The 60,948-nt window shown below is 39.8% G+C and overlaps 6 protein-coding genes across 6 annotated transcripts; 4 read left to right on the forward strand and 2 right to left on the reverse strand.

Moving 5' to 3' along the window:
* Positions 1-9,741: 9,741 nt before the first annotated feature.
* LOC144705825 (diphthamide synthesis DPH2 family protein) lies at positions 9,742-21,054 on the forward strand. The gene is made up of 10 exons (XM_078578651.1): positions 9,742-9,902; positions 9,989-10,173; positions 11,025-11,133; positions 17,742-18,063; positions 18,893-18,962; positions 19,039-19,106; positions 19,703-19,818; positions 19,903-20,009; positions 20,516-20,664; positions 20,732-21,054. The coding sequence occupies exons 1-10, from the start codon at positions 9,822-9,824 to the stop codon at positions 20,968-20,970; spliced, it is 1,446 nt and encodes a 481-aa protein (XP_078434777.1). The 5' UTR covers positions 9,742-9,821; the 3' UTR covers positions 20,971-21,054.
* A 21,269-nt stretch (positions 21,055-42,323) lies between these two features.
* Positions 42,324-43,121, forward strand: TIC20-II (chloroplast import component Tic20-II). Its single transcript, XM_078579093.1, has one exon. It carries the CDS (start codon positions 42,363-42,365, stop codon positions 42,978-42,980), a length of 618 nt encoding a protein of 205 aa, XP_078435219.1. The 5' UTR covers positions 42,324-42,362; the 3' UTR covers positions 42,981-43,121.
* Positions 43,122-43,322: 201 nt separating this feature from the next.
* Positions 43,323-45,049, forward strand: LOC144706175 (FKBP-like peptidyl-prolyl cis-trans isomerase family protein). The gene is made up of 6 exons (XM_078579091.1): positions 43,323-43,479; positions 43,800-44,080; positions 44,401-44,484; positions 44,560-44,609; positions 44,675-44,798; positions 44,882-45,049. Exons 1-6 carry the CDS (start codon positions 43,431-43,433, stop codon positions 45,002-45,004), a joined length of 711 nt encoding a protein of 236 aa, XP_078435217.1. The 5' UTR covers positions 43,323-43,430; the 3' UTR covers positions 45,005-45,049.
* Positions 45,012-45,594, reverse strand: LOC144706177 (uncharacterized). Its single transcript, XM_078579094.1, has one exon. The coding sequence runs from the start codon at positions 45,583-45,585 to the stop codon at positions 45,091-45,093; it is 495 nt and encodes a 164-aa protein (XP_078435220.1). The 5' UTR covers positions 45,586-45,594; the 3' UTR covers positions 45,012-45,090.
* LOC144706174 (uncharacterized) lies at positions 45,591-48,461 on the forward strand. The gene is made up of 3 exons (XM_078579090.1): positions 45,591-46,543; positions 47,091-47,477; positions 47,805-48,461. Exons 1-3 carry the CDS (start codon positions 46,223-46,225, stop codon positions 47,832-47,834), a joined length of 738 nt encoding a protein of 245 aa, XP_078435216.1. The 5' UTR covers positions 45,591-46,222; the 3' UTR covers positions 47,835-48,461.
* An 8,097-nt stretch (positions 48,462-56,558) lies between these two features.
* On the reverse strand, positions 56,559-59,002 carry LOC144705561 (alcohol dehydrogenase-like). The gene is made up of 10 exons (XM_078578316.1): positions 58,852-59,002; positions 58,625-58,761; positions 58,479-58,525; positions 58,050-58,375; positions 57,856-57,938; positions 57,617-57,692; positions 57,414-57,475; positions 57,195-57,290; positions 56,931-57,092; positions 56,559-56,792 (listed from the first exon to the last, which is right to left on the reverse strand). The coding sequence occupies exons 1-10, from the start codon at positions 58,886-58,888 to the stop codon at positions 56,676-56,678; spliced, it is 1,143 nt and encodes a 380-aa protein (XP_078434442.1). The 5' UTR covers positions 58,889-59,002; the 3' UTR covers positions 56,559-56,675.
* Positions 59,003-60,948: the final 1,946 nt, after the last annotated feature.

The raw sequence follows: 60,948 nt of genomic DNA on the forward strand, positions 1-60,948 counted from the left end.
CAGTGCAAATATTTGCACCGCCCATGCAAATTTTTGCTCGCATCAAAGACACCGTGCGATGAGTGGTGCAAATTCGTGCAGAAATTTGCATTGCACATCACACAAATTCGCACAAAATTGGAATTACACCTACAACGCCCTTAAAAAAGAATTGAGGTTGTGAATAGCAACAACAAGCGATGGAAACCTCAAATTGAAGCCAGTATCAATGATTGAGCTCTAGACCGCTATCAAGACAGAAATTTGAAATCACGTTGTTAATAAAGGTAGGAATCAACAAAAACAATCAACAGAAGTCTCAAATATGAGGTCGAATCAAATATCGAGCTCCGGACCGCAATCGAGAAGGAATCCAAAATCACGTTATTAATCGAAATATGAACTAGGAGCAAACAAAAAAAGCCTCAAATTTGACCCAGAGTCCACTATCGTACTCCGGATCATATCGAGATACAAAACAGGAACAACAAACAACAAGAACCTCAAGTATGAGCCAGAGTCAAATATCGTACTCCGTATCATATCTAGATACGAGTCATGAACAACAAACAACGAAAAACCTCATATTTGAGCCAAAATAAAACAATTGTACTCTAGATCGTATCTGAGCCAAAATCAAAGATCGAGCAGCAGAAATTTCAAATTGGAGCCAAAATCAAAGATCATGCTCAGGATCATATCTCAGCCAAAATCGAAGGTCGAGCAATGAAAATCTCAAATTCGAGCAGAATAAAAAAATAGGCTTAGAGATCCCTTACAAATATCAGCTAAGAAACTCATAATAAACAATGTAGACTGTAATTACCTTCATCTTCAGACTTGGTAGTGTCTTCTTCAAAGGAGAGTAGACTATAGACAAAAATGACATAGAGCAAGGGAATAGGGGAGGGAAAGACAGAGAGAGAGATAGGAAGAGGGGATAGAAAGTGACCAATACAATGAGAGAGAGAGGAAGACGAGCAGGAAAGCAAAGACAGTGAGTCAGCGAGCGTGGATCGAGACTCCAAAAGCGAGTGAGAGAGGACGGGGAGGAGCCTTTGTAAAATTCTCACATTCGCACAGATACGCACTGCGCAAAGGTCTGTGTGGTGTGCAGTACGTTGTGCGAATATGTTGTCTGATGCGGTGTGCGAAATTCGCACTATGCTGCACAAATGCACAAAATATTTTTTTTCGCACATTTGGACCTTTCCTAGTGTGGGGGCACGCTTGTACCAGTATTGTGCCTAGTCTTGTTATAGGGGATTGTGGGCCTCAAGGCAGAAGAGTGCCATTGCCCAGGCCTGCGTTGTGCCTAGTCTTGTTATCTTGGTATCATCCCTTGTCTTCCCCCATGTAACGACTACGTCTACAATGTAACCTCGTTTATTATAATACAATTGATGGATATTATGTGACCATCAAGCCAATCACACTACCATGTTTATTTTAGTTCATCGAATAAAATATCTGCGTTCATTATTATTTTATGTGATGTTTATAATGAAGTCCATGAATATGTGAAATGAATTTGTGAATTATGATGGGATCATAATACAATGATCACTATTCTTACAACATGTATTCTAAATATTCCTATTCGATGGATAGTCAAGATGGACATCCAATTATCCAGATAGAATAGCACTAGTTGGTCCTACTTATATGATAAGTATAGTTGATCATGTGGCTATTAGTGTGGTGACACTAAGGACAGATAGTGGGTGCTCTTTGGAGAGAGTGTTCACTAAATTGATCAGCACGAATTCCTGAATGGTATTATATCTAAACATGAATCAGGTTGATCAAGTCACGGTTGTATAAGTGATCCACTGACTTGAGACACCAAGGACATCTCGTGAGTGGACACTACGTTTTGACTATGACTTACGAGCCTCTAATCATGGGATTCAAATAAGTTATAGATCTAATGTAGTAAGAAGCTTACGGAGACGATTGAATGGTCAAGATGGGATCATCTGACCTCGTTATAAGAGGATATTGACTCAAGGAAGGTGATGCAGAGAAATCCCTTGCTAGGGTAGTGAGGATATTGGAGAAGGCGTTCTCCAATGATCCCCGTTACGCATCAGTAGTAATCGAATGGCGGATTAGGGTTTGACGATAAGTTGTACCATAAGTTATTCGAGAGTCTCGCACAGATGATGGATTATACATATACAGTAACCGATGACGGTAAAGGTTCCGTGAGAGAGTTCAAGACTACTTGGTATCTTCTAGAGCATGAAATATAGCTTGGCAACCCACGAGCTGGAAACTTAACCTATCGATTGGGTTAAATTGATCCATATTTAATTAATCTATATGTTGATATAGTCAATGAATAAGGTCGGTCAATAAATGTTCTTGGGCCACTAAAATTATTACTAGAAAGATACATGGACCTAGAGGGTCACACGCACAAGGTCATAAGGGCATTGGTGGACATATTTTAATTTGTAGGGGTTTATAGAAAAACTGTAAGTGAAATATAAAGAAGGAAAGGGGTCTCATTTTAAGCACCCATGCAAGCCTGATTTGAGAGCCCCTCCCTTCCTTCATTCTCTACATCAACAAAGGAGATAGTCTCCAAGAAGAGTTGAAGAGGAAGAGGTAGAGATCCAAGTGCCCAGTGATCGCATGGATACTTCTAGAGGCTGGACGCGTGAACGACTTCAGAACGGTCTCGGCGCGGTAAAGTCAAGGGTGGAACGAGTTCCCCAAAATTACATGAAATGTTTTATGATTATGAATCAATCTACATGCTTCCACATCCATGGAACATGTTTTCCATGGACAAACCAAGGCATTGAACCCAACAACAATGACCCAATTCATGCATGGTGCCTAGCCCTACTTTCTCTCCTTAACCTCTAAGCAATCTAAAGTTGTCGCAAGAGACTTCCGCTACATAGGCAAAGGCTGCTCAACATTTCTGTCCACGCATTGAGGCTAGCACACATTTGATCTGAGCATTGTTCATAGCTGATCAGCCAAAAATCAGGGTGAAATATTCCGATTAAAATCCATTATCGTTGCTAATTTTAGCTTATACAATAGAATTTATAAAACCCTGACTTAAAATGTATAGTGAAAAGTATGGGTATCATCCAAGGGAAGCTAGTAGGCAATCCTATTAGTGATCTACTAATAATTTATCAATTTCACCTTCAATGTAGATCAAATCACCCTAGTTAGATTAAGAATTTGGAAAAGGAGGGTAAAAGAGATGAGAAGAATAGAAGAGGTAGGGAACTCTAAATTTACACCTTTGATCCATCAAAGAGGATCAAAGGAGTCAAGTAGAGAGATTAATAAGGAATTTTGATTTTGGTTGTTTTGGGGGAATCGGGTATTGAAATTCACTAACTTCTATCTCGTAAACACAATCTAATATTCCCTAGAAATTAAACTCTTTTTATAAATTTTTATATTAATTTACAATTGGAATAGTTAGATCAACTCCATGCTCACTCTTAATCCTCGTCAAGGCTTGTACATTCAGCTCAAGTCTAGCAATTTAGAAATTCAGACCAAGATCAAGGATAACTAATCAAAATTTTTACTAACACATAATCCAAATTACGCTAAAATTCAAATAGAACGAAGTAAAAATACCAAATGCAGATGATACAGGCTGGTTATCCTCTATGTCTTTACAGTTGTGAAAGAGACTCTTCTAGAATGACTTCCTCAACTCGAATTTTTGTTTTTATACTTGGATTAAATGGTAAAACTTACCATTTTACCCCCAATAAATAATTATTTTTTTATCCATCAATGGAGGCTTGATCTGAATAATCCAAAAATATTAATTTAAAAAGGAGATTGAGATGAGCAAATCCATAAAAATTTGAGGTCAATCCGACTTTAGGATCAAAAGTTATCAATAAATGAAAATTGACCAATCTGAGCCATTGGATCAATTATTATTTATTTAATTTAAATTTTGAAACGCACAATCTCGTGTTGCCTACTGATTGGCTGGAACATTTTAAATTTGTTTTGGCACCTCCTCTCACGGTGTGCCACCTACCCCCTCCTGGAAATAAGAGATCAATAAAAAATATAGAAATATATATTAAATGCACTTACCTATCCGTTTTTAATAGTGCTACCCACTCATATTTGGCCACGTCACCTCCCGTGCATGCGCTTTGTATGCACAGGGTGAGCAGTGAACTTACAGCCTAGAGAAAGGACTTCCGCTGGCCGCATCAAAGCTGTCGGATTCCTTTCCAATGGCCGAGGTTCTGCCAAGTGGCGTCACGAAATCCAGTTCTTGGCATTTTAAGAATAACTCCCTTCTTTAATTTGCATGCGTACATTAACCCCACCCAAAAGTAGTTATGCATATGCCCCTCTACTTTCTCTCTCCTCCATATTTCCTAAAAAACCATAGAAAAACCATAGAAAATTCTGATTAATTCAATAAAACCATGTAATTGTTTTCATTAGAATTTTACGCCTGCAACCCACTACCAAGAGTTTTTTTAAGGGCATATTTGCAACAAAAATTTCAGAAAAGTCCCTCCACCTTTATAAATTAATTTAAACTACTATTTTCTTTAAAATTATATCCCTTTCTATTTAAAAATGTATTTCTTCCTTGAATAAATTCCCAAAAAATTCAATAAAATTCTAGAAAAATCTCGAAAATTCAGTAATTCATCCCCAAATTAATTAACATTAAAATTAATTATTAAAAATTCTATTTTCATTTAATAAGAGTTATTCCAAGCTTAAATAAATTCCAAAACAGTCACAAATTAGCAGGAAATTAGGGAAAAATAAGAGTTTACTTAGAAATTATGAATTAATATGTAAATATATGATAAAAACCTTATTTTAAAATCTATAAATGCATGCATAAAATTGTGCTAATTACTTGAATTAAGCACAAAATTTAGGGTGTTATCATTAGCTAATGATTTGGCCACCTGGCATCCTACCATACCACAAAAAAGAGAATTTATTGCCTAATAAACAAATAGAGGGAGCCCCTTTGTCACCGTCTATTGTCGATCAGCCATGTGAGAGCTCAACTATCTCCTATGGCCTAACAAGGTATGGTCTGAAATATCCATCTGTTTTTTTCATATTTTATCTCCTTACCACTATTTTTTTGTTTCTTCGTTGGTTTAATTTGAATTCCTAAAGCTCCTTTCTTTGAAATTCTTGCTCCTTATCAAAAGAAAAATTATAGAGAATTGTGGTGGGATCTAGTGTGTCGCCCACATGCTCATATGAAGCCCAAAAATAAAATTGTGCCAATTTCAGTTTTGGATCAATAACCTGAAGAAATAGATCTGAAATCAGATGGAGTGCTCCATCCCAAAAATTATCCTCCAATTGAATTCATGTGAATCCAGACACACATGGGAATTGAAAACATTCATTAATGTTAAAACTACTGGGCATAGAAGTGAAGCATGATTAGTCAAAATGATCAAAAATGGATAGAGGGATGATTATATAAAATTCAGAAATGGTTTAAATATTCTAGTTGATAACACAAAAAATTAAATATTTACACACCTAAATCCATATGAATCATAGGTAATTATAGACATATTTATCATTTTATCATTTTTCTCAACATTCTTCTGTCGGATTGGAGGTCGTGATCCTTGACTCAAATATGATTCACACAACAAAAAGTAAAACACAATCATAATGGACCTTTAAAATATAAATTGGAAAATTCACTGATTGAGTTACCTTTGAATAAATTTGAATCCACAATCAAGTCATTTCTTGATTAAGCACATCTTTAACTGTTCAAATTTCTTTCCTCTAGATGTATCCATGTTGAATCTCTTCATCTTCTACACCATAAGTCTTCACATTTGATATGGAAATGATCTCCTTATCATTCTCTACCAGAAGATGGTGTCCAATAAGAAAAGGGGGAATAAGAAAAGGTGCCAAGGAAGTCTTGCATGGATGATTCTACTCAGGGTTTTCTATTATTTTTAAGTACATCCAACAGACATTTTTGTGTGTGATCCTCTATGTACTTCCACCCGTCTACTTAATATCTAGAGATATCTCAATAGTATTTTGTTAGATAACCAAATTAATCGACTATATCAAACACATTGATTACTGATATGGATCAATACAATCCAATTGTCGGTCAAGCTACCAATCGCGGGATGTCAAGTTACATCTTGTGCTCCAGAATGTACAACGGATTTTAGCAACTCTTTAAAGGAAGCTTATTTTTATCAATATAATCAATCATTTGTAAGATACTCATAGTCTATGTAGTTTATGGTCAATTATTAAACCCAAATCGGTAACCCTAGTTAGTGTTGATGAATTGGAAAATTGTCAGATAACAATCATCATATTTCAATTACCTTTTCCAGGACTTCATTGTATCATCTCAATTGATATGTTTTGACTATGGAATACGTGTCTCTAATCACTTGAATAAAGTTGTACCTTGAATATAGCAAGAAGCACACATAGGCGATTGTATAGTTGAGATGGGATTTTTACCCTGACGTAGGAAGAGATTCACTTGAGGAAGAGGATGCTTAAAATTCTTGATTAGGGTAATGGAGATATTAGAGAAGACAATCGCTAGTGATCCCTGTTCGGCGTTAGTAATGATTGGGGTGACAGATTACGGTAGGAGGGTTATTATTCTGAATATCATTAGAGAGTTTCTCCCTGATGAAGTATTATATTTATAGTATATTGAACCAATGACGTTATATTAGAGGATTTATTTACTTCTATGTATCTTCACTAACACGAGATGTACCATGGTAGTCTATCTGCTAGAAACATAACCTATCGAGTGTGTTAAATCGATACTTTGTTCATTTATTAGGCCATCAAACTTATTAATCTGGAGTGCTACATGGCCCTAGAGGGTCACTCAAACAAGATCTATGGTTTGGTTGATACGCTTAAATTTTAAGGGCCTTTAAGTATAAATAAAGAGGGAATTACTTTTAGATGCCCTTGATAGCCAGATTTGGGCACCTAATTGTCTTCTCCTCTTCTCAAAACACTACTTCAACTTGTGTGACTTAATAGTGATGATTCTTACAATATCTTAAAGGATATTTGAAGACGTTTAAGAGGATATTCAATGTTGCATCAAGTACATGGATACATCTAGAGGCTGAAAACATGAACGGCTTGAAGAAACTCTTCTAGGGAGTAGAGTGAAAGTAGAATAAGTTCCACCCAACATGATATGATTAACCATTGTCTATTATATCATTTATGCATGTATTTACTTGTTCTTCTTTACGGAATTAGATTTCAAGTAGTCCATCAAAGACATACAAGCCAACATATTGATGGAGGAAGGAGTGCTCTAGGCGTTGCACTTCTCAAGTGGAATAAACTACTTTTAAAAGAAGAAGAATCATATTTAAAAATTTCCTTATCTTCTGAAATATTTAAAAGATGTAACTACAAATAAATATAAATAATATCCCATGATTCCTAAAAATAAAAATTTGATATTTCAAATAGAAAATAATTTTCTATACGTTCAAAATATAAATCTGAATATACTTGTCCCCATTTTTCTCATATTTAAAAATTTAAATTACTGAGAAGATATTTCTCATATTTAAAAAAAATTAAGGTGAATTATAATCATCATATAATGATAAAGATTAATGTTATTTTGCTTTGGTAAACCATTTGACCTTTAATGGTCATGAGTTAAGGATTTTTCAAATAAATTGGAACTATTTATTTTTCTTATTTGTAATCTCAAAACTTCATGAAAAAAATTTGGCTCATAATTTTTCATTTAAAATGATAAATCCACAATGTTTATAAAGCCTACAAAAGTTGAGTATGCTACAAAGTATGTGTTGGATTATGCCGCAATCTATATCCAACTTGATTTCATGCAGAAAAAACAAAAATAAGACTTTATGCCACAATCTATCTTCTCAATACTTTTAGTCACCATGTGAAGGGAGGGTACCCAGGGATAGGAGCAAAGAGGGTTGACATATAGAGAGAAGATTGCATGGGTTCTTCTCACCTATTAATATTATTTTATAAAAAATATTTTTTCACAAAACTCACATACTATATTTGTGGATGTTCATGATCACAGTATGCAAATAACTCCATAATGGATATCTCGATTGGTTAGATCTATATAATATATAGATTTGATCATAAATAATTTGGAGATTAGCTTATAAGCTACACAAACTTTAATCAAACCTTTCATGGAACCTGTCTATCAATAATTACTATGTGTGTATTAATTCATGATGAATGACACAATCTTAGGTTATGGTTTGCTATCAAACCCTAATTGGTCATCTATGCATTGAGAAATCACAGAAAACTCATTTTATGATATCTCCAATACAGTGGATGAAGCCTTCATCACATGAGCCTATCGCCTCTCATACTGAGTATGGATGATCCTATATTGACCACACAATCACCTTCGTAATTTTTGTCATGTCTAAGCAGTAACTGTCGTAGTCAAAACATAAATGTCCATCCCTAAGAAGTCCATGGTGCATGAAGACTAAGAAAAACTTACACATGTACATCATGAATCAACTATTTTATGTATGTATCATCTAGATATTCATATGGATGATTTCAGTTAATTATTTCCCTTAAGAGTATCCATGTTCCTTAGAGTCCACATAATAGTTACGAGATTGACCATTGCCATCAAATGACAGGAATAATGAATGCTTCTCTATATAGATATTTATATTTCATTTACAAATAATGTACTGATAACACACTAATTATTACATTAATATCATAAATTTCCAATTTTAGTTGCACCAAAATGATTATATGTGAGATATGTAGCTCACAAAGATTGAATATTTATAGAATCATATTCTGAATTTTCTTGATATTGGGGTATTTTTTGGAATTTTTGGATATCTCATCTGTTAAAAAATTAATTTCTTGAGTCATAATATATTTGAGATTTTTATGTTATTAATTTCTGGAGTCATAATATATTTGAGATTTTTATTTTATTAATTTCTTGAGTCATAATCTTGATCTTATTCTCATCATACATCCATTCACTTTAATTTTTCCACATCTACCCATCCATATCTAATTTACCCATAGTTATCATTCTACATACCCACTTATTCCATTCCATATATCGATAGTGAGTCATCATCTTTATAATCTCACCATATTTTTTATTTTATAAGATATCTCATCCCCTAAATACCATTTAAAAAGGCACTCAATCCCTAATAACCATTCCATGTGGAGACAACTCTTGCTTATCACTAGCTAACCATATTATTTTATGAGTCCAGCTCTTATGATTTTTTTATTAAGACAAAGTTCAATGATAATTATTACTCCAAAAACTGAGTTAATCATCTATAAATAGGAATGTCTATGATACAGTTTATAAATGATCATTTTATGTAATTTAATCTCATTATAATTTGGTAATCTTTGTGCATATCCTTGAACTTTATTATCAACATTACACGAGGACACTACTTGCATTATATTGTTTACAACACTTGGAATGTGCCATAAGCTAGTAGGCCGCACCAACCCATCCTTAGATAACAAAAATGTGATGTGATATGATAAATCCATGAAAATATCAACAATGACTCACATCATGATTGATAGATGAAGACTTTAAAATGTATGCTTAATATTTTATTTCTTATTTTGGTGTTATTTCCAATACGACTTCCTCAAAAGCCTGACATAAATACTTAATCTTTTTCTTGAACTATTTGCTTAGGCTTTAAAAATATTAAGTTTCATCCCCTATACTGCGGCCCGTCGCCGTTTTTCGTTCTACACGTAGAGATCTTCTTCCCCGTTCTCGATCAATGGATTTTGCGGCGTGCTACGAGATTGACCGGACGGCCGAGTTCATCCGAAGCCGAGGCTACAAGCGCGTCGCTTTGCAGGTCCGTTTGGAATCATTTTCTGCGTTTTGAAGTTTGAATTATTTGCCGCCGATGTCTTATTGATTGAATTGAGGTTGTTTCTTCAGTTCCCAGATGAGTTCTTGGCTGATGCGACGAGGGTTGCGAAGGCCCTTCGGACGGAGTTCGAAAAGGAAGTTGCTTTCTACGTGATGGCCGACACGGCGTATGGAAGCTGTTGCGTCGACGAGGTGGCGGCCTCTCATGTAGATGCGGATTGTGTCGTGCACTACGGCCACGCCTGTTGTAGTCCGTAAGCCTCTCAAGTCTGTTCGAATGCCTTTTCTTAATTCGCATCGTTTCTCGCTACTAGTTGAGCCCAGCTCTCGGATTGTTATTAGTTATCTCGGATTACTATTGCCAATTTTTTTTTCTCTACAAGAAAAAGAGAACTATTGCCAATTTTTAGTTAAGCCGGATGGAGAAAATGGGGAATGGTGTTCATAAGACAAGAGTTAGCGGTGGATGAGATAATGGTTCTTGGTCGAATGGAAGTCTGGTTTTCATGTTTTGAGTTCGGTTTGCGTCTTTTATCGAAGCTTCTTCTAATAGTCTTAACGGAGAGAAAGGGAAACAACAATTTGAAGGCGTTTGGGTGGTACACGTGGTTTTTTATGTTTAGTAGAGTTCTTAATCATTCTATAGAGTTGGTATTCTGCTGTGTTTAATACTGAGAAATTTAAGACCCTGGGTCATCTGCGCAGTGTTATAGCTAAGATTTTTTTTTTTCAAAAAAATATTATTATGTAATTCTTCCTCACAAACTTTATTTTTAAAATGTCTTGAGCCATGGGCTGAAAATTTCAATCTTGCATTTTGTCTTGCAAACGAACTCCTTAATCCCACGTAAGCAATATGACGTATTATACACTACTTAATACAGGACGGTGTGCAACATGGTCAAAATTTTCTTTGAACAATTCAAAATCTACAGAAAATCACCTCCTCTTAATATCTTCAGAGAAAATCTACAGAAAATTTTCTGTTAGCATTAATTATTTTTTTCATGATTTGTTTACTCATGACTAATGGGTTGCCGAAATGATCCCTTTTCTGAGTGTTGATCCCAGAGACTCATTTTGTGTTCTCCTTTTTATGCTACAGGACGTCAACTTTGCCAGCTTTATTTGTTTTTCGTAAAATGCCCATTGATGTCGATGTTTGCGCAGAGTCTTTATTCAGATTCTTAACCACATCTGAGAAGCCTATCCTGGTATGAATGTTCCTTTCCACAATATCTCTCTCTCTCCTTAATCTCAGTTTATGATGCCGATCTCTTTTTTCTCTTTTTAAACTGTCTCAAAACGATGATGGAAAGTAATAAGTTCCTCAGAAACGATGATGCCGATCTCTTCTTTTCTCTTTATTAACCATTCTTAATGCGTCTGATGACGTATCGTATGCTCTTGATCATGGAAAGTGAAGAATCCCGATCATCGGGGGGAGAGAGAAAGAAGAAACAGAAAATGTAAAATAAATCCCCTTAATTTTCTGTTAGGGTTTGATACAGCTACTAATAGAGGAGAGGGAGAAGTCATGTCTAATAGGTCAGAATAAGGGCCCATTAGACATGTCAGCTGGACTGCCCTATTTATTTTTAATGTTTACTTTCTATTTTTTGTAATTTTCGTTTTTAGACTAATGGGCCTCACTATCGGCCCAATACGTGTATCTTTTAACCTGGTATTTAAACCAGGCTTGAATAGTGAACAAGATAGGGTTTTCTGTTGTTAAAGAAGAAGCCTATTCTCGTTTTAGGGTTTCCACCAGTCTGTTGGAGACACAAATGTCCATGGATGTCAAGACAGTCTAACTGTAATGGGCCCATTACATAGTAATATTTCAACACTCCCCCTCAAACTGGAGAATGGATGTTGTCCAGACCCAGCTTGCCACACAATTCTTGAAAGCGAACCCTGGGTAAGCCTTAGGTGAAGATATCAGCCCGTTGTTGGACGGAGGGAACATAAATAGTGAAGAAGTTGTCGTGGTCCAGCTTTTCTTTATTGAAATGGCGATCGAGCTCCACATGTTTAGTACGATTGTGTTGTACGGGATCATGAACAATACTAATAGCTGACTTTTTGTCGCAAAAGAGATGAACAGGCTGACTGATCAGTTAGAGCTCAGTAAGTAGGTTGTGAAGCCACAGTCTTCACAGATACCTTGAGCAAGGGCCCAAAATTCGGCCTCAGCACTTGAGCGAGATACGACGTCTTGTTTTTTGCTGCGCCAGGTGATGAGATTACCACCAAGAAAGGAACAGTACCTGTGGTCGACCGACGATTAGTCGGGGAGCCCTCATAATTAGAATCGGTGTAGATGTCCAAATGGAGTCCACTCTGTCTTTTGAAGACTAACCCAAGACCAATAGTACCCTTGAGATAACGAAGTACACGGTCAGCGGCTCGCATATGACATAGGCGAGGAGAATGCATACACTGACCCAAAATGCTGACAGCATCAGCAATGTCTGGAGGTGTATGAGTGAGGTAGATGAGTTTGCCAACAAAGGCGCTGGTACGGGCCTTGGTCAATTGGATCGTCATGTTCGGCAAGGGAGAGACGATGGTTGGCTTCAGTGGGAGTAGGAAGAGGTTGTGCATCGCCTTTCCCAAGTTCTTGAAGAAGATCAATAATATATTTTCCCTGACAAAGGAAGATACCTGTAGTGGAAAAGGCAACATCAATGCAAAGAAAGTAGCGCAGTGGTCCAAGAGTTTTGACGTCAAATTCTCAAGCAAGTTGATCAGTCAGTTCAACGAGACAAGGGGAAGCAGTCCCTGTGATAATATATCATCAACGTAAACCAGAAGAAGAGTCACTCCCCTTGACGAGGAATGGCGATTAAACAAGGTGTGGTCGCCATTACACTGAGAATAACCAAGACGTTTCATGAAGTGAGTAAAGCAACCAAGTCAAGCACAAGGAGACGGCTTCTGGAGAGCCTTCTTCAGCCGACAGACCAGTGAAGTGGCCGATGATGGTGCAGAATAGCCTGGAGGCGAGGGCGTATAAATCTCCTCCTGGAGATCACCGTGAAGAAATGCATTCTTGACATCAAATTGGGCCAAAGACCAGCCATGATGAGCCGCAAGACTGATGAGAAGACAAACAGTCTTCATCTTAGCAACAGGAGCAAATGTGTCTTGATAATCAACACCATATTGCTGGGTGTAACCATTGGCGACCAGGCGAGCTTCACAACATTCGAGAGAGCCATCTGATTTGTATTTGATGGTATACACCCATCGACAACCAACCACACGTTTACCAGACGGTAAGGGAACAAGGTCCCAAGTGTGGTTTTTAGCCAGAGCAGAAAGTTTATCTTCCATGGCCTGGCGCCACTTGGGATGAGGAAGAGAAGCGGCGATGCTTTTTGGGAGAGCAATGGAATCAAGACTAGTGAGGAAGGCATGATAAGTAGGGGAAAGACGATGATATGAGAGGTAATTGGCTTATGGGAAAGGAGAGGGAGATGGGGAAGGAAGTTGTTCGGGATGAGAAGAGGGGTCCGGTTCACGGGAAATTGGTGCAATAGATGGAGGACGAGGGCATCGAACGTAAGTGGGACCAGTAAACCATCGAGAGGAGAGGGAAGAAGGAAGGGAAGGATCCGGAGCAGGAAGAGGAGAATCTGACGAAGAGTGCAGAGGAGATAGAGGAGGGCCCAGTGGCATAGACGGAGTAGAGACACAAACAGAAGGGGACAGCGGAACAAGGAAGTCAAGAGACATGTCCAAAGGGTCGAGGAGAGGAGAAGAGACAGGAAGAGTTGAATAGAAGGGAGTAGACTCATCAAACGTAACATCCTTACTCACATAAAACCGATGAGTAGACGGATGGTAGCACTTGTATACTGTTTGACGGGATGAATACCCCACGAAGACACAGCTGAAGGCTTTGGTGTCAAGTTTATCACGATGAGGAGGGTGAAGAGTGACATAACAGATGCAGCCAAAGACACGAGATTTAAGGCGGGTGTGTAATTTAACAGAAGGAAAGAAATGCTGAAGGGATGCCAAAGGGGTACATTTAGAAAGAACTCGAGAAGGAAGAAAGACGATTAATCAAGTGAATGGCAGTAAGAGCAGCTTCACTCCAGAAGTGTCTTGGCATGTTCATGTGAAGAAGAAGACTTCGGGCTGTATCAAAGATATGACGGAATTTCCGTTCAGCCAGACCATTCTGTTGGGGCGGGTAGGCACAAGAGGTTTCATGAACAATGCCGTGGGAATCAAAGGAGGAAATGGGGGAATTGAGATAATCATGTGCATTGAAAAGATGTCCTAAATTGAGTGTGAATGAGGGCATGAAAAGAGATGAGGACATGAGGAAGGTTGGACTTATGCTTAAGGAGAAAGGCCCATGTAACGCGGGTACAGTCATCAATAAAAGTGCAATTGAGAGACTGGTGACCAGAGCAGGTCCCCAGATATCACTATGGATGAGAGAGAAGGGAACAGAGGAGCGGGAAGATAAATCAGAGGAGGGATAGGTAGCACGCTTATGTTTAGATAAACGACAAGAGTCACATACAAAGTTTTCCTCTGGACGTCCATGAAAAAGATGAGGAAACAAGATTTTAAGGTCAGAGAAGGAAGGATGTCCCAAGCGGCGATGAAGAAGCCAAAGTTGGTTGTGTGACACCAAGGAGAGTGCGGAGGCTGCAACAGGAGTGGAAGAAGATCGACGAAGAATGTAGAGACCCCCATGCTCCTCAGCAAGTGAAATCATCTGCCTCGTCACCTTATCATAATAAAGACACTTATTAGGGGTGAAGAGAAGATCCTGCCCCAGATCCATGACAAGATGACGAAGAGATAGAAGATGAACAGTGAGGTGCGGGACATGGAGGACATTAGTGAGAGTAAGAAGGGAAGACAAGTGAAGGCACAGCCCACACTGGCAATGGTGAGAAGATGTTAAGACCCCTCTCAGGGTCTATGGTCGACGGAAGACGGAAGGCCCGGGGGGCCGTTTCGTCTCCACAGGGGGGCCGTCTCGGGCCCCGTCCCTCAGGCGTATGACTCACGGGAGTACCGCGAGTCATAAGCAAGAAGAGCCAGAGAAGCTGGGAGAGGAAGCCTAACTGTAAGCTCTCTCTCTCTCCTCCTTCCTCTCCGCTTGCCCTAACCTCCCCCTCCCTCCTCGCCTCTCCTCTTGCCCTAACCTTCTCACTGGTCTCTTCCAGCGCGATACCTCACCGAGCTGCCGAGCCTCCTGACGGATCCAGGGAGCCGCGTACCTCAGCGGACATCTCGCCACCGCTCTTCCCTCCTGCTGTTTCTTCTTCCTTTCTGTACCAGACCTCTGTTTGTTTCTGTTGAGAACTTACTTGAGAGTTGATTTAAGTTCTTGGGGTTCGAGGGTTCCAACAGAAGATCACCTGACGCGGTGCGAAACCTTATGACTGCTGGGCGAAGGGGAATAGGTAGAAAAAGAATGGGCCTCCGGTGTCATGTGAGCTGTAGCTCCAGAATCGATAATCCCTGATGATGATGAAGACAATGATGGAAGAGGAGAAGACATACCACTGTTGGCCAAGGACGTGGAGCCAACAACGGTTGTCTGAATAAGACGACGGAGTTGGGCAATTTCATCTTGCCAAAGATCACCCCTAGGAGACAAGGTTGGTGGTGGTGGAGCTGGAACGGAGGGGACAGGCAGTGGTGCCATTAGTGGAGCCCCACTTGGAAGAAATAGGCTGGATTGAGAGGTAACAAGATGGCTTTGATGTGTCTTGCGTTGTAGTTTGTAGCACATTTCTTTACTGTGACCCCGCTTCTTGCAGTAATTGCAGAAGAGAGAAGGGTCACCCTTGGATCCTTGAGAGGACGACGCTGGTTTCATAACGAGAGAAGAAGATAAAAGTGGTAGCCCTTGAAGACTAGCAGCTGATCGGGGGGTACCCATGTGATAAGTGGCCATAGCAGAAATAGGATCAGAGTGAAGAATGTGGAGACGTGACTCCTCGGTCTGAATACTGTTATGAGCCTCCTTACAAGTAGGTACGTTCTCCCGATGAATAAGTTGACTGCGAAGGGGCTCATACTCGGGGTTAAGACCCATGAGAAATTTGAATAATCGAAGTTAGTTGGAGCACATAACTGCGATTAACAGACTTTGGATCAGGTGGGATGTAATGATCCAGTTCGGCCCATAATGCAGTGAGTTCAGGGTTATACTCAAGGACACTTCGAGGCCCTGAACCAAGTTAGTTGATCGACTAACCAGGTCATAGATAATAGCAAGATTGTTTTTCTTTGAATGAGCCTCTTGGGATGTCTCCCATATATCTTTTGCAGATGCAAGAGGCATTGTTACGACTCCAGGGTAGGACCAGTGCCGAGTCACAAAATCCACGTAACAAGATACTCAGATAAGTCCAACGAGAAACTCGTCTTAGATAGAAGAGTCAAAGTAGCAAGACAAAGGGAAAAAAACAACGACAAAGATCCCAGAGAAGAGAACAAGAACGGATGAAGAGATTGATACGGGGTGGCCGAATCGGCCTGGCGGCTAGGGTAAGGAGAGGATCTCCCCTTCGCCCTCCTCAAAGACTGATCGGCTTCCGTACGTGCTCCTCTCCCGCGCCCGATACTTCCTTTTTTAACTTTGTTGTGTTGGGCCCAAGGAGCTCGGCCCGTGAGTGGTTTGAGAGAGTCTCTTTTTCTTTCTCTTTCCCAAGTAGGTCCTCGTTAGTTCCCTATCCGGCAGGAATCTGGAGCAATAGAAGGACCAGTACTATCAAGAAACCACTTGTGGATAACGGCTTCTACATCCAACCAATGATCATATCCTGGCGCAGTCAACGGTGGTGCCTCTTCCAGCAGGTATTTCAGGAGCTTCCCTTTCAATGCCACCTGAATGATCATATCCTGAATGATAACGGCTTCTACATCCAACCAATGATCATATCCTGGCGCAGTCAACGGTGGTGCCTCTTCCAGCAGGTATTTCAGGAGCTTCCCTTTCAATGGCACCACTGGAGGAGGTTGAAGCCATTGAAACGAAATTCTGGTGGGATACGATGCAGCGGAGAAATCCAACTGCTGAGGTCAAGATTGGATGGAACAGGAGGAGTCACCGGAGAAATAGCTGAGGACGTACTTGAAGTACCGACGTCATATTTCAGAAGGTAGTAGTCGACGAGAATGCCACAGAACAAGAAGTCGACGAGAATGCTACTGCATGCCGAAGACGACGAGAATGCCACAGCACGCTGAAGACAAATCTCAAAGCGACGCACGGAGGGGTTTTGCTTAGCAGGAGGGAAGCGACACTGAATCGTGAATCTGAGGACGGAGAATCACCAACAAGTGATGAACGATCGGCGGCGATGAATGGTGCGCGACTGGCCGGCGGATCAGAGCTCTGATACCATGAAGAATCCCGATCGTCGGAGGGGGAGAGAGAGAGAGAGAGATAGGAGAGAGAAAGAAGAAACAGAAAATATAAAATAAATCCCCTTAATTTTCCCTTTAGGGTTTGATACAGCTTCTTATAGAGGAGAGGGAGAAGTCATGTCTAATGGGTCAGAATAAGGGCCCATTAGACAGTATAACTGTAATGGGCCCATTACATAGTAGTATTTCAACAGAAAGTACTCAGTGGACTTTAGGGTAATTTTTTCTTTTATTTTTGATATGTTGGATATTCGAATTCATTTTGTGTCAAGCCACTAATCTCGATTATGAAGGGAATTAATCAGTAACGTTTTGTCGCTTGGCTTATTTCTGGTCTTATCTTGTGACCTTGTTTTTATATTCTGTTCACTCCCCGACTTAATGTTATCTCTCTCCTCTTCAAATTCAGGTTCTTTATGGTCTTGAGTTTGCGTATGTTCTAGAGTCGATTGAAAAAGAAGTGGCAAATAAGCTGTCAGACTGTTGTGTCACTATCCCAGAGCCAATTTTTGCAGATATATCATGTTTCAACGTGGATCCTCCTGACACCCATTCAAGAGATATATCTAATACCGTTGAATCCAATGGTCGGGAGAAATCTTATTGCCTTGGAGGATTGACGTGGAGTTTACCAGCAGACCGCACAATGGAACAATATTTGCTCGTATGGATAGGTTCTGAGAGTTCAGCATTTACAAACGCAATGCTCATGTTCAATGGTTGTGAAGCAGGTTAGTTTGATGTTGACCATGTCTTGCTTTGTGATAGTGTGTAAACGTTCATCTATGAGAGGCAGCTGCAGCTGCCAGTTCTGATTTTCGAAACTCTGAATCATTTATCCCTGCATTTATACACTCTTGAATCTGGGCTAGCTGTCACTTCAGATGAGGATGAGACGACAATGATGGCTCCACATTGTTCACAGCATTCGTTTTCACAAGGGTGACGATGATGAGTTGCCATCATCCTTCCGCCACAAATTGATGATAAGTGGTGATGACAACTTATCATCATTCAGTAGACACTTTCTTATTCTCAGAGCGCGATGGATGATTAGAATTCGTAATCGTCCTTGTTTTTTGACTGTGGCTTGGATGAAGATGACAATTGCATCCTAGTGACCCTGGCTGCGGACAATGACGAGGACAATGAATAGTATTCATTGCCTCTTATTGGGGACTGAATCATCATTAACTGCAAACCCTGACTCAGATACGTGCATCACTGTCAACTGTGGCATCTTCAAAAAAGCCCATATTGGGTTTTTCTCCCTTTTTTTTTATTTTTATCCTTATAGAACATTATGTATTTCGGGCATGAGTTATCGGGTCTTGAGTACTTGCAGTATCCAAACAGTGAGCACTTTTCTCAAAAAGATCATTGAGTTTTTTTCCGGAGATCAATAGTTGTGGTGGTGAAGGACGAGACCTGTAATCCAGCTGGGTTGACAATCACAAAATTAGAATATAACTTGGAAGGATATTAGTGTTTACTATTCACGTCATGGGTTTTAGGCGGTAGTGCTGCAAGTTTTTTTTATTTTTAAGGTTTTCCCTTCAGCCAGATATGATCCCGAGGAAAATTGCCTAGTCAGAGAGGGAAATCTTCATGGAAAGGTCCTAAACAGAAGGTATTTTCCTTAACAAATTATTAATTTTGCATTTCCTGAACTTCACACGCTTAGACTACTTGTCTGGTTCGCGTAGATACTATCTCGTGGAGAGGGCAAAAGATGCTAACATCGTCGGTATTTTGGTGGGGACCTTGGGCATTGGTACGCTCAATAAATATTATTGCTATCTTTCTTTCATTTGTCCTGCTTCTTTTTCTGTATCATCTCTGATGAATTCTTCACTTTTTATTTGTTCTGAAACTTTCTAGAAATAATATGGACTAAAATTATTAATTTGTTGAAAGAAGTTGTAGTATAAAAAAGTGGTGCTAAAATTGGATCCGCCTAAGTTATTAGAGATCAAAATTTATGAACTAGAAAATACCCGTTCCAACATTTTCTGAAATATTTTCAGACATCAAATCAAATAAATTTTATTTTTTGCTCAGATTATGGTGAGAATTTCCAGGTCCATCTCAGGGATAATATAGATTCTCTGTTTGATTTTGTGATTTTTAAAGTACATTATTTATGTTGATTTTCTATTGAAACGCAAAGGGTTAAATATTCATTTTATTTCGGAAAGGAAATTTCTTTAGGCTGACGTGATCACCCTTTATCTTCAATTGCTATCTTTCTCTCTGGTTGAAGTCTTCTTTGGGTGCACCTCACAAGTTGAAAAAGTACTTCTGACGTATCAGATTAACTTAGTCTATTTTTTATCGTTAAGATTAAACAGTTGTATTTTTTTGTCTCAGCTGGTTATCTTCATATTGTTGAGAAAATGAAAACGTTAATCGAAGGCGCTGGGAAAAAGACTTACATTCTCGTGATGGGCAGACCAAACGCCGTGAAACTTGCTAATTTCCCTGAAGTAATGGGTAACATCGTACTTCCTTTCATCTTTTTGATGATAATCAGACCTGCTGAGGATTTTCCTCTTCTTTTTGTTGGCCAGTGCGATGTCTTTGTTTACGTTTCTTGTGCACAAACTGCCCTCCTGGATAGTAAAGAATTCCTGTCCCCCGTCATCACCCCATTTGAGGCCATGCTGGCATTCCAAAGGTATCGGAATCATCTTTAAAAACAAGCGATGACTCATCCGATTTTTTTCTGAAAAATCCTGGACTCTTCGGTCGAACAAGCCTTCTTATTTTGTAAATATGATTTCTCATGATGTGGAAAGTGGGGTTAATGTCTCAAACTGATATGTTGAAGAAACTTTGTAATTTCTGTTTTTCCTTGTATCAAATATGTGTTTAATTTTGTTTTCCTCGACATCTTTCTATGCTCTTCTTTACTTTTATAAATAATTTAAACTTTTACTTATTATATATTCCTTGCGGGAGGATGTGGCTTGTCAGTTTCCATTAGTGACCTTGACTTTACCATTCTTTTTTTTGGAAAGAGGAAGATCACCTGGAATCGGTGATCAACCCGTTGACCTTACCATTTAATTAACTTATTTTTTCTGGATATCTCATGTCATTTAAATTTTCACTCTCTACCGACTAAGTAAATATGTACGTGCAGTTTCTATAATGTTAGCCGTCTAATTTTATTATGCTTAGGGGACGTCAATGGACGGGGGAGTACGATATCGACTTCCGAAGTCTGATGCATTTGAATGAGACAAAACTTCCTCAATGCAATGAAGAGGAAGACGAAGCCCGGTTTTCCTTCTTTCAGGGAGGCTACGTGGAAGATACAGGGAAAACAGGTAAATTTCTGTTAAAACATGATAATTAAGTGCTATTTATCATCTCATTTTACTTGATGTGGTGTAGATTACGGGGATACAAGCGAAAACAAAGCCGTTGCCTTGGCGGAGCTCACGCAGAAGGCTTTGACTTTGAGCAAGGAAGACGCAGATTCTGTTCTGTTCAAGGGAAGAGCACAGTCTGCGGCAGAATACTTAGCTGCTCGCTCATACACTGGGCTGGACACATGTCATGACAACTCGCTGCCTCAGACCATCGTGCCCGGCAGAACTGGTAGGGCTGCTGGATATGACCATGAGAAGTAAGTCAGTCTGAGAAGCATGTTCTAACCTTAAACTCTATTAATCTTAATATGTTCATGAACCTGAGATCAAGTCATTTTAACCATCTATCTTGATTTTAACGCCAGTAACAAGCTGAATACAATGAAGAAGTCTTGGGCATGGAACCATTTTTTGATAACATGCTTCGAGCGCTGTTTCATGAACGTAAGATTTGTTGAGTTTAACGTTACAGCAAGCTTCGTTCGTTTTTCTCTAGCAAAAATCTGTCGGCTGATATTTAAAGATTATTTCAGTAAATGAAGCTTGCTGTAATGTTAAACTCTACAAATCTTATGTTCATGAACGTGCAATCTAGTTAAGTTATAAAAAATCTCGGTTTTTACAACAGTAACAAGCTAAATGCAGTGAAAGAAGTCTTGGCCATTGAAACACTGTTCTCGAGGAAGAGATCCAAAAATTGTAGCTTGGGCTTGCTCCAAAAATGGCGGCCATTTACATTAAATAATTTCAATGAATTAAACGTGCTGTAAGCCTAAAACTCTATTAATCTTATATTCATGAACCTGCAATTTTGTCTTATAAACGAAATATCACAATTTTCAACCTAGTAACAAGCTAAACGCAGTGAAACTAGTATTGGGGCCAGTTTTCAACACTGTTCTCGAGCAAGAGCCTCCCAAGTCACCATGAGTGAATCTTGGCGGCCATTCAGATCGATAATTTCGATGAAGAAAGCATGTTGTAACGTTGAGCTCCATTAATGTCACACTCATGACCCTGCGATCTAATCATAAGGTCGAAATATCTCGTTTTTAACCCCTGTAACAAGCTAACTGCAGTGCACGGAATCTTGGGCATTTGAACTTTGGTCTCGAGCAAAATCTCCGAAAAATTTAGCTAGGTGTTGCCGAAACAATGGCGGCCATTACATAAATAGTTTCAAGGAATGAAGCAGCTCGTAACCTCACTCTATAAATCATATATTCACTAGCCTGCGATCTGCTCGTATTATTGACATCCAAAATATATTGGTTTTAATTCCATAACAAGCTCAACGCGTTGAAAGGAATCTTGTGCATTGGAACATGTTCTCGAGCAAAAAACCAAAAAATTTAGATAGGGGCTGCTGAAACAATGGCGGCCATTTGCATAAACAGTTTCAAGGAATGAAGCAGCTCGAAACCTCACCTCCATAAATCATATATTCACGAGCCAGTGATCTTCTCATATTATCAAAATATCTTGTGTTTAATTCCAATATCAAGCTCAGTGCAGTGAAAGGAATCTTGGGCACTCGAACATTTTTCACGAGCAAAAACTCCAAATAATTTATCCAGTGGTTGCTGAAACAGAGGTGACCATTTACATAAATAATTTCAACGAATGTAATCTGTCCAACTCCCGTAATTCACGAGAGATTAGCGTCAGTCTAGCGGTCTGAGCTATAATCGTTAATGGCCTAATGTCCAGGGCCTCTGGGACTGGGTCCGGAGGGGAGCTTCTGGAACAAGCTCTCCATGCTGGACCGGAGACTCTCGTAGACGGTGTACGTAACGGGGCTCGCTGCATGGACATGTATCGGCGCTGGCCGCGCCGCCTCCGCCATCGCCGCCATGCCCAGAAGTACCGTGAGGACGCCGGCAACGAACAGCAAAGCGGAGACTCTCCTCGAACCCATCTTGCACCGTAACGATAGCAAGAAGAAGAATAATAAGAATAATAAGAAGAAGACGAAGAATAATAACAAGGAGAAGAAGAGGACGAAGAATAAGGATAATAAGAATAAGAATAAGAAGATGGGCGTTGCATTATCGTGGGGGGAAGGGGTATTTAAGAGGAACGGAAGATGAAGGTTGTGCGGTTTGACCGTAGAATCTGAAGTGGTCGAAGAACAAAAGTCCATGTCGCCGTCTGTAGAAGCTGCGTGGTAGGAGGGATAGGCCTTGTCAAACCACGCCGGGGTTCTTCCGCCGCCGCTTATGGACAGGTGTTTCGTCTGCAAACCCGGGAAAACTGCGAGTTAGATGGGGAAGATTAGATAGAGCAGGCCTTGATTTACCGCTGACCCGTTCTACGTAGCGTCCCCAAGATCAAGCGGCGAGCGAGCCAAAGTTGATCAGTAACCAGTTGCACCTCCGTTTGTGTGTGTGTGGGGGGGTCAAACTAGGCGATTTGTTTTCAGTGTGGCCACAGTTACTACTTTCTTGCGTCGTGAGAGTCGTTGGAAGTGTGATAAACTTGTGTTGGCATCTTGCATGGATATGCCTAACTTTGAATTTATTACTGTGTCTGAGGTTTAAATGGTAATCTTTTTTTTTTTGGCATAAATATTCAGATATTCTTGCTTCCCCTTCAGGTTCTTAGGCTCTAGAGTTTCAGCATGCCCGGGATGGGATGGACGAGGTGCGACGTGATGGGACAAATTGTGATGGGTAGTTAGTCAGTCTCCCATCCTGTCACATGTCCCTGTCTAGAAAGGAAATAGGTCTCATTTTATGACAAGTCACACGCCATCATGTCTTGTCATCCATCACATCATCTGGTAAGTGTCACCAACCGTCAAGTTGGAAAATATATTGTGTTTTGTTGTAATTTGGATCTTGGCAAGAGATTTTGGGGTATTTATATCTTCCCTTGATGTAGCTCCTACTCTCTCTCCTATCTCCCTCTCTTTGTGCCATATACCGACAACAAGATTCCGTGACTCTGCCATTCTAAGATCGAGCTCAACAGTGTTGCCTGCAGATGGAGCCATCCATTAACACTCCCTCCCTCTACTGGGCCACTTCTGAAGAAGCCCTCCCCATCGATGAACCATAAATTAGGGTTTGTAATGTCATTTTACTCTTCTGGTTTATACAACAGTATTTATAATTTTATGTACAAGTATCGGGCAAGTAAGGGTTGAATCCACATAGAGCAAGTACTGAATAAGTGAATTTTAACTTTAAGTTAAATTTTTGTTTTTTATATTTATTTCAAGATTTATATCTAATTTAATAAAAGCAAACTAGTGAAAAGTATAGCAAAATAATTATAAAATGATTAGAAACAATTTCTCTAAAACCATAAGTTATTCAGAATTTTTAACAATAATTTTAGGAGTTTAAATAGAATTTTATAGTAGAAAATACTAATAAATTCAAAACAACTATGTTCACAAGCACGCCTGCAGCCCCATCTGATGATTGATGCATGTGGAAGTGATTTGAGTGGAGCAAATGAAAGATATAACATCATTGCTTGTGAGGGAGATAATGGGTGGAGACGTGCTGATGAGTGACTGAGAGGGGGAAAGTGATGATAATTTTACTATTCCTGGTGTGACGAAGATGGTGGTAGATACATGCTGATGAGCAACTGAGGTGGAGGTGGCGGATATGATACTAGAAACCTTGGCTATCGGTAATAATAACCAATGAAAAAGGACGAAGATGTGATTTAGAAGAAGACGAAGATCACACTAACCTTGTCGTTATATGCCCAACGACCGAGTGGTACTTTCTCTTCATGTGTCTTGATCTGGACATCACTCCCCTCAATCCTCCCCTCTAGGAATACAAGAACTAGTCCAAATAAGATTTTGAATGAACAAATCACGGGGTGCCTATTTTGTATGGATGGGGGTTCTGTTTATAGATTCAAAATGGTGGATGGATAGAAGACGGAAAGGTGGACTTATCCCCAAAATTTCAGCTTGATACTCTTTTTGGACCGGTAAATATCATATTGAACTTTAGCCATCCAATTTTCTCTCCTCCTATTCGTGGGGTAGATAAACACTTCTAGTTGTAAAAAAAGTCAACACAGTCACTTAAAAATATTTAAATAAATATAAATATTTTCTGGGTCGTAAAATTATTTTATTTATGAATTTAATGTCAAAAAATTCCATAAAAATGTAAAGAATATATAAAAAGAATATTTTTAAAATATAATAAACCCCTTAAAAAATTTAAATAAATCTAAATAAATATGTTATAACTTTTAAAACTATTTTAGTCATGAAATTAATGCTAATTTTTTGGTGAAATACAATAAAATCAAGAAAAATTGTAAATTCATCCTAAAAGTGCAATAAATCATTTGAACATTAATAACATCTATTTATGGTCATTTGAATGAAAGTGATCACATCAAATGCACAAATTTATTACTAAAAATAGATTGACATTTATGATTGTCAGTTACTGGAGTAGGTGTTCATGCATCCCTCTTTCCTGCTCTCTCTCTCTCTCTCTCCCCCTCCCTCCTCTCTTTCTAGTGCACCACCATTAGAGCTGCTCTTCCTCTTGGTTACAGCTGAAGACAAATACTGACCCCCTAGGCTCAAAGAAATGAAAGTTGTTCAAGTGTCAGATAAGGTAAAAGTTTTGGAGTTGTTCACATGTCTGACTAGAATGCTCCATCCCTAACATGTACAACCATAGCACATCGGTGAGGATGATCTACAGAGAAAGAATGAGATTATAGAACAGTTTTTCTATCTTATGAACTCATAGTAGATCATCCTTGACAACGAGGGGTTCAAGATCATGTGCAAGTAGACCCGAAGACAAGTATTGAACCTCTTGGCTCAAAGGTGATAAAGGTTGCCACACACAAGATGTAGGGGGTCATGAAGAAAATGCTGGTAAATATTCTAGTGAATGTACCCAGAGTGTCCTTGATAGTGGATGCATGGACCATCGAGAATTTGTGTAGCCTTCTTGGTATCATTGTTCATTAGGTGGATAGTTGGTGGCAACTTATTTAGAATGTGCTTGTAATTTGAGGGCTCATGGGGAGGCACGATGGCCTGAATATGAACACATTTACATGTTTATATTTCATGTAAATGCGTATTATCAACATTTAAATGAATAAGTATATTTTTTAGAGTGATATTATAGTTTTGGATTTAATCATATTTTATAATTATTTTTTTTCCATCGTATTCTTAAAATAAATTCAATTACTGATTAGGAATATAATTTTATGAGTTTTTTGACCTTATATTTATGGAGATATGAATTTTTAAAATTAATATATATTATGTTTTATGACTTATCTATTTTTATTATGACTTATTAAGGTATTATTGCTTTAAAAATGTCCTCCACCACGTGTCACCATTTGATTCATCAAACGGTGACAACCATAAGTGTCCGCAATGATTAGCAGCGATAATCATTGTGAAAAGGAGCAATTATGCCATAATGCCCCAATTATTGACTAACATGTTCCATTCATTTTATTCACAGGGGTAATGTGGACCAATATTAAAAAACATGATCTCAAACTCAATAAATGCGATGCTATAATCAAAAGAGAAAAGAAGAAAAAAGAGAAAGAGAAAAGTCAAAAAGTGTGACAGTACACGTGGTGAACATGTGTAGTACTACAACTGGTTAAAAATCACAGTGATGCTGATGTGGAGTGAAAAAATGCATTTCCACATCAGGAAATCACTAAATGATTGATGCTTTTCTGGAAAAAATGACACGCGTTAGTTTGTCATTTAATAGAAAAAGAATAAAAAGAAGAAATAAGAGAGAGAGAAGATGACATGGCACGCGACAACACGTTGCCATGTCAGGATTAAATAAGCAGTTGCAAAATGGGCTATCTTTTTCTCCCGAACGAACACGTGGCGCTCCTAGAGTAGGTGATCAAGAAAGATGAGGCATCATATTCTCCCGTACAATATCCAATCATACCTTACCACCTTCATGTCACCATCTTGTCTAATCATTTACCTTATATGACTCGCTCTTTACCTCGCGCCCTTGATTCCTCGCGTTATTGTCACTTCATTCTCGCAATTGCTTGATCTTCTCAAATCATAATTTTACTATATATTAACTGTTATCATCATCATAATTATAATATTAGTTATTAGTATCTTGCCTCACATTTTCTCATTACTTGACTCTGTATTTTATACATACCTCATGTCACCACAATAATTACTATTTTTAAGAATATTAAATCTTTAGTCACCGTTTAATCACTGTGGCAATGATTTATACTCATCACTAGATAAAATTACTAAGTGAATACAAGTTTATATTTTTATTGAATAATGTCAAAAACACCAACAAAGAATGAAAACTCCAAATTTTGACATTATCAATAACCACCCAATCTCTCCTCCTGTCTTTTCTCATCATACTCTTCGAAAGCTTAAAAAATTGATTGTAGGTTGTTTCATCGTTGTCCACTCTGCCTTGACTTTGGCACACATTCTAGTAGTACTATTTCCTCCTTAGATTGTAGGTGTTACTATAGTTTGTGATGGAGATGATGCAGCTGAAGGGATGTAGGCCAATGTAGTTATATTGGCCAATGTAGTCATCACCTTGAAGTTATATTGGGAATGATGTTTCTCAATTGAGAGCTTTGGTCATATATATCTGATCATTGGCTCGTCATCATCAACAAGAAAATATATAAAATACAAAAATCGTAACCAGATCCCATTGGACAATCCAACAATTTGGAACAATACATATGACATATCGAATGCCAGACTAGAGAAGTGAGATGATGTTGATTTGATGGTTGTTCAAAAGTTTGTTACTATGGATAATGACATGAGAGTCTCTCGTGATGAGTGGAAGATGTTGTCTGCCTTCTGAAACATCATAGGGCTATTTGATAGAATGATAAACTTTGTTAGTGGCTTGAAGACAATGAGACTCATGGAAATCCCTTGCATTCTAAAGATGTTGACGATGCCTCTTGACGTTTTTCTAGTAAAAATTTTTGCATCCATCATCTTTCCCTTAGGTAGAGAGATGACCCCTAGGCAAGTCACATTGATCTAAGAAGCCTGAGACCGTACGAAAAAGCTACTAAAGTATGAGATAATGATATCAAAGAACCATGGAACCATATGAATGGCTAATCTGGACCCTTTAAACAAAGGTTCATCACTGGATCCTGTTGAGTCATGGCCATAAAGTGAAGCTTGGAAAAATTTTCCCAAGAAGCCAAAGCTAAAATCAATCTAAATTGATCTCTAAAACAAATCAAACTTTTTTTTTACCTTGTGGGGAACTTTTTACACCCTTGAGTTTTTCTTTGGGAGTGTGTTTTGAAGTATCCTATCTCTAGAAATAACTACGTGATTAAGGGACCCTTGGGTTTCCACTTCTTCTTCTCTAACTTTCTTGAAAACCTTGTTGATCTTCTCACCGTCAATACTCTCTTTTGGTTGGGGGAGAAAGAAAGAAGAAAAAAGGGGGAGGGCAGCTCAAGCTAGCCTGGGAGCCTTAAATGGGTGCCCCTCTTATATTTATACTTTAATTAAAACTTGTCTCAAAATTTCATTATATTAAGTATATCCACCAATGTCATTTAATCTTATGCATTTGACCTTCTAGGCCCATAAATCATTCTAGTTAATAACTTAAATGACACAATAATAATTATTAGACAACCTTATTAATTAACTATATCAACATATAAATTAATTAACTAATGATTAATTTAACTCAATCGATATTTTAATTTTTTAGCCTATGTTGTGCCAAGATATACCTCATGTTCTAAAAGATAAATATCAAATGAACTCTCTAATGGAACCTTTACTGTCATTGGTTATCATATAAGTATAATCCTTCATTGGCATGAGACTCTCAAAGGACTTTGGGTATGATTAATCATCAAACCCTAATCCATCATTTAGTTAGTACTGATGCATAATGAGGATCATTAAAGAAAGATGTCTAAAATATTCTCACTGTACTAGGCACATATTTAACTATATTGTCTTTTTAAAGTCAATCTCATCTTATATCAAGGGTGGATGATCCCATCTTTATCACTCAATTATAAGCATCTACTTCTTACTATTGGGTTCTACAGGCCTTGATCTGAATAAACAATTCAAAATGATCCACAATGGAAGACATCAACAAAATGGTAATGGCATCATTAAAATCATTAATGGCACCTGAGATTTCTTGGATCCTTGAGCGAGACGAGTCAAGCTAATCAAATGTGCAGCCTCTAGAAGTATCCATACAATCCTCAGCATGTCAAATCTCCTCCTTCACCCTTGTGAACTCTGTTAACCCTCCGTCGTCATTGTTACGCCCTCCTGATTACATCCGGAGTGGAGAGGAGGTGTGTAGGGAAGGGAGAAGAAGGGGAAGGCCCCTGAACAATCCTGGCCTGGATGAATTTTGTTCAAGGCCTTCCCTTATTTATACTAAGTGTGTATTTTTTGTAAAAACCCCAAACATAAGTATATCTTTCGACGTCCAGAGACCATTTACGTATGACCTATTAGGCCCATGTATCCCTCTAGTGAATGACTCCAACGGCCCAATAACCTTTATTGGCCTTCAAAATTAATTAACCATATCATCATATAAATTATTTACTTTTGGAACGATTTAACCCGATTGATAGGTTGAGGTTTCAACACGTGGGGTGCCAATCTACACCTCGTGCACAAGAAGATACACATGACTATGTATCGACTCACTCATGGAACTTGTTTGTCATTGGTTACCATGTATGTATAGTTCCTCATCCACTTGTCGCTCCTAGGATGACTTAGGGTATGCTCAACTGTCGAACCCTAATTGGTCACCTGAGTTAGTACTGATGCATTTGGAAATCATCGGAGAACTCATTTTCTTGATATTTCACTACCTTGGCCAAAGATTTCATCTCATCGTCTTCCTTGAGCTGTCATCTCTTATACCGAGGGTGGACTTCTTGACCATTCAATAGTCTTCGTGAACTTCTTGATGCACCCAAACTAAGACTATTTAGAATCCCATGATTAGAAACCTGTAGATCATAGTCAAAGTACAACTATCCATCCACAAGACGTCTTTGGCGTCTCAAGTCTACGAACTACTTACACATCAGACCTGAATGAACCTAATTGACAGTATAATATCATTCAGGAACTCATACATATCAATTAAGTGAACTCGTTCCACTAAAGAGCATCCATTATTTATCTATAGTGTCTCCACATAAATGGATATAAGAACGCCCATACTCATCATATGAGTGAGGCTAGAGAGTATTATTCTATCCAGATACTTCGATGTCCTTCTCAAGTATCCTTCAAATAGGAATATTTAGAACACATGCTTAAAGACTAATGATCTTTGTATTACGATCTCATCATAATTCACTAAGTCTGATCATGTATTCATGGACTTCATAATAAGCATCACACAAGCATTATAATGAATATGTTGTATTAATGAACATGGAACGAGATATGGAATGTGTGATCGGCTTTCCAACGACATATATTTCCATCATTTACTATATCCAAGATAAGAGTTATATGAATCCCATGATTATACACCCCAAGTCATAGTCATAATATAGTCATCTATCCACACGATATGCTTGTTATCTCATGTCAACAGATCACTTATACAAGCATGACATGAATCAACTTGATTTGCACTTAGGTATTAGTACCATTGAGAGATTTATGTGGATCAAGTCAGTGAACTATTTCTCTAAAAAGTACCCACCATCTATCCTTAGTGCCTTGACACTAATCAACCCTATTTATCATATAATTAGGATCCGATAGTCCTATTCGATCAGAATAATTTAATGTCCATCTCGATTATCCATCAAATAGGGATACTCATAATACAAGTTAAAGAGTAGAGATCAATGTATTATAATCTCATCACTATTCATTTGGTCACTTCACATATTCATGGAATTCATTATAAAATTGCACATTGTTGTCTTCAGACACTCCCCTTGATCCACCTACCTAAACCCAAGCTGTTAGAGACAAAACACCAAAAAACTTCTCTTATTTTTTTTCAATCGTAGAACCCCAATATTTATATTGGGTTACAATGTTATTGGGTCTGAAGGACCCAATATGATGGATCCAATAAGATAGATTCCTTAAGGGCATTTCTACAATACTAGAACTTCCATGGTTATAACAGAAAGAAAGACAAGAAATAACAAAATTCATGTATCTTCTAACCTCAACCTAGGAGGTAAATATTCTGAAGTCCCAACTTGCCAACTAGCCTGTGAAATGTGCTCCCAGCCAACCCCTTTGTAAAGATATCAGCCACTTGATTGGTTGATGGCACAAACTGCATCTTCACACTACCCTTGTCGATCTTCTCCTAGATAAAGTGCTTATCTATCTCAACATGTTTGGTACGATCATGTTGAAAAAGATTATGAGCAATGTCAATAGCAACCTTGCTGTCACAATGTAGTATGACAGGTTTGTCTTGGGGTAATTTTAAATCCATAAGGATTCCCCTAATCCACAAAGCTTCACAAATCCCTTAGGCAACTGCTCGAAATTCTTCTTCGGTGCAGGACCTGACAACCACATCTTGCTTCTTGTTTCTCCAAGTTACCAAGCTCCCCCAATGAATGCGCAATATCCTGATGTTTATTTCCAGTCCACGACAAACCCTCCATAGTCTGTATCAATCTACACTTCTAGAGAAATGTCACCTTCTTTCCTGAGTAGCACGCCTTGTCCCACTATACCTTTCACGTAGGCTAGTACTCAGTGAGCAATGCTCATTTGTGCTTCTTTTTGGTTTTGCATGAACTGGCTTAAGGTCCCAACAACAAAAGAGATATCTGGCCTAGTATGGCTTAGATATATGAGTTTTCCAATCAACCTTTGATATTGATCTCTGTTCACAAGACTGTCATCTTCACAGCTTCCAAGTTTCATATTTGGGTGAATAGGAATAGTGGTTGGTTTACAGTCCAACATATTTGTCTCTTTTAACAGATCAAGTGTATATTTTCTCTGAGAGATGAACACTCCTTCAGAGTAAGCAATTTCAATGCCCAGAAAATGTCTCAGAAGGCCAAGAGACTTGATGTCAAACAATTTTGATAACTGAGTGCTCAAATTATGGATATCTACCTTGTCATCACCAGTGATGATAATATCATCAACATACACTAGCAGTGCTACCACCCCCCCTAAAGTGGTATGCCAAAGAAATAGAGTATGATCCCAATTACTTTGCTTATATCCCAGATCTTTCATAGCCAGAGAGAATTTGCCAAACCATACGCGCGGAGACTGCTTTAGACCATATAGTGCTTTCTTCAATCGGCATACCTTCTTCTCCGTTGTCTGAGGGAAATACCCAAGTGGTAGCTCCATGAAGATCTCTTCCTCTAGATCGCCATGAAGAAACACATTCTTCACATCAAACTGTCGTAACTGCCATCCTGATTTTTCTGCCACTCCTATCAATATACGCATCGTGTTCAATTTTGCTACAGGGGCAAATGTCTCACCACAATCAATTCCACATGATTTGGTGTAGCCCTTAGCCACTCGCCTGGCTTTATAGCGTTCTAGTGACCCAACTGAATGGTACTTGATGGTATACACCTATTTACACCCAATAATTTACCTGTTTCATGGTACTGGAACCACTTCCAAGTTATTTTGCTCTAGTGCTTCCATTTCCAGGTCTGTTGCTTCTTTCCACTTCAAGTCTTTCATAGCCTCTTCCACAGATCTCGATATACCATCCTCATCTAAGTGGGAGATAAATGCTCGATAAGGAGGAGTGAGTTTCTCATAACTAGCAACATAGAATATTGGATACTTGCTGCTCTAGGTGCATGATCTCTTGCCCTTCCTCAAGGCCATTGGCCAGCCCAAACCATCATCCTGTATATAGTTTTCCCCTTGTCCATCATCGTATATGCTTGGTGGCTCTGTAGAGGACTCATTTGGTGCAACACTTTGCATCCGCTCCTGGTTGGAGTTGTTAGGATTTGTCTGGGGGCCATTAGGTTCTGGGCTTACATCAATAGAATTATGTATCTCTAGTACTCTGTCTTCCTCATAGGCATCCCTCAATAGTGTGATTTCCGACTGGACATCAAGTTCCCCTCAGCACTGGTATATTGTTTTCCTGGAATGAAATGTAATACATCTCTTCTTCTAGGAAGGTAACATCAGAAGAGATAAAGAATTTCCCTAGTCCAGGGTGATAACATTTGAACCATTCTGGGTTTGAGAAAATTTGCTTCCTGGACTTTGAACATGCACATATGCTGTACACCCAAATACCTTGAGAGGTAGGCTTGAGTGCAAATTCAATTCTGGAAAATATTTAGTCATTAGCTCTTAGAAGGCAGCTGATTGATAAGATATACTAAGGTTAACATAGCATCTACCTAGGAATGAGTTGGAACATGTCCATGAAATAATACAATCCTGGCTGTAGACATAATATGTCCGATTTTTCTCTCTGCAATTCCATTTTACTGGGAGTGTTTACACAAGACGATTCATGTATAATGCCGTGGTCCAAGAAAAATCGGTCCAATACATTGTTGAAATAGTCCTTGGAGTTGTCTGAGTGGAATTTCTTGATTGAGACTCGATATTGATTCTTGATTATAAGGACAAAGTCCTGAATTAACCTGGGCACTTCTGACTTGTTTTTGAACAAATGAACCCATGTGGTCCTTGTGCAGTCATCTACCAAAATTAAGAACCACCTTTTTCTTGTGATAGAGGGAGTCCTGCATGGCCCCCATATATCACTATGGACAAGCATAAAGGGTGAGCTACTTTGCTCACTGGTTCCAGGAAAATTTGCCCTTTTATGCTTCCCATATTGGCATGCATCACAAAACATCTTAGTAGCATCAGAATGTTTAACAAAAGATGGGAACATTTTCCCCAAAATTTCAAAGGATGGATGCCCTAAACGAAAATGCAGCAACTTTATCAGCTTGAACTTCTCAGGTTCTTTGTTTTCTTCAAGCTCTGGTTCCAGGCTTCCCACCAACATGGAACCACCAAGATCATCTTCACTTTGAAGAAGCCCATTCCTCAGCTTAACTGATCCAATCCTTTAGTTGAGGACCTTGTCAAATATTAAACAACCATCAGAATCCAGTATTAATGAGCATTTGATATCTTTTATCAGTCTTTGAGGAAATATAAGATGTGCCTTAAGTTTTGGCCCATGTAAAACATCTTTTAGAAATCCCAGTGGCCTGATAAAAACAGAGCCAATCCCAACAATGGGGAGTATGGAATCACATAGCGAATAATGAAAGAAGACTGATCGGTGAGGAGTCATATGGTCCATTGTGCCAGTATCAATTACCCAGTCCATTCTCAAATGAGATGATGATAAGAAGATAGATGATATAAAATGTTCACCTGATTTAGCAAGTGATGTAGAACCAAGCATATTCTCGAGCCTTTCAATTTTCTCCCTAAGACTTCCTATCTCATCCCCTAGGTTCTTCACACATTGTCTCTTCTCATCAGAGCCCTCATCTTCAAAGTCATCTTTTGCCACATCTTGGTAAGTAGTCGTGTTCGCTTGGACTAGTCAAGATGGCTTTCCATTCAACTTCCAGCACTAATCGATGTTGTGGTTCCTATTCTTACAGTACTTGTAGAAAAATCCGTCTCTAGGTTGCCATTTTGGAGATTGTTGATCTCTTTGGGATGGTGCTTGCTTTGACAGTTTTTGTTGCACAGTTTTGGTCACTAGGCCTGTACCATTTTCCCCTGCAATGGTTCTAACACTACTCCCAATCTGTCTTCTTCGCCACACATTTGTTTGATTTCTTCTTCTAGGTCAGGCACCTTCTCTCTATTCAAAAGTTGGCTTCCCACTGCTTCATATTCCATATTCAGACGCATCAGAAACTTGGAGAGCCTGTATTTCATAACATAGCCTCTCTCCTCCGAATTTGGATTTTTAACAGGACAATAATGATCAATTTCGCTCCAAATGGCTTGCAGTTGGTTGGCATATGCAGCCACAGTCTTCTCTCCTTGCACCAGGTTAGCTGCTTTTGTTACCAGGCTGTAAATACGCTAATTTCATCCTTTGGAACTCCCTTTGTGAGCTTGATCCCATATCTCCTTAGCAATCTTCGGGAGCAAGAAGTTTTTATACTCCTCTCCAGCCATGCAACTCAAGAACCAAGCTCAAATCAGAGCATCTTCCTTCTTCCAAACCTTGTAGCCCTCTTCCATTGGATCACTAATAGTATAAAGATGATCTAAAAGATCATTTTCTTCCATAATAAGTTCAATAAATTGGCTCTAGTGTAGAACATTAGAATGGATCTGGATTACCTAGGAAAACTATTTGAGTTGTTTTGTCATACATCTGGTGAGCCTCTTGGGCCCTACGGCTACTCTGACTCTTCCCGGGTCCCGTTCTCTCTTCTTTATCACCCATTGTAGACCTCAGATACTCCAACCATAATATCTCTCCTTCAAGAACCCATCATAGTCACAGTTTGGACTGTGCGGAATGGGAGAGCGATCTGGAGATGCTGAGCTGGTTGGAGACAACAAGCTGGCTGGAGACAGTAGGGCAATATCACTCTCAACAGAGCTCTAATACCATGTTGTCTTCAGACACTCCCCTAGATCCACATGCCTAAACCCTATCTGCTAGAGACAAAACACCAAAAAAAATTTATTTTTTTCAATCGTAGAACCCCAATATTTATATTGGGTTACAATGTTATTGGGTCTCAGGGACCCAATACGATGGATCCAATAAGATCGATTCCATAAGGTACAATATTGGAACTTTCAGGGTTATAACAGAAAGAAATACAAGAAATAAGAAATCCAGGTATCTTCTGACACACATAAATAATAATGGATGAATATTTATTTCAATCGATTTAAACAAAACATGGTGTGATGGATGGCTTGACTGCCACATCATATCGATCAGATCCTAGTGTCCATGATGACACATTGGTGTTTGTGTGATGACTATTACTTCTTGGTAGGTACCTCGATGCATCCTCAAGTGGCCATGAAGAAGATGTATGGCTCACCAGACTTATTGGTCAATACCCCTTAGGGAAAGAGAATGAGTTCCATCCCCAATTGAAAAATTGGAAAGTTACCTCCTAATATTAGATTAGTTGTCTTTCCTCTCTATTGGGTCTAAATTTACCATCAACTAGATTCACTTGCTTATAATTTTTATTTTGAATATGCGACCAGTGCCCCAATGAAGCGTGTTCCCTAGTTGGGTGTGTTGTAACCCCATTCAAGTGTTGGTTGCATTTCAAGAATTCAGGACTTCGTTCAGAAATTAGTGTCAATAAAAGACATTAATGCTTAGAAAACAATATCTAATATTGTACATAAAAAAATTATGTAACAAAAATATCTGAAATGTAAGCTACTGATCTACCATAGCCTTATTTTTAATTTGTATAAATATTATTTACATCATCCACAATTACTTATTCTTATTCATAAATGAATATACTGAAATTATTATTACTGTGTTTGATGTCCCCTTTAAATGATTTCTTCTTACTCCAAAACTTATATTGGTCATAGCCTCATAGTTGTTTTACAATTCCTACCATGTTCACCAATATAGAATTCATTACATTTAGGTTCACATTCGAACATGTTATGTTGCATACTTTATTTAAAGATAATTAATTTATATCATTTTTTTACCACCCAAAACATATTAATGTCTCACTCAATGGGGTTTAAGAGCTATTATTTTTTCAGAATCCTCTATATTTTCATAGAACCTAAAAACTAATTAAAAATTATTATTTTTTAACTTCGTACTTGGAACATTTTATCTCCCATTTATTCTAAACATAAACCAATTTATTTTCAATTTATTCTGATGTTTTCAGAACTGTCACCACCATCATCCTCACGTGTCATTGGTCAAGACCCTTGTCATCCATCACATCATTGCCAAGTAGGATATATTCACACCTTGTCAATGTGATAGACTCCCAAATACATCCTATCAAGTCTTTGTATTGCATCACGTCTTTATTGACATGATGGAGTACATATCAGACAATGGTTATTGAACCCTATTTCTAGCTATTATTGGACACGCATGCATCCATGTCAGCCTTTTACTGTATGAATCCAATTAAATGGTGACAAAATGATTTCCAGTAAAATATTTATATTGACATCCTCCAAGTGCCTTAACCATGGGCTCCATGTTCCCTTCTGATAGAAATTTTTTTACTAGACATCGAGTCATGACTGTTCCTTCAAGATGCGATAAAATCTTCCACTTATAGTTCTTACCCTGAGTCTGAGAATATTTGATGATTGTGGGTCAAAAGGTAGCTGTAAGGTTATTTTCTCTATGTATTTCTGTGCCTAAACATAATGCCACTAATTTTGTAAACTCACAGCATTGAGGACCTCTTGTACTGCAGCCTCATCATCTGTCGTACATGAAATAGAGTCCTAACCGAGGATTATCAGCCTAATAACACATTCACTTAAATACCCATCGTTATAATTGAACAAATTATAATTATGTATTTAATTTTTCATTGATAAGTGTGTTAAATTAATAATATATATAAGTAATTTCCTCTTAAAAACATGCTAATATTTTCATAATAAAGGGTTGTCTCCATTGGGAACAAGGACTAGGGAACTAATGAATTTTAATTAGTGATTAGGGGATGGAAGGGATACTTTTAATATAAGAATTATAGTGAGACAAGAAGGTTTAAAATAATAATAGTATACATTAGAATATATGGGAAATATATAGCATATATAGGTAAGGGATATGTGCAATAATTATTGTATATAACTATTTATATGTGGAATAAGGGGGATTGGTGAATGATGAGAAATGATGACCAGTGAAATGCATGTGCATGACGATGGATGGATGGATTGGATGCATAAATATGGATGGACTGGTATAATATTCAGATAGGATCAAGACAATTTGAGGCCGTAGGAGAGCCCTCTACTTTTGTTCTGCCCTCCCACTTTAATCAATGATTTGCACCAATAAATTTCATTGATATTAAACTCAATTTCTTTCACTAGGCCTACTAATATGCTGTCGAATTTAAGATAATTTGTATATGAATATGTGGATCTATTTATAGATAAAAAGGTATGGATGTGTATAGGAGATAGAGTACAATTTACCCTAAAAGCTTTAACTTGTACCTCCTTTTCAATATTTAGATATTTTGTTTTGAACTTGAATCCTTTGATTTTTTATTTTTTCTCATCATCAGGTAATGTACGAAATTTCCTGTGCATTGAAGAATACTTAGCTTCGTCAAATATTCTGCCATGATTTTTTGACTTTAGTTACCAATCTGGCTTGTCTATTTCATTCAAAAGCATGTCCTCAATTTCTTCAAAATCAAAGTAAATGATTGACATGTACCCAAAATTTTCCTCCATCGACAATTCTCGTGCTCCCTCATATTTATGAAAAGAGATTTATTGCTTCAATTACATTCTCCTATGTTGAATCATGCTTCACCATGTGTGTGTTCATGTTTCATCCAAAAGTATTATCGTTTTAATTTTTGAATTTTCATGATGACATGTATCCTGCTTTCCAATCAAATTTATCATAATTTCAGTCTACATAATTTCCTGTGATACGATGTGTCTAACACATTCTATGAATATTTATTATGGATTCAGTCGACAAGTTCTTTCACACTAACATGTGTTCCTAAGTATCTTAAAAGGATGAGTACTTACTATATTATAAGTGCATTATGATATTGTGGATTGTGATGCCATAGTGGCATCTTTTCTCAATGATTAGCACAATTAAACATTGGACCTAGCCCTAGATTGGCTACATGAATGAATAAATCAGATTATAATGCGTGGCGTGATGTCATTAAAACTCGGTAAATGGCATCTTAAATTTAAAATCATTTTAACAAATCTCTAAAATGTATTTCTATCTAAAAAAACTTTTTGACCAAATGTAATATTAGAATTTTCATTAAAATATCAAAAATCCATTAAAAATCAGACTATTATTCTAAAAATATATTTAATCATTTTAATTTTTAAAAAGACGCGCATATTTGATATGATTTAATAATTAGCATGTTAGCAATACTCATAAATAATTATACAAGTGTAATTTGTTGCAAATATGTGTAGTCCACCAGATGATCACACAGGCCACATATATTTCAATATCCTATGATCCATTATATTCATCAGAATGTAGGGGTGATTCTTATAAATAAATTCAACGAGTGCATGCAATGAACAAAATTTTTTTAATGAAATCATACTAAAGTGATTCATATGATTGAATGAGAATCTAGAAGGATATTTAATATCCAGAAAGACTATCAATCTCAAGTTCTTATCCTTTAGTGAGTATGGGAAACCTTGTGGCCATTAGTGTGTAAACACTAACGACATATAGTGGATGCTCTTTGGGGAAAGAGTTTACTGAATTAATTTGCATAATTCTCTTAATGGTATTATCTAACTGTCAACAAAGTTTTAGCATTTATTTAGTTATTATGTGGTCATTTAATGTAAGATACCAAAGAATATTATGGATGGAAGGTTCTGTTTTGTAATATGACATTTGAATTATTAACCATGGGATACCATACTTTCTTATCTTAGATGCAGAAAAAAGTATAAAAATGTGATTGTGTTGTCAAGATGGGATTTTTTGCCCTTGTTATTAGAGGAGACAGCTCAAGGGATACAATACGATAGATTCCATGGCTAATGTAGTAAAAAAATTATCTAATGATTTTGTCCACACATCAATACTAACCAGAGCTCTTGATCAGACTTTGATGATTAACCATACCCTATGTCATTTAGGAGTCTCGAGCAGAAGAAGGATCATACACATGGTCACTAATGATGGTAAATGTTCCATGAGACAGTTATCATGCTCTTTTTTTCTTATAGAGCATGAGGTGTAGCTTAGCACCCCATAGGCTAACAATTCATCATATGCATTAGTTTAAAATCATTGTTGATTAATTAATACGTGTAGATATAGTGAATCAATAAAAACGGATATAAAATTTATTAGGCCTATGAGTAATTCAATAAATTCACAAGTGGGACAAAGCACCACATATATCAGATTTTTGACGATAGTGGATATACTCTGTGTTTGGCAACTTTTATGAAATTTTCTCCAGGATGGTGGCTTTTATGAAATTTTTATAGGGATTTAAATAAAATTTTTCAAGACAATATAAATTGGGGAGGGCACCCAATTTTTGACACCAACGCCTGTAAATTTTTAGTATTCTTTCCTCTCAGACTCTTCCCAAGTTCTGTTTCATATGAGAGTGGATGGTGATGAAATCATCTTTTTGGTAATCCAGTTTGATGTAATGATGAGGAAATATAATGCTCTGGAGATCTGATGGATATATCAAGTCTAGACATTTTAAGGCCTCAAAAAGACTCATCCAAGGAGCCAAGAAATCGTGAATTGGATTTGTGGAACAGTGATGTTATCATTCGTGTTTTCAGCTTTAAAATTTGTGTTCAATTCAGTCTTCCATGGAAAAATTGATTTTGGATGAAGTTGACTGAGACCATGAACTCCAACATCTATCTCTGGGAAGTTCTTATTGAATAAATTATGTCCCAATAAGCAAGGCTCGAAGGGGGACCTTCTATTTACACACCAAAGTTATTACCCAGTTTATGGGGACATCATATGTAGAATGAGTGTTGTGTATGATTATCCCTAAGAGAAGATTGAGCTTTGTTCAATAGTTGGTCCATTTTTTCTACTCATAGCACACTTGGAGCTCCCTATAATACACATATATATGTATTCCGGGTAAAAAACCATTTGGTTACATGATAAATACTACTCAGTACTTCACTCAGAACACAAATATTAAAAATGAAATATTAGGGAGCGACTTTTTTCTATGGAAAAAAATGACGTTTGACCTACAATTTTCCACCCAGGTCCTTTGTCATTCACAAAGGACCACATCCTACGACTCCATTGAATCTTTGTGTGGCAGATTTTGAGTTAACATATCTTTATGGACACAAGATTCAGAAAGCTTTGAGACAAATATTTGAATCCCATTTAAACGTTGAACATGTATCAATCAGAAGCTGTTGGACCTTTTAGTCTTGAAGATGTAAAACATGAGATAAAATGATCTGTAAAACATGAATTATAAATGAAAAAAAGGCTTTAAATGTGGATAAGAACTGGCTTGGATTAGAGTTAAACTTATGTCCTTTTGTAAATCATTAAATTAATCCAGTTGGTACCTCCATGCTCTTAGATAGATATATTCACTTTGCCCAAATATCCTTTATACAATTCCCCCAGTTTCCCACACTTTGTGTTTCACTATGTTTATTTCTGGGCCTAAGATATTAAGCTGATAGGAATGGCATGATTTAATTTATTGCATTTTTATTTTATTTTAGGTTACTTTTCTAAAATCATTGATATCCATTAAATAAATAATTATATATTTCCTATGTACCTAGTAATTCATAGACAACTTAGGTTGGTATATAAAAACTAAAATTTTGTCCCAGAACTGGGAGATACTTAAATTACCAATAGCATACTATCACAACTCCCAAGTCACCCAAGCCTACACAAAGATGTAGATGAAATCCAATAAAATCAGTGGAAACCAGTGGGATAATTCTTCCATGGGTTGACCACGAAGACCTCTTTTTGGACATGAAAATCCTTTTTCTTCCACTAAACCTGAATTATTTCTCAACAAAGCTCCAAATATACTATATCAAACCAAACGCATAAAAACTATAAAGTGCTTCACAAATGACATTGAATATCGGCCTCCAAATTTCATGAAGTAACTTTCCACAAATAAATCAAGTCAATAGCAAAAAAATCCAAATAAGTAAAAAACATGCATTACAATTCCCCTCTCAACGTTTCTTAAAATGTAATTCATTCAATTACTATGTTTTTTCCATATATTGTACTTCCTGAAACATCAATATCAGCAAAAACTGCCAGCATATAAGTTTCCAAACTTCCAAATATAGTTCCGGATCGTCTGAGACGTGGACGATGGAAGGAACGGGACGAAGCTTGTCCCGTCCAATAGTCAGAATCAGTGCAGGGACGGGAACGGGATGGTTTTTTCGTCTGAGACCTCCGGACGGGACTATTTTTTTGTGCGAGTGGACGCAAACCATCCCCGTCCATTCGTCTCTGGACAAATTTCCGTCCCAGTTTTTGTCCAACCTCGCGGACGAGATGATTTTTTTGTCTTGGGGCAAAAAAACAGTCCCGTCCGTGTCCTTGCACTAGTATAGTTCCGGATTGTCTGGGACGTGGACGATGGATGGCACGGGAAGAAAATCGTCCCGTCCGATGTTCAGAATCAGTGCAGGGACGCGTATGGGACGGTTTTTTTGTCAGAGACCTCTGGATGTGACTATTTTTTTGTCCGAGTGGACAAAAATCGTCCCGTCTGTTCGTCTCGGACGAATTTCCGTCCCGATTTTCGTCCAACCTCGCGGACGGGACGATTTCAAGATTTACACGAGGACCTCTATAAATACCACCGATCAAGGTCAATTTTTCACTCTCATTAGCGCAGTCTCTGTCGGAGGAAGGAAGCTAATCGCCATGGCGACGGTCTCGCTGCTCCGATTCACGCCGCTGCCTTCTCCCCGGACCCTCGCGAGAGCTCCTCCGCCGCCGGCGATGAAGCTCCGCCACGCTGCCGGGAAATTCTCCACTCGCGGCGGCGGCGCCGCCACCGCCATGTCCTATCAGGGGCCTACCCCTGCCACAGAGCGCCTCTTCTCCTCTCTCGCCTACGCCCTTCCCTTCTTCAACTCCCTCCACTACGGCCGCTTCCTCTTCGCCCGATTCCCCCCCATGGCCCTCGCCATTGAACCCCTGCTCCCCCTGCTTGCCGCCTACCGGGCCGTCCCCTACGCCAGCTTCGTCGCGTTCTTCGCCCTCTACCTCGGCGTCGTCCGAAACCCTAGTTTCAGCCGCTACGTGAGGTTCAATGCTATGCAGGCGGTCGTTCTGGATGTCTTCCTCGCCCTCCCGACGCTGTTCCAGAGGATTCTCGGAACGCCGTCCGGCGGCATCGGGTTTCAGATCCTCGAATGGGGCTACAACGGCATCTTCGTCTTCGCCGTCGCTTCTTTCTTGTACGGCGTCGCCGCCTGCGTCCTCGGCAAGACGCCGTACCTGCCGATCGTGGCGTCGGCGGCGGATCGACAGCTCTGAGCCGTCGAATTCCGTTCTCCGGTGAATTCCTTGTTCTTTCTGTCGGTCGCTTCTTCCGCAAGTCTGAATCTTTGCCTGGTGAGTTGAAAGAATCTCTTCAATTTTTCCTTGGAATCGATCAAAGAACGCGCAAATTGTTCTTGCCCTAGCTTGATCAGCTCAGTTCGGGATAATCAGTCGATTTTCGAACAAGAAACACGCCCCTAATCACGGGAATAGGGGTTTAATCGTCGACCAACGAGCAGGAACGGGTTTTGGACGACGATGACGATGTTCTAAGATTTAGGGTTTACCTTGGGAAGGCCCACCAGTGGTAAAATTAAAATTTACTTGGGTTATGTGGATAAATGATAAGGGATATCAATCAATCGTATAATATTCGAGGGGATTTAAGAGTATGGTCACGGATGACCCGCTCTATCCACGCGAGTTGGGTCGGCTCAAGCGGAGATGGAGGGCATGGCCTCTGCAACCTCTTCGGCTTTCGTTCCCCGTTTAGGTGCGTGACACTCCGAAACAATCCCTCGATTGAATTTCTCCTCCCGATTTTCACGCGCATCATCCTCAATCTAGCATTCGCATTGGTTACCTGAATTCCTCCGATTTTCTCGGCACTCGCATTTCTCGCAATTTTTCGCATTTTTCCGCTGGACATTGATAATCGTTGCGGCACATCAATCTCTTTCGAGCTTTGAAGGTAACGCCGAGCGATCTGGTGCGTTTTTCGTTGTTATTCGGTTGGCGAGAATTGGGGATGGGAATTCGAGAAACGCTGGATCGCGAGAATTGCAGTCTGATCGGGGGAATTGTTCGTCGCAGGTTCTAAATTCGAGAGGCGCCCGATTGGAAAACCTATCTATTATGTCCACGGTAAGATCCAAAAACCCTTATTTCTTCAATGTGCCGCGTCTGGTCAGCAGGCCGCAGTCTCCGGATCCGCACGAAGCGAAAGCTTCGCTGCTGTTGGTCGTCGGAATCTGCTTGGAGCTTCCGTGCTCTCTGGTTTGAGTCTAAGCAGCTCTGAATCCCGCGGCGGAGGACTTCCTCCGGAGGAGAAACCCAAGTTGTGCGATGACGAATGCGAGAAGGAGCTTGAAAATGTGGGTAAAAAAATCACGCACTCTCATCTTCTTCACTTTTTACAAGAAATCAATTTGATTCAAACGCCATTTCTTCCGATTGCCCTCAAATTTCTCTTTTGCATACTTGTCGGCCTCATATTTTGCCTTGAATTGAACTTTTATGCTTCTAAGCTCCTTGAAAGGATCAAAATTGTTTTAATCTTCATTTGGTTTTAATTATTTACAGCATATTTCATGGTCCCCAGTTTTCTTAATCTTCTCTCCTTGGGTCTTTAATCTAGTGCAAACTGAAATTTCTTGCTATTCCGGCTGAAATTTTCTCCGTCGGAGTTTTGCAGGTTCCCATGGTGACTACAGAATCGGGACTGCAGTACAAGGACATAAAGGTCGGGCAAGGCCCCAACCCACCCGTTGGTTATCAGGTAATAATTTCTTCAATAATCTTGTTTTAACTCTTCATTTACAATTTCTCTCTGTCTAAATTGTTCTTCCCGCAGGTGGTGGCGAACTATGTTGCCATGGTGCCATCTGGGCAGATATTCGACAGGTACAACTCCCAGCCGTCCGATTCTCCGACTAACTTTCATCTGATGATTTATCATTGGACGGCAGTTCTTTGGAGAAGGGGCTACCGTATACGTTCCGGGTGGGGTCCGGCCAGGTGATCAAGGGGCTCGATGAGGGGATCCTCGGCATGAAGGTCGGCGGCCGGCGCCGGCTCTACATCCCCGGCTCGGTAAGACCTCCGTTATCGTGTTCCAACGGGGGGTTGAGGGGTTGGGGGGGAGGGGTTCTTATCGTGATCCGCTGTTCCTGCAGTTGGCATTTCCGAAGGGGCTGGCGTCGGCGCCGGGGAGGCCGCGGGTGAGCGCCAACAGCCCGGTCGTGTTCGACGTGAGCTTGGAGTACATCCCCGGGCTCGACTCCGAGGAAGATGAGTAGCGTCGTGTTCTTCAGAAAACGAAGAAGAAACTGAGTTTGAGATGATTCGCGGTACAGAGAGTGGGTCATGGGTCATGGGTGGTTGTTCAGGTCAGGCTGGCGCAGACGGCGGCGGCTAGGCCGACGGCGTAGGCGGCCATTAGGCGAGCCACGGGCTCGAGCCCGGCGCGCGCGGCGAGCCCGAGCCCGGCTATCCCGGCCATCCCCGCCGGGGTCCAGGTGGCGAGGGCTCCGCCCGCGCCGGCCAGGACCGCGGACCGGTACAGCTCGACGGCGAAGGACCGGAACTGGGGCCGGGTAAGACCGCCGGCGCCGGGGCCGGCGACTCGGCGGAGGGCGGCGTCTACGGCCGCCTGCGGCGGCGGCGACGGCGCCCAGCGGCGGACGAGAGGCACGGCGTGGGAGGCGAGGACGAGGGCGTGGAGGCGCGCGGCGCCGTCGGCGAGCTGGTAGCGGCGGACCGCGGGGAAGGCGTGCTGGGCCAGCGCGAGCAGCTCGTCGTAGACCGCGTCGCAGGCCTCTACCAGCTCGCTCGACTCCGCCAGGTTCCTCTCCACCCTCTTCGACACGTTCATCCCCATCTCCTCTCTCTTTCTCTGAGCCGCTACTCTTCTCCGGAGAGGATAAGCTTCGAGACGACCGTCATCCGTCATCGTATCATAATCCGTCATCCATTGCTCGTCATCCGTTATCGATCCTATCATTCCGTCATTTATCACCCCGTCATCCATCATCGTGCCCGTCATCCGTCATCGGTATTCGTCTTCCAGCATCCGTCATTGTCTTCCATCTAGACATGGTTGTCTAGTTCCTTTTGTATAAATTTGTGCGAATTGTTCATTCTAATTTTGTGCTGTTCTATTGTTCGCTTTGGTGTTCTAATTTTGTTCGAATGTGCGAAATTTGTTCTTTTTTGTACAGAAAAAGAACCAAACAGAGAACAAGGCCCTGTGCGGTTCCATCATCGTGTCCGTCTTCCATCATCCGTCATCGTGTCTGTCCCGCCGTTGTTTTTGTTTTCCATCATCCGTCATCGTCTTCCATCATCGTGTCCGTTATCGATATCCGTCATCCGCCAGTGTCTTCGTTGTCCATCTTCCGTCATCCGTCTTCCATATCCTTCATCGTAATGAGGTGCGGTCACCATCCGGTGATTATAACGCTAGGCCGATGCCTATATAACCCCCCTGAGGAGGTATCAGAGTTGGGTTTTTGGCTATGGAGTCTGTCTCTGGTTCTTCGGTCCGGATTGGGAGGTTCGTTGGGCGGCGGGAGTGGCGGGTGAGGTTCTGCGCTCCGGCTAGGGTTAGGTGCGGTCTTCGGGACGCCGGTGCGAGGGGGCAGCTCTGGAGAAGTCGGTTTATATCGACGGAGGCTATTCAGGCGGTGCAAGCGCTGAAGCTCGCTAAGTCGTTGCCGTCGTCGTCGAGTGAATTGGAATTCGTCTTCGACGGTAGGATTAAGCGGTTGTTGAAGGTCGACTTGATTGCCGTGCTTGAGGAGCTTCAACGCCAGAATAAGTGGGATTTAGCGCTGCAGGTAACGCCGCTTCTCGATGGCTGTTGTGGTCGGATGATCATCTTAGCGTCTACATTGAAAAGTCTTGTATTGTTTACGCCGTTAGTCCGATCATTTGCAGTATCCACCCGTAATAAGGAACTTGCAAAAGGGATCTGCTTTTCGTGAAGAGCTTCGTTGTTCCTGACCCCGCTTCACCTTAATTATGATTTAATATTTTGGTAAAATTTATGTATTGGTCGGAGTGGGGATAGCATTTTTTTCTGCATGCCTTCCGAGATTTGAAACATCCGGACATCTCAGAGATAGATATAAAGGCTAGGAATTAGTCGAATGAACCGTCCTCCTTCGTAGTCAAGAGTCTATTGAGATGGGGAAAGCTTGAACCCAATTCGTACAGTGATGAGTATATGCGCAGTTCAGTAGTTCCTCTGGTTTATTGTAAAGCGGAAGTACCCTCAACTTAGAGAAGCAGGCATCAAATACTTGTTGCTCTGTTTTTCTTCTGTTTCTAATTGCTCTCTGGTTTCCATCCCTGCCTCTGAGATTTATTTTTACTGTTCTTTAGGTTTTTCGGTTTATCCGGGGGGAGGTATGGTATGAACCAGATTTACGTCTTTACAGTGACATGATCTACATGGCGGGGAAGAACAAGCTAGTCGAAATCGCTGAGAATCTCTTTGCAGAGATGAAAGAGGAGGGGCTGACACCCGATAGCAGGGCCTACTCCGAGTTAATTGGAGCATTTTTTCAAGCCAACATGGTGGGGAAGGCAATGGAGACGTACAGGGTGATGAAAGAATCTGCTGTAACCCCAACTGAGTTCACTTTCACAATATTGATCAGAAACCTTGAAAAGGCTGAAGAACACGACCTAGCATCTTCTGTCAGAAGAGACTGCGAGATGTTTCTTGACTGCCCGGAAAAATTTCTGAAGGAGGTCGATAAGAAATATGTGAGTAAACCTTCGTTTAGTAAGTTGAGTGAAAGTAACTTTTTGTTAGCATTAGTTTTTAGTTTTTTTCTCGGAAATAAAATTAGGCACCTGCAGAAGTTACCAGATTTGGTAATTGGATGCTAAATCATAGCTATGGTTCCAATTGCAAATCATTTGAAAGCATGGGTTTCCCCATTCCTATCGTAAATCAGAATATTTAAATAGATGAGGCATTACATACTTCGCCTGGGATTTATAACGTTGATTAATGTGCGATAGATGCCGCGTTCCGTTAAGGGGCTGTGTTAGAAGTTGCCTAACTGCCATATTTCTGCTTCTCTGCAGCCAAAGCGAAGATCAATTAAGGTTTTCTGAGGTGCAAAGTATCATGAATCATCGAAGCATTGCTATCCTCGACATCAAAATTGATTATCATCACCCTTTGGTGTCATTACCCTTAGATTGATGGCTACTCTGGTCACCGTTCTATTCAGTGCTGCATCCATGAAGTTATAGTAATCAGCATTGCCAATGGGATTATCAGCTATCTCTGGATTACCACTCATTTACATCTGTTTCGGCTGCACGGTGAATATATCTAGTGTAGGTCCCAAAAGCAGCTTGGCGTTCGAAGAAAGCCGCCTACTGCGTTAGGTAATTCTCGACGGGCTCCATTGATCTGGTATGCGTAGCATTCAATCACTTGTATTCGTTGAGAAGGCTGATCCATGTGCATCTCCTTTTTTTGGTGTTATTGTTCAAGCTCGTCCATCTCAAGTCATTTAACTCTATTCTTATGGTTACTAATTCTACTATACAGTTCGCTCCACTCAACTCCATACTTCTGGAGTTAACTTCATGTTCTCCTCTCGAATGTGGTACCAGTACCCTTTTATGACGGTTATCAGATAGATTTGACTTGCCGTTAACCATTTATTGACTCGACATGTAATATTTTATTTTATAAGATTTTTCGACGAATTTAACTTTCTTGTTTGTCTATACTTTGTAGTGGTTTTTCCATGCCGCATTTTATGTCTCGTAATGTTGTAATTTACTTTTTTATTATTTGATTATATATAATGGGAAAAAGGAGAGCTTTTCTGATAATAGATAGGGAGATTATGCGATCAGGTCGTAACACTTAAGTCACTCATGCCAGAAGAGTAATTTTCCATAGAAAAAATTCTAATCGCAAAATAAACCATATTTAGAATGAATACATTGCCGACGAACGTTATAAATTCAAGGAAAACTGATTATTTGCGGCAGAAAGTTTTTTCAATGCTGCCATGGAATGGAGTTTCTTTTGGGATCTAATCTGCTTGTTGAGCGATAGATTTCATGGCCTGTTACTAAGTCACAGTTCAAATAGATATTCTCGGTTGCAATTTCCATTACAAAACTGTTATATAACACATTGATTCATAAAGTTCTTCCTTAAATGCATGCTAAAAATAGCACTCTTGAAAGGGGGGGGGGGAATGATGAATTTCCTTCTATTAAAAAAAAACATATCTTTGAGAAGGGCCGACTCTGCTTGTTTCAAAGTGCGTTGTATTGAAAGATGTAATTCACACATTATTTTTTTTGTTGAATCACAATCTACCCTATGAATATGCAATCAAGTTCTTATATTTTCTTTCTTTGATGAGGCCAAATGCTTTCGAGTTTGTGGCAAGTCTATCCTCTTTTTCTATCATGTGAAACCTCCTCTTTATGTGGTCCTCTAGATTATTGTCTAATATTCACCGAAAATCAAGTAGGTGAGTCTTTCATAATAACCTACAAGTTAACATACTGTTTAACCGTACTGCAGTCGGTAGGAATGGGGTTCAAAAAAGTTGTTGAATTCAAGGTCTTTATTTAGTTAGATAATATTTTTACAAAGGAATACCCTTACCTACAATAGGTCATCTTGAGTCATGAAGAATGCATGTCAAGGATCACCCGGAATTTCGTTGCTTGCTTTGTCTTTGCTGTCTAGAAAAAATGGAGGAATTGTAATTATATAAGGTTCTGATATTATCAAGTTTTCTTAAATGTTGCGTAATTTCTAGTTTTTAGTAATGTAATATTGGAATTGCTTTTTGACACCATTATATAGAACTTGGTTATCTTCTTCTTTTAAGTGAGATTTTATTAAAAAATCTCAACTGATAGTAAAAAATATCTACTTAGGTTTAAGCGTACATAATGTCAAACTTGCATAAACCCTCTCTCCTCTCCAGCTGCTCTCTGCCCTGAAGCTTTGTCGGCTAGGGTTTTGGCCAAAAACACGCTTAATTCTATTGAACGGGATTGGCCTTTAAAAGGCCATACAAAGTGAGAAGGGCCCCACATCACTTAAACGAAATGGGCCACTTATATCATGTGGCCCATTAGTACATTAAGAAGAGAAAAAGAAAAGAAAAGAAGAAAAATAAAGGCTGTCTAACAGCCCCCCGCAAGTTGGGCATGAATGTTGATCATGCCCAACTTGGAGATGAGTCTCTGGAACTGGGGACCAGGAAAGCCTTTGGTGAAGATGTCAGCAACTTGCTCCAATGACCTCACATATTGGAGTGTGATAACTCCTCCATCAATTTTTTCTTTAATGAAATGCGGATCAATCTCAATGTGCTTTGTCCTATCATGCTGAGCTGGATTCTGAGCAATTGCAATGGCTGATTGATTATCACAGCACAGTTTAATATCCCCTTGGGAGAATAAACTAAGTTCTTCCATGATGCCTTTGATCCAAAGTGCTTCACGTACACCATTTGCTAAGGCTCTGAACTCTGCTTCTGCACTTGAGAGAGCAACTACCTTCTGCTTCTTACTTCGCCATGTCACCAGACTGTTCCCAATAAAAGTACAATAGCCAGAGGTGGATCTTTTGTCTGTTATTGAACCAGCAAAGTCAGCATCAGAATAAATCTTTACTGACACATCTTCATCGCTTGTGAACAATATACCTAGTCCCACTGTAGCTTTAAGGTACTGCAATACTCTGTTTGCTGCCTGGAGGTGAGCTTCACATGGATTATTCATAAACTGGCTCAAAGTACTAACAGCATACGAAATATCTGGCCGGGTATGATTTAGATTGATGAGTTTCCCGATCAACCTCTGAAACGAGTCTTTATTCACTGGAGGAATATCGTTCTCCTTACCCAGTTTAACATTGATGTCAACTGGTTTTCCTAGCGGTCTACTGTCAAGTTTTCCTGTCTCATGGAGTAGATCCAGAATGTATTTATGCTGTGAAATGAAAATTCCTCTTTTTGAATATGCAACCTCAATACCCAGGAAATATGTCAAGGCCCCCAATGCTTTAATATCAAACTTCTCAGAAAGTTGCTGGCTAAGTTGTTGAATATCTTCCCCATTGTTTCCTGTGACGATTATATCATCCACATAGACACTAAGAATTGCCATAGAGCCAGAGAGACTGTACTTGATAAACAGTGTATGATCACCGTTACTCTGCTGATATCCCAAACTTTTCATGACTGTGGAGAATTTTCCAAACCAGGCCCTTGGCGACTGTTTCAGGCCATAAAGTGACTTCCGCAATTTACACACCACATTTGGTCTATCTGCTAGTTGGTATCCAGGAGGAGTAGTCATATACACTTCCTCCTCTAAATCACCTTGCATAAAAGCATTTTTAACATCAAACTGGAGCAAGTTCCATCCCATAAAAGCATTTTTAAGCATTTTTGCAGCTAGAGCAATCAAGATTCTGACAGTATTGAACTTGGCTAGAGGTGTAAAAGTTTCGAAGTAATCGATGCCATATGATTGAGTATAACCCTTGGCAACCAGCCTTGCCTTGTATCTCTCTAGAGTCCCATCAGCATTGAAATTTGGTGTACATATCCACCTACACCCAATAACTTTTCTTCCTGGAGGTAAGAAAGTTAAGTTCCAAGTATGATTTTTCTTTAATGCCTCCATCTCCTCATCCATGGCAGTCTTCCACTCTCTACTTTTTAGAGCCTGTTCAACATTTCTGGGAACAGATATTCTGCTGAGAGTACATAAGAATGCTTGGTATTGTGGGCTCAGTCTGGCGTAAGAGACATAATTCTCCAACGGATATCTGGGTTTGTTTCGACAGCTCCTCGTACCCTTTCTCAATGCAATTGGCCATCCCATGTCTTCTTCCTGATCAATAACTGGATCAGTTCCAGAAATCTCCTCAGGTTGTTCAATAGTTGTTTTTCATCGCCTACTGGAACATCGTTGGCTTCTCCTTCACTGGGCACAATCGGTTCTTTGAATGTCTCCTGAATCTCCATCGTCTGTTCAGAGGCCAGTGGCAACATTTCATCACATCTTGGACCCTCTGACTCCGGTTGACCAATTTCATGTGGAATGGCCTCTCCCACACTTAGAATTTCCGTCGGTAGAGTTAGGAACTAGAAGTCTTGCTGCATTATCACAAAAGATTCTCCTGTGTCCTCCTTCTCATGGGCAAAGAACATCTGCTTTTCATTAAATGTCAGATCTGCTGTAACAAAAAATCTTCTGGACCAAGGGTGATAGCACCTATAACCCTTTTGAGTATTAGAGTACCCAATAAACACACACTTGGTCGCCCTCGGATCAAGCTATCCTGCGTACGTGTGAACATACACAACACACCCAAATATCCTGGACCAACCCAACCCTCAATGTCACGTGAGGATAGATTGAGGACATAAGGTCAATAGGGCTCTTGCATCGAATTACCTTTGTCGGAGTTCTATTAATGAGATAGATTGCAGTTGATACTGCCTCTCCCCCATATGACTTGGACATATTTGCCTGAAAGAGTAGAGACCTAGCTGTTGCAAGTATATGTCCGATTCTCCTTTCGGCTCACCCATTCTTTTGGGGGGTGTTGACACATGAAGATTCATGAAGAATACCTCTCTGGTCACAATAGGTATTAACTGTCACATTGAAGTACTTCCTAGCATTATCCGATAGGAGTCGTCTAATCCTCGCACCGAATTGATTATTAATTAGTTCACAAAATTGAACAATCACAGACGATACTTCTGCCTTCGACTTCAACAAATATAGCTAGGTTAACCTGGAGCAAAATCACAAACCACTTATGCCCAGAGAGATTGGTTACTGGGTATGGGCCCCACACGTCGCTGTGAATGCAATCAAATGGAGTTGAACTCCTTTCATTTAGACTTTTGTAAGATATCCTTCGGTGCTTAGCCAGTTGGCAAACATCACAAAACAGAGTACTAATATCAACTCCTTCAAAAACAGAGGGAAAACATAGCTTTAGTAACTCAAAAGAGGGATGGCCCATTCGCTTATGCAGCAGTAGGACCCGATCCACAGCCTGAGGAAGCTTAATGGAGGTGAGACAGGTAACGGGGGAGCCCTCGAGGAGCAGCAAGCCATCTTCCCTTCTACACGATGAAGTCCTCCTCCCGGTTACCTTGTCATAGAGAAAACACCCATTATTATCAAGAACAAACCTCCATCCACTGTCATCAACTAACTTCTGCAATGAAATCAGTCTCGCCCTGAGGCCAGGTATGTGTAACACCCTCTTGAGTACACCAATATTGAGGTTTATACTTTCAATCCCAGCAATAGTCAAAATTCCTCCACCAGCTGTTATTACCACACATTGACTGGTAGGTACGAAGCAAACTGATTCCGATCTGGGGTCATATGATCAATTGCCCCAGTATCTAGAATCAGTTTGCTTTCACTAGGATTTAGGAAAGAAGTCAATCCCAACAATGTCAAAGTTTTACCTGAATGAGCCAAGGATGTAGAGCCCAATAATCCCTTAAGGCGATTCACCTCAACCTTCAGTGCATGAACACTTTCCCCTGTGTCTTGTTGTGCTTCATCCACCTGATTCTTTTCTAAGGGGATCTCTCCCATTTCTTGAGTGTCTGAGGTCGCTACATATGCTTTCCTGTACTGTTGAGGCTGCTGTTGTTTCTGATGGTTCTTGTTGGCTAATTTCCAGCAAGTCTCTTTAGTGTGATTTCGCTTCTTGCAATAAACACAAAAAAGAGTGTCCCTGGTGTCTCCCTTTTGCATCTGTTTCTGGACTGAGTTTCCAGCATACTGAGATATTTCGGTTGGTTCACCATGGATAGCCCTGAAATCATTCTTCTTAGTGGAGAATGCTCCAGATGTGCCACCTGCCCCAGGTGCATCTGGAGTAAGCTTCAGTCTCTTCTCTTTGTCTAAAAGCATTCCAACTGCCTCATCAAGGTCTGAAAGCTGTTCACGATGAAGGATCTGACTTCGGACACTTTCATATTCTGGATTAAGACCCATGAGAAAGGTAAAGAGTCTCTGCTTGAGGGTGTATTTTCTTTCCTTGGACTGGGGATTCTCAACTGGCCAATAGTAGTCGATTTCTCTCCAAATTCCCTTCAATCTGCTAGCATTAACCATGATGGTTGCTTCCCCTTGCTTTGCATGAATGGCCTGTGCATTGAGTTCATAAATTCTCCAATCCATCCGCAGCTTAGAACAGCTCTTGATAATTTCTTCCCACATCTGCTTAACAGATTCCACATAAAGATAATTGTCTACCATATCAGAGGCTATAGTTCCAAGAAGCCATTGATGGATAAGGGACTCCTCTGACTTCCACACTTAATACCTTGGATCTCCAGGGGTTATTGGATCCCCCACAAGGTGGCCTCCAAGGAACCTAGCCTCCAAAGATAACTCCACCAGCTTACGCCATTGATATGCATTAAGCCCATTGAACTTTATCTTGATATCAGGGAGCACAATCGTGACCCTGTCTCGATCTGTGATGGCCACAGTGGTAGAGATCTTGTTCTGGTCTTCCATTCCAGATTTCAAAATGCCTCTTCACAAACAGTGAATCCTCTAGCAAGAGAGAGATAGTGGAACAGAGAGGAAGGTTTCTATTGGAGAGAAGGGAGGCGCAATGTGCTCACCAGGATTGCTCTGATACCATGTCAAACTTGCATCAACCCTCTCTCCTCTCCAGCTGCTCTCTGCCCTGAAGCTCTGTCGGCTAGGGTTTTGGCCAAAAACACAATTAATTCTATTGAACGGGATTGGCCTTTAAAAGGCCATACCGAGTGAGAAGGTGGGCCCCACATCAGTTAAACGAAATGGGCCACTTATATCATGTGGCCCATTAGTACATTAAGAAGAGAAAAATAAATGAAAAGAAAAGAAGAAAAATAAAGGCTGTCTAACACATAAATAACCTGAACTTTAAGAAGCTACTTACGTTGTTGGAATGATCGTTTTGGTCCCAAATTTAGTTTATGTATTCTCACATTGTGAGGTTACTTAAGTTTTATCTGTAGCGCACGATGCATTCGCTTTTACTTTTTGTTACCGCATGTTTACTTAATAATTATATGAGTGTCAGTTTTAAGGTCACCAATTAATACTTCAAAATAACTGTCATGTAAAAGTTCAAATGAGTTAATATTGCGAAATCAAATGTTCTGATATTACAACGATCACAAGAAATTTTCTGCAAGATTATTTTAGTATAGTATAGAATAACAAATGTGATGTTATTTTGATGATAACGGGAAGTAAAGATAAAGATAATTCTTTAATATTCTTGACGGAAACTATTTCTCTCCTGGATAACGGAAACTAACATAATTCACTATTGACGGTTCGTAACAACATTAACTCAACAATATAAAATGAAATGAATCAACAATGAAAAATTGTATCAGAATTATATTTATATCTCTGGAAATTTGGACCTCGTAATCTGAAATGATTGAATGACATTTTAGCTCATAAACTTGTATAATTTCATCTATTGTAACCTCATAACCAAGTCCTCACTCAAAGCTGTCCTTTTTCTCTACCCCCCTCAATAGGAATCATACAGAACTATCTTTGATTTGGTAATCTTTTCATGAAACGCCTAATCTGTCCACTCAATGACTGCACTTAATTGCATAGTGGGAATCGAATCCCCTTTTTTATTGGGTATATTTTCGACTTGCATCTAAGAAGAGGTCCACTCCATGATTACCATGTTCTTGCGCAAGCATTTATTTGTTCCATTGGATAGACAGCATGATTTTGTCGGGAAACTCTGCAAACTATAGTTGGAGACAGAAAAATAATACCTGAAGTATTTAAGAAGTTCAGAATTCTGGTTTCTAAGTCCGTATGCTCCATCCCTTTGGAGACTTAAGGGACTTATTAGCAATCTCATGCCAAGCATTTGTGGATAATAGTTTCGGTAAGAATTAATGCTATCAGAACTTTTAGGTGGATAATTGTAAGTTGATTAAATATTTGAGAACTGAATGACGACATTCGTCAAACATGCCAAGCATGTTGCCATCTGGGTGAGTAAATACTTTCGTTGTGGTTTAGAATTCACACTCTTTGAATAGGTTGTTTAAGTCACGACTAAAATAAGTTTTTGTACCAAGAACTTAACCTGAGGTCAACTTGACTGGTGATGAACTTAAAATAACTTTCAGCGAAAAAAATCATTCTTGGAAAGAGAGTGCTGATCAGTGAACTTACCTACATATAGTGGTCATTTCCCTCATCTTTGCATTGTCAACCTGATATTTCTTATTTAGTCAATATTCCCATTTATGCAACATGCTAATTTTTTACATATGCGGGTAGGTGATTGCGTGATCAGGTATAAAACTGTATCCCTGGCTAGGCATTGCTATAAGAAGCCAAGAACATTTAACAAACTTTTACAGCTGTAGATTGCGATGAATCTGTTTTCTAAATGAGAATAACATTTTCGAATACTATTTGTATCTTATATTTTTCTCATTTTAATATGTAACCATCGAAGCAGTCCTGTTTCTTTAGTATTCTTTCATTTTAGAGGTCAACCAGACTTCTGTACCTATTTTTCCCCTAGTGAGGATGATTTCCAAATGCTTGGCATGTTAACTCAGGTTAACTACCCTCAGAATGTAGACAAAACCTTATAAAATACATATTGGAGGGATCAAGGTTGAACATTCTTTTTTAGTAAGATTTTTGCGATTCGCCTGACGACCCTAATTGTGATTTTAAATGAACATTCATCTTGTCAAATTTGAATGACTAATATTTGCACACTTCACTAGGAAAAAGGGGGGGAGATACTCAAGAGTAGAACCTCGGTTATCATAACTTGACCAATCCATGGATCAGGGTAACAATATTGAGCATTGGAGGTGTATAACATACGAACAAGTCATCCACGCAGGCAGAAATGTCTTAGTGCTCCATTCGGATGAGGCAGCGAAGGCCTTCTCCCTTGAACATGAGGTCGAAGGCCTTGTTGATCTCCGAGAAGGGTACCTCGTGGGTGACGAATTTGTCCAGCTCCAGCTCCTGGACAGAGAGAAAGTTTCCTTACAAAAATTATTCGATCAGAGCCTTTTTCCCATATGGTTTGATGGGAAACGGCTCAAATTAAAGCGGGGGTGTGGGGGGGAGGAAACGATGAACGATGAAAACGAGTTGCTTTACCTTGTTGAGATACTGCTCCACGACGCCGGGGATATCGGTGCGAGGTTTGTAGTTGCCGTAGAAGGTGCCCGTCAGCGTCCTCTCGCACAAGAAGTTGATGGGCAGAGTCTGGAAGACGGCGCCCTTGGGAGGCACTCCCACCAACACGGCCTTTCCCCAGCCCTGCGCAGCCGTCGGCGTTGGTTTATTTACACCGCATAATTAATTAGCCACTATCTACCAACCCGCAAGTAAACAAATCAAGAACTGGCGAGAAATCATTACGTCGTGGACGCATTCGAATGCGGAGATCATGGCGTTGACGTTGCCGATGCACTCGATGCTGCGGTCGACTCCGCCGCCGGTCATCTCGGCTATAACCTGGCGATCACGTTCACACCCGGAAGAAGTGAGCAACCCGCTCTAAATTTTCTTTAATTTACACGGTTGAAAGTTTAAAACTTGACGAAGCCGCAAGAGCGTGAAGGGAAGAAGAGGGCGAACCTCTTGGACGGGTTTGTCGTAGTCCTTTGGGTTCACAAACTCCGTCACTCCAAACTTCTTGGCTGCACACGAACGAACAAACAAACAAACAAACATGAGCCCGAGTTTGAAACCATCATCTAATCTTTTCAATGCTCTCGTCCACTTCTTTCAGACGAACGGAAATCAAAAACTTCTCTTGAAAGTAATTGAAAGAGACCCACCTTGCTCGAATCTGTCTGGGTTCAAGTCGACGCCGATGATTCTTGCAGCTCCCGACACCCTCGCGCCCTCCGCGGCCTGTTTTCATCAGATCATATGACCATGTCAACGCCTCGTTCATCGAGAGAAAACGGCTAGAGCCAGTGAACAGCGATATACAAGATAAAACAGAGAGAGAGAGAGAGAGAGAGAGAGAGAGAGAGAGAGAGAGAGAGAGAGAGAGAGAGAGAGAGAGACTCACGGCGAGGCCGACGGCTCCCAATCCGAACACGGCGACTGTCGAGCCCTTCTTGGGCTTCGCCACGTTCACCGTCGCGCCGAAACCTGCGCACAGCCGACCATCATCAAATTCCAAAACACTTGAACGGGGAAGATGACGAAGACCATCGTTTCAAAAATCAAAGCTGTGAGATCGTTGTTTCATGGGAGACGCACCCGTGGCGATACCGCAGCTGACGACGCAGACCTTGTCGAGGGGAGCGGCGGGGTTGATCTTGGCGAGACAGCCGACGTGGACGACGGTGTACTCGCTGAAGGTGGAGGTGCCCAGAAAGTGGTAGATGGGCTTGCCGTCCTTGGAGAATCTCGTCTTCCCGTCGTTGAGCATCACGCCCCGGTCGGGGTCGATCCTCAGCAGGCTACACATGTTGCTCTCCTCCGACTTGCAGTGCGCGCACTCCCCGCACTCCCCCGTGAACACCGGCAGAACGTGGTCTCCCGGCTGCACATCCGTCACCCCTTCTCCCACGCTCTCCACAATCCTGATCCCAACAAATCCAAGAACGATATCCCAGATTAGCAACACAGCGAGACTGGAGAGTAGAAAATTGGAGAAGAGAGGAAGGAACGCGTTTGACGGCTTACCCAGAGGCCTCGTGTCCCAAGATCCTGGGGAATACGGGAGTCTGACCCTGCAATGCCGTCAAAAACCAGATCAAATCAGGAATTCCACCTTCGATCGGAGCCTCTTATCGCGTCTATCTGGTATGAATTGATGAATAATGCCGTACCTTGGCCTCCCAGAAGAAGACATCGGTGTGGCAGAGGGAGGTGAAGAGGATCTTCACCCGGACCTCGTTGGCCTGCGGCGGAGCCACCTCCACCTCTTCGATCGACAGCGGTTTCCCCGCTTCCCAGGCAATCGCCGCTGGAATTATTCACAACAGAGGTGAGACTATTACTCTCAGTGATTACGATTATCGCTGTGCCGACGACTCAAGATGGGTTGGAGACGTACCTTTGCATTTGATGACCTGACCCGCCGTGCTCGACATCTTCAATCAGCACTTCTTCGATCTCTTGTTATCTTCCAAGAAACGCTTTCGTACGAGACTTGTGGAGAAATGGGTATCGCCCAAGAACTATTTATAGCACCGGGAGGAGGGAAGGGAGTAAATTGGGTTTTTTTCTATCCCAAAAGTCAAAACCACTGCGACAGCAGAAAACGCTTCCGGTGGGAGAGAAGGATCTTTTTCTTTCCGCGCTGCCACAGCGGAATTCCGATAATTTGGTGGGCGTCTAGTCAGATATCTCCTGCCTATCGCTTTCCGCCTCTCGTTTAACAGTCGTAGACTTTTGCACAAGATATTCGCCTATCGTGTCGATTTTCATACCGATCGGATCGGCATATTGAGTCTATATATAGGCCCGAAGGCCGAGTCGGCCTCATAATTTATTTCTCCTTAAACCTATAATATATCACGGTGTATTTTATTTTAAAATACGTAATGTAACATTGATTAGTTGTCTTGAATAAACCTAAGAACCAGATTAGGATCACTCCGACCCCAAGCCCCACTGACTCGCATGTTGAATATGATGGTAGAACAAATTGAAATATCAAACATCATAAGTGACAAGAAAATTGGCTTATAAAATATTTATAAGTGATAAGTTTTCATCTGTGAGTCATATATTACACGACGATGATTTATATTACTATATATCAATCACACAATTCTAATTAGTCATGAGGTCAAGGCTACCAATGTCGAAATGGAATCAAAATTAATTGCTACAATTAAATGCACCATCTGCCAAACAAAACTGTACAATTAGCTTGAATTCCCAATCCAAATATGTGATTCTTGGACGGTGTGTTTCACGCCCACCTTCCATATTTAAGGAGTACCGGATGTCTAAAGAATAAGAGCAGTATATTAGGAGACATCAACCTAGGAACATTTTCATTTGAGTGGGTAATGTATTTTTTAAGTCCAATATTTTCATGTTTCAGGAAGTAATTGTCAAATTCACATACACCATCACCAGTTTCCAGTAAGTCATGTTTTCCTAAAATAAGTTACCCAAGATGTCGTCTTACGACTGTTTTAGTATGTTTTTAGTAATTATAAAATCCAAAAGTGAGAGATATGTACCACTTGACATCGTACATATTTCTCCAAAAAAATTCTGGAATTCTTGAATTTTTTTACTTTAAACACCACTTGACATCATCAACATATAATATTTAGCTTGATCTTAATGTCAAAAATCATTAATTTACACTTTCCAAATATGGAATTATGTACTTCTGAGGCGAGCTGGAATAATTTTAAACTCATTTTCACTTAAATAATTGAGAAATAGTTCTATAAATATGAAAGTCCCATTTTGGATTGTGTCAATGGTTATATAAACGTATGATCTGCACCCAAAAACTTTACTCATATTCATCACTCTATCCCAATGTACAACTATATTAAGTGACTTCACATATATCCCTAGCACTTTATGGATCTTGCTATTTTTTTGTTCATACAACAGGGAACTGTAAGACCTCTGTCTCATTGGGTAGATATTTAATTATGATTATCTGATCACCAATGTCTCCATTAAAATAAATATGATCTTTAGTCCTTTCATTTAACCATATATTAGATAGTATTTTCATTCAATCTTTACATTAAATTTAACTGTCTTGTACGATTTTAAAGGTGTTAAATCTTTATGTACTAATTTGACGATTATATATTAATTAACCTCCCTTAATCTATATTAAAAAATCAACCTACAAAAGCTCAAGTAACCACACAAATTATGGTTTCAGCCTGAGAAGTCCATATTTAGGGATATTTTATTCATTTAAATTCACCTTTGGCCAAAAGTATTGATGTGGTTTTCACCTTAATTAATCTAAACTAAACATAGGGTAAGTAATGGGTTAGTTTACATGGAGGTAGGTATTTTAATTCTTAATTTTCCTTGGGATTTACACAACGGATAAAAATGAGGAAGATTATTATTTCTTTTTTATAGTAATTTATGGATATCTTATGAGTGACTTAAAAATAATTGTGAAATAATTTAATTAGATAAAATATTAAGTTACCTT

This window comes from Wolffia australiana, chromosome 7 (genome assembly GCF_029677425.1).
Source record: "Wolffia australiana isolate 7733 chromosome 7, ASM2967742v1".
Taxonomy (NCBI): domain Eukaryota; kingdom Viridiplantae; phylum Streptophyta; class Magnoliopsida; order Alismatales; family Araceae; genus Wolffia; species Wolffia australiana.

Excerpts from the sequence above, each read along its gene's own strand:
- LOC144705825 (XM_078578651.1), top strand. The coding sequence starts at position 9,822 with ATGGATTTTGCGGCGTGCTACGAGATTGACCGGACGGCCGAGTTCATC. Across the intron at positions 11,134-17,741 it reads CATCTGAGAAGCCTATCCTG|GTTCTTTATGGTCTTGAGTT; the intron begins GTATGAATGTTC and ends CTTCAAATTCAG. Across the intron at positions 20,010-20,515 it reads GCCATGCTGGCATTCCAAAG|GGGACGTCAATGGACGGGGG; the intron begins GTATCGGAATCA and ends TATTATGCTTAG.
- TIC20-II (XM_078579093.1), top strand. The coding sequence starts at position 42,363 with ATGGCGACGGTCTCGCTGCTCCGATTCACGCCGCTGCCTTCTCCCCGG.
- LOC144706175 (XM_078579091.1), top strand. The coding sequence starts at position 43,431 with ATGGAGGGCATGGCCTCTGCAACCTCTTCGGCTTTCGTTCCCCGTTTA. Across the intron at positions 44,485-44,559 it reads ACCCACCCGTTGGTTATCAG|GTGGTGGCGAACTATGTTGC; the intron begins GTAATAATTTCT and ends TTCTTCCCGCAG. Across the intron at positions 44,799-44,881 it reads GGCTCTACATCCCCGGCTCG|TTGGCATTTCCGAAGGGGCT; the intron begins GTAAGACCTCCG and ends CTGTTCCTGCAG.
- LOC144706177 (XM_078579094.1), bottom strand. The coding sequence starts at position 45,585 with ATGGGGATGAACGTGTCGAAGAGGGTGGAGAGGAACCTGGCGGAGTCG.
- LOC144706174 (XM_078579090.1), top strand. The coding sequence starts at position 46,223 with ATGGAGTCTGTCTCTGGTTCTTCGGTCCGGATTGGGAGGTTCGTTGGG. Across the intron at positions 46,544-47,090 it reads AGTGGGATTTAGCGCTGCAG|GTTTTTCGGTTTATCCGGGG; the intron begins GTAACGCCGCTT and ends ACTGTTCTTTAG. Across the intron at positions 47,478-47,804 it reads AGGAGGTCGATAAGAAATAT|CCAAAGCGAAGATCAATTAA; the intron begins GTGAGTAAACCT and ends GCTTCTCTGCAG.
- LOC144705561 (XM_078578316.1), bottom strand. The coding sequence starts at position 58,888 with ATGTCGAGCACGGCGGGTCAGGTCATCAAATGCAAAG. Across the intron at positions 58,376-58,478 it reads TTGGGACACGAGGCCTCTGG|GATTGTGGAGAGCGTGGGAG; the intron begins GTAAGCCGTCAA and ends TGTTGGGATCAG. Across the intron at positions 57,939-58,049 it reads CAGCTGCGGTATCGCCACGG|GTTTCGGCGCGACGGTGAAC; the intron begins GTGCGTCTCCCA and ends GGCTGTGCGCAG.